At 56.3% G+C, this 68,386-nt stretch overlaps 4 protein-coding genes across 10 annotated transcripts in view; all 4 read right to left on the minus strand.

Moving 5' to 3' along the window:
- Positions 1-1,045: 1,045 nt before the first annotated feature.
- CFAP65 (cilia and flagella associated protein 65) lies at positions 1,046-17,241 on the minus strand. 5 transcript variants are annotated; one of them, XM_015869223.2, is made up of 33 exons: positions 17,111-17,241; positions 16,952-17,026; positions 16,550-16,701; positions 15,786-15,888; positions 15,275-15,441; positions 14,834-15,033; positions 14,579-14,724; positions 14,203-14,425; positions 13,653-13,918; positions 13,269-13,469; positions 12,833-13,195; positions 12,616-12,753; positions 11,871-12,116; positions 11,339-11,563; positions 11,090-11,242; positions 10,715-10,880; positions 10,394-10,522; positions 9,992-10,211; positions 9,611-9,739; positions 9,204-9,380; positions 8,629-8,695; positions 6,392-6,502; positions 5,508-5,699; positions 4,853-5,011; positions 4,566-4,709; positions 4,273-4,389; positions 4,018-4,155; positions 3,612-3,677; positions 2,945-3,159; positions 2,618-2,758; positions 2,180-2,476; positions 1,897-2,034; positions 1,046-1,373 (listed from the first exon to the last, which is right to left on the minus strand). In XM_015869223.2, the coding sequence occupies exons 1-33, from the start codon at positions 17,159-17,161 to the stop codon at positions 1,352-1,354; spliced, it is 5,337 nt and encodes a 1,778-aa protein (XP_015724709.1). In that variant the 5' UTR covers positions 17,162-17,241; the 3' UTR covers positions 1,046-1,351. The 5 variants fall into 5 exon arrangements, with proteins under 5 accessions (XP_015724709.1, XP_015724707.1, XP_032301781.1 ...); XM_015869221.2 differs by having other exon boundaries at positions 9,992-10,217; XM_032445890.1 differs by having other exon boundaries at positions 9,992-10,217; positions 17,106-17,124.
- Positions 17,242-18,981: 1,740 nt separating this feature from the next.
- On the minus strand, positions 18,982-24,214 carry LOC107317030 (motor neuron and pancreas homeobox protein 1-like). The gene is made up of 3 exons (XM_015869226.1): positions 23,604-24,214; positions 20,028-20,188; positions 18,982-19,495 (listed from the first exon to the last, which is right to left on the minus strand). The coding sequence occupies exons 1-3, from the start codon at positions 24,028-24,030 to the stop codon at positions 19,181-19,183; spliced, it is 903 nt and encodes a 300-aa protein (XP_015724712.1). The 5' UTR covers positions 24,031-24,214; the 3' UTR covers positions 18,982-19,180.
- A 5,075-nt stretch (positions 24,215-29,289) lies between these two features.
- On the minus strand, positions 29,290-37,985 carry IHH (Indian hedgehog signaling molecule). The gene is made up of 3 exons (XM_015869227.2): positions 37,206-37,985; positions 33,358-33,619; positions 29,290-31,039 (listed from the first exon to the last, which is right to left on the minus strand). Exons 1-3 carry the CDS (start codon positions 37,506-37,508, stop codon positions 30,378-30,380), a joined length of 1,227 nt encoding a protein of 408 aa, XP_015724713.1. The 5' UTR covers positions 37,509-37,985; the 3' UTR covers positions 29,290-30,377.
- Positions 37,986-41,352: 3,367 nt separating this feature from the next.
- LOC107316949 (solute carrier family 23 member 3-like) overlaps positions 41,353-68,386 on the minus strand; it is a 36,426-nt gene continuing 9,392 nt past the window's right edge. For all 3 annotated transcript variants that reach the window (XM_032445662.1, XM_032445661.1, XM_032445663.1), the window contains 3 exons: positions 42,325-42,442; positions 42,016-42,119; positions 41,353-41,805 (listed from right to left, as the gene is read on the minus strand). In XM_032445662.1, the coding sequence (XP_032301553.1) occupies positions 41,725-41,805; positions 42,016-42,119; positions 42,325-42,442 (303 nt within the window). In that variant the 3' untranslated portion in view covers positions 41,353-41,724. The remainder of the gene's footprint in view (positions 41,806-42,015; positions 42,120-42,324; positions 42,443-68,386) is intronic.

Here is a 68,386-nt window from a genome sequence, read left to right on the forward strand (position 1 = left end):
GCACTGTCCCTGCATGAACGTGGGGTCACACAAGGTGGGATTCAGGCAAATGGGATAAACGTGCCTGGCAGGCACCATAGCAAGGAAGACCAAAAGCCGCTTTGTTCCCCTCCCTTTATCTCCCAGACAAAGGCACGATTCAGCAGGTGTTAAATGTTTTAATGGGATTCAGGATAGCTTCTGTCGCCCACTTGCCCCAAGGCCATCCCACTCTTCCCAGGCTAAGCGGCCAAGAAGAAAAGGACCGTTGTGTGCTGCACAAACTGCCTCCCAACAGAGCACTCCTGATAACCAGGGAGCCCACGGTTCGCCAGACTTTCTCTCTGACTACATCCTTGCATCCCAGCCACGGTGAACAAACAGCCCTGCAGGCAGCTGGATCCCATCTGCTTCAGGAGGACTGTGAGACTGCTGCCCATGCTGCCCCTTTGAGAAGCCAGCGTGGGACCTGTATTAAGAAGATCCCAATGAGGTGCCTGTACCTGATTCACCACAAACGGACCAAACAGCTGCTGCTGTCTGGCTGGGGAGCAGGGACGTGGCACTCAGGAAAACAGAGAAGCTGCCGTGGGAGATCTGGCACCCAACGTGCTGCGGAGGGAGGAGGAGGTGCGCTCCCTGAGCTGGAGGTGCGGTATCTCCGACAGCAGGAACAGCTTGGCCCTGGGGCTCAGTACGCGTTACGCACGCAGGGCTCCTGCAGCGAGCAGAGCTCTGGGAGAGCCGCAGCAGCCCCGGGCACAGCCGGCATCTGCCTTCTGCCAAGCAGGGCTGAAGCATCCCGCAGTGCGTGGCTTTCCTGGGGGCTGCGACGGGAGAAGGAGCGGCTCCAGTTCGGCACCGGGGCTTTCTGAGAACTAACAGTGCCACCTCCCGGCTGCGACAAAGTGACACGTGGGAAAGGACGGGCACAACCATTACGGGAAGCCGAAGCTCAGCGGCACCCTGTTCCCCCATTGAGAACCCCGTAGATTTACAAGGAGAGTGCTCGTCCAGGGCACTACTAAACCCGGATGCGCTGATTACGACCAATTGCACACCAGTGTCAGTGCCTGCAGAGGCTGAGCTCCTTTAATTGGGCTGCTGGGTGGGCTGGAAGCGCTGCAGCCTTTCACCGTCTGCAGGAGCTGCAGTGCAGCCATCAGGGCAAGGAACTGCTGGAAGATTCAAACCAGAGCTGGGGCCGTGGTCAGGATGCACAGCCTTGGAGGCAGGCAGCATGCTGGCATCGAGTCCTGGGGTGGAAGGGTTGGAGCAGCTCTGGACGTCACAGGGATGGGATGAAAAGTGGTGATGCACCGTGCTTGCAGTGCTCAAGGAGCACGCTGTACCACAGCTATGCTCTTGAGGGTTAGGGTGCTGGACTGGTGATTCTGAAAGAGAAAAGATTGCCTTTGGGGTGTGGAAAGTGCAGTCTGCTGCCACCTCCCCACCCCCCGGCAACCATCCATCCCTGGGAGATCACAGGGAGTATCCCACCTCCATGTGGACAAGACTTCTGCAGCTCTGGAGATGACATCTCCATTCAATAACCTTCTCTTGGTCCCATCTCCCTGTACTCATCCCTAGGACTGGACATATCTTTATTCATTGCCCTCAGCCCCACATTTGCCTATTCAGCTGAGGCCATTTGCTCCACCTAACTGGATCCCACACCATCTCAGACCAGGAGAGACTGGCCTGCTTTCTGCTACTTGAGCTGTTTGAGCACGCTACCAAAGAAGGAGATCTGGGTTCCCCAAAGCCTCACTCATGGGGCCCTTGGGACAGGACAAGAGGAAGAAGCTTTGGGGTTAGATCCCACCTTCTGCACAGGCAGCCTTGGCACAGAGACCTCAGCCTAAACTAGAGCATGGGTTGTGCCTCAGCTTGATGCATTAAGAACAGGTTCTTTACCTTCGGAAGGGGCTGAGGGGCAGAGCAACGACCCTGGGCCGGGCTGTCAGCACCACCTCCCCACGGCTGGCTTCCACCAGGATGTTCTGCAGTGTGTTTTCCAGCACCATCTGCACCAGACTCCCAAAGGCCGGCTGCCTGGGGGGGGTTTATCAGACAGTCAATAAGGAAGGATGCTTGTTGCAGCTCCCCCCAGCGCACAATGGGCACAGCAGCAGAGCACACTGTTTTCTATGTGCTGAGGCCAGTGAATGGCTGCTCTGTGTGTACAGCTCTTCCTCACCCCTTCATCATCATCTTCTGCTCCCTCAGATACTCATGGCGAAAAACCTCACTCAGCCCCTGCCAGGAGCCCAGAAAATCATTGCTGGGAGAGGATTCCTGTCTCATTTCTTTCCTCTCTCCATTCTCCTTGGTGAAAAGATCTGGGGAAGCAAAGAGCCTGGAGGGAACAGTGGAGCACTGTCCTCTATGTTGGGTCTTTGCTGTTTCTTCATGCTGAAACTGGAAGAAATATGGGATGGGCTCCTTCAGGCTTCTCCTCGCTGCATCATGAAACTGGGTGTTCTCCAAGAGGCCCCTGGGAGGAGGAAAGGAAGAACGAGTCCCAGAAAATCAGGTATCCAAGTGACCCCAGAGGATCACTGTAAGCCAGAGAAAGCCAGGGGGAGAACCTGGAAGACAAGGGCTGCAAAGTGTGTGAGGATGAATGGCCACACACCTGATGACACCCGTCAGCACGTCTGTCACTATCTGCAGCTCCTCTTTGGAAGCAGTAGCCAGGGACAGCCATTTGGGGTCCATCTCCATTCTGTCTCTGTCCACACTCCCATCCACAAACAGCAGCTGGTGGACACCAGGGCTGAGAACCAGGGAGATGCTCCATCAGTGCCGTGCTACCTAAGTGAGCTCCTGCAGATCTGCACTCTCCTGGCTGAACAGCAGCACTGCAGGAAGCTGCAGAGGGACCAGGAGAGGCACTCTCCCAGAGGAGCACTATGCTCTGACAGTATCTCCCAATGGGTCACTTCTCTTCCCAGTCCCTTACCGGGGCAAGAAGTACTTGGGGAACTCCAAGGTGAAGTTGCTGAAGAAGTCCTCAGTAGAGTGGGATCTTGCTGTTACAGCAAGGTGTAAAAGGATGGGCCTGGGAGGTTCTGGCTTGACCCACACACGGCTGCCTTCTTTGTCAGACAGCAGCCTCCTCTGACGTTTCCCCGCAGGCAGGTGGGCTGCTGGGTTGTTCTTAATGGGGGGCAGTGTCTGTTGGAGAGCAAGAAATGCAGATCCTTACTGCTCCACCAGCCATGGGACAGGGTTAAGTGGAACTGCTTTCACGTCACCAGAAGATGCCCAGACCTTATAGCCTTGCTGCCCCTGTGTGACAGCAGTTCAGGTGCTGCCTGCCCTGCCCACATGCAGCTTTTCAGCCTATTCAAAACCTCCCAATTCTATTCAAAAAGGGTAGCTGCAGTCGTGGGTGCATACAGGGTTCCAAGTTTACTTCTCATTCCCCTCAGCTGGAAAGTTACAGCTCACGGGGCACAGCCAGACAGTCTGATTCTCCTGACTCCTCCAAACAGTCTGTGTCCCAAAGCCTTGAAGCTACAAATCCTGGTGTGCTCTCTGCCTGGGCTCCCACGCTGTGAGATCCAACATCTGCCTCTGTTCTAACACAGTCAGTTTAATTCTAAGCTGAGGTGGGCTTGACTTACCTTGAATTTCCTGACCACTGCTGAGGGCTCACAGAGACTTTCTGTCTCAGCAGAATTTGATGATCTCTGAAAAGATAAAAAAAGAAGTAAAAAGGAAGAAGAGAGAGAGAGAAATCACAGTGTTGGGAAACATAAGGAGCAGAATGAGACTTGTGGACTCTCCTTTACCCTGCCTCAGCTGAAAGCCAATGACCCAGTCATCCCATTCTGCACTGGCCACATTCTTCATGGTAATTACACACTTGATGCCACATGTTTACAAATTCAACGAGCTCCTGAGCTGCAGGTTTGGGTTTTTTCCCTAAAGCTGTTCATGCACTTCCAAATTTCAGATGATTGTGAGCAAATGCACAATTTGCAGCATATTTAGAAAAGTAATTTTCAAGCTTCTCCCTTTGCAACTTACCCCAGTGGGTGGCCTGGGCTTCTTCTCAGCCCTGAGGTCCTTCTCTGTGATGGTGAACTCCACTGCCTGCCGTTCCTTCTCCCTTTCCCACTCCTGCAGGTCCCTCTCGTACTGAAGCAGGGATTCCTGGATGTACACCTACAGAGCGCACCGTGACTGAGGGAGCAGGGAAAGGAGCTGCAAATGACAGAGCCTGAAGGTGGGGACTGCTGTTTCAGCTCAGGTGATGGGAGCACGTGGGCTCCTGGTTCTCACCTCACACACCAGCTCTATGCTGTAGAAGGACACGTTCTTTGAAGGCTGCAGCGTGATGAAGCAGGGGGTGCTCTCTCCGGACTGCACAACTCCCTGCTCTGGGGCAATCTGCAATACCTGTAGGGAAAATAAGAAAAGCCACAGAGGATTTGTTTCTTTGTTCAGTGCCCTTCTATGTGCCCTCTCCCTCCAAGGAATACAGATTTGTGGGGTTCCTCCTGCTGTTCTAGGGTAGGGTAGGACACAGAAGGGCAGAGAAGGGTAGAGTTGAATAAAAGAAAGAGAGGACTCACCTCGCTGTCTTTCACATTGCTTGTCCTCCAGGTGAATGTAACTGCCTTATCCTCTGAGATGTTATTGAGAAAGACCAGTCGACTGGCTCTGGCGTAGTCTGGGATATTCCCAATGCAAATCCTGTGGTGCGATAAGGAGGCAGCCTGCAGGAAGCAGGGTGAAACAGCCCTGTTACAGTGGGATTGAGGAAGCAAGGAGCAGGATAGCCTGCTGCTGTTGGGGAAAAAGGGGATCTTTCACACATTTCTGGTCTGATCATATTGCCTGTATCAGCACCTGGACTTACCTGCCCAGGCACAGTTAGTTTGGTGGAACCCAGAAGGACTGAAGGGGGCAAAAGTTCTCTGGAAGTGGCACTCACTCCTGTGGCTTTTGGATCGTAGCCTTCTCCCTGGAAGGTGATCAGAGCTGAATCACCCCCCAGGATGTGGATGGGAACATCAACCTGCCTTGGACAAAATAAGAGCATGAAGTCCAAAGCTGTAATCAGGAGAGATACGGAAAAAGGCAGTGTTCTGGCTAACAGACTACAACTGGTTTGTGTAAATCACATTCATAGGTGAAGAGAAATCCAGGTTCTTTTGCCTTCTTTTCAGTAGTGCACACTGCAGGCATGAAATATCACAGCTTCAGATTCTTTTGTGGGAGTTACTGGAAGCCAGCAGTGAACCACAAATCTGAACAGATATTGTTATACCCCCTGGATACTGTTACATCCTTGGAAAAATATATATTGTGATGCCTCTGGCTGTGGTAGAAATGTGCTTTTTGGAATGGAGAGGCTTATGGTACTACCTATATGCTCTCAGATTCTGCTTCTTGGAGGGATGGATTTCAATTCAGCTGTAGCATCATACAGACCAAAAATCAGTACAAGATCTAAAGAATGTGAGGCATAGGACAGCAGAAAGGGTTCTTGGCAGTTATGAGAAAGGCCTTACCAAGTATGTTTTGGCTTCCAGTGGTGAGAAGATCCACTCAATATGACCTGTAGTGCCAGGGGCGATTTCCCCTCTGGGAGTCAGGCAGGTAAATACAGGATGCTGATTATTGTCCTCCTGCACCATGACGATGTTGTCCAGCTGAACCTCAAACATCACCGTCGTGGAGCCCCCGTTGTAGAGTTCATAACTCTAATGTGAATCAGAGAGTGGAATGCTCATGATAACCCTGCACAAGTTAAACTTGTTAACCCTTCCCCAGAGAACTCCGATAAGCATTAATGATTAATTAGTCAGCCCATCTCTAAGAATGAGGGACTTCGTAGCATCAGGAGTTATCACAGGGGCTCTAATAGGCTCCGTGCTGAAGGTTTATCACTACACACGCCTGCTGGTGACTCCAATGCCTCCCTAAGTGGTGCCACGTGAATTTCATCTTGGAGAAAATGAATACAAATTAGCTCAAGGAATCGCTGCAAAGCGGATTACTTGAAATGCCAAAAATACTCTTACTAAAGTGATTTTAATTCAATTCAGTCTTGCTCATTTCCCAAGTAAATTAGGCAGAACAGAATCAAAGCTCTGTTATTCCCCGCCCCCCCCCAAATAAGTATTTAAGGAAGTTTAATTAATTTACTAAGAAACTAATTAGGATTTATTTCCAGAGTGCCTGGAGCAGCCAGGCAAGTCATCACTTGGATCCAGTGTAAGAGAAGAAGGGAAAAGTCCAACACTCTATAAGCATTTTGGTTGGAGCCAATTCCAAATCTCATAGATCTGAATGTAAGGAGAGCTGCTTTCCTTACAACCACCTCAGCACTCAGTTCCAGGCTCTGCCTGGTACTAGGCTCAACTGCTGCTGGGTTTGACCCTAGAACACTCACCTGTTTGGGGGGGTGGGATGTCCCAATGGCAATGGGTGTGAAGAGATGCTTGGAGGATACAAAGTGAACGTACCGCTGCTCCCTCTCCACCGTCACACCTCTGAAGTTCAGCTGTGGCAGAAAGAAACGCAGTCACTGTCTCACAAAGCTTTGGCCCCATCAACAATGACAACATGAATACTTTGTGAGCTGAGGGCAATACATTCACAGCCTCACACTGGTAAAACCAAGGCATTAAGCCTAAAAGCAAAGGAAAGGAGCTGATAGTCTGCCCAATTGCTGGCTTATCTCTGACAGGTTTGCAGGTTGTATCACACATGGTATGTTTCTCCTTCCTATGTCAGACACCAGCCTCAATGCTCTTTGCAAGTATACAGCAGAAATTCTCTGTGCATGGAAGTATGTGCACATGGCAGGCTGTGCTGCTGTGACATCCATCCCTTTGGGAAGCCAGGAGTTGAGATAAAGCCAGGAGTTGAGATAAAGGTCTTCTGGAAGGGACCGCTTGGAAACTCTCACTCTGCAGAACTGCTGCTCCAAGAATGTGTCCAATCGAGAGTTCAAAGGCTGCCAAAGTTCACAGCTGAATTTCAGGTGACTGAATAATGACTAACAGTACCCTGTTAGTAAAGCGGCCACCGCATCATGCAAAGCAGATGGAGTTACAGAGTTGGTTTATGGATAGGAAGAGAAACAGGGCTCTGCACGCTGAGAAAGCTGTAGCCAGGCTCAGATGAGACACGGTGCAAGGTTTCCAGCAGGATCACCTCAAAGCACCCACAAGTTGTTTGCTGCCTGGAGACAGGCTGAGATGGAATCACAGAGCTCATAATGTCTCTGCATGGATAAAGGGAGCTAAGCCCCTGCAATTTGCCATTAGCCTAAATGGCTACTTTCCAAGTGCACACAAGAAGATAAGCAAGACATTAGAGATGGTAGGTGGTAGTCTTGGATGGACACCCGAGGGAGATGCTGTGTGTTTCAGCAGCTTAAACAAGAGTAGAGAATGCTGATTCTTCCCGAAGAGCCCCTTCCAGTTCAGTTCCATAAGCAAAGTAAGGAAGGAGAGAGGAGTAAAAATACAAAGCTAACAAAGACCTGAACGGGATTTCATTGTTTCCATCTTTTTAAAGCACTATGCGAGTGTTCAGCCTCCCAGGGCCCTCAACAAGCCAACTACCATGCAAGTAAGAAGAGCAAACAAGAGCTGATGTTTCCTAACTGCAAGAGGGAAATGGATCAGAAACCTTCCTTTGCTTTGGGAGCAAAGCACACATTTATATTAACTGAGGGGTGGATAACATCACTACTCTGTTTGAGGGAACCTCAAAGGCCATCTGGTCCAACCCCCTGCAATGAACAGGGAACCCCACAGCTCCATCAGTGCTCAGAGCCCCTCCAGCCTGACCTTGAGTGTCTCCAGGGACTGGGCTCTCACAGCCGCTCTGGGCAGCCTGTGTCAGTGCCTCACCAGCCTTACTGTAAACAACTTCCTTCTGTCCAACCTAAAGGCACCTGGTCCCCCAAAGCCTAATGGCTCAATGGCCAGCTGGTGAAATGCTCATTGCCACTCTCTGTGCCAGGCAGGCAGAGCACAGGGAGCCTGTCCAAGGGCTTTGAGGGAAGGCACAGTTAAGCCACTGTTTGAACAGCTTGGTCAAAGGGCTGGATTTTCAGCTGACAATAGTCCTGAAAGAAAAGAAAAATAAAAGAGTTGCGTGAACACAATGGTCTCACAGGAAACTTCAGAGGCAGACATGAAGGGCATGAGCTGAGCCCAACAGAGCACAAGGTGACTGACTCTAACTGACAGTCTGAGAGAGGAGGAGACAGAAAAATTCATTCCAAGCCTGAGGAAATGCCATGAGATAACACACAGCAGATCAGCCCTGGGATGCTTTAGCGAGTGGCAAAGCAGGAGGAATGAGTAGGAAGCTCCTCAGCTGTTGGCAAGGAGGAAGAAGTGGGTGGATCAAGGCTGGGACTGCAGCAGGATCAGCTAACCAGGAGTGCAGGGAATGCTTGCCAGGATGGGGAAGCAGCACCGGCCACATCACAGTGTGTTGGAATCACAGGTTTGACACGATGCCGGCTTTATATCTCTTCACTGGCCAGTGCAGACTGTAGGGGAAGGCCCCAGGCTCCTGGTTCATGCAGCACTTGGGCAAATGCCCTGTAATCCAGCTCCTACTTGATGCTGTTCTGCAAACACACACAACAGACACCTGCTGCCTTACCAGAATCTCATGGCCATAGGAAACCTTCAGCAGCACAGGCAGGCGATCAGTGCCAATGAAATCATGTCTAACAGCACAAGAGAAGGAGGCAAAAAAAAATAATTAGAAACCAACCTTGAGCCCAGGGTGGTAGAATCAGGGTCACATGGTACATTAGAGACAACTCATTTCCCTGCTAAAGAATCACTGTTGCGTAAGGGCCTCTGGGAGAGGGAGGGGGACAGTTGTGCTAGGGTGGGAACAAGTGGTACAGTGTTGGTTTTAGTTATACACCAGTGCAGGGTCCTGAGATTCTAGGCCATATGAAGCACCAGCCCTTCTCAGCTCAGGGCTGTTATAGAAGGAGAGCTGGCCAGCTGCCTGCACACCTCCCACAGGCACACAAGCCTCTAGCTGTTGGCAAGGACAAGACTATCACTGTACATTCATCACTGCAGAAAGCACAGGCTCAGGAACCATTGCACATGCCCAATGTCTGCTGGGCAAGAAGCATGTGGAGGGAAAGGATCTGGCATGGAAGAAGGAAGGCATCCTGCCAGCAGGTGCTGTCCTGGCATGCAGGATGATGCCATCACCTGTGTGAGAGCTGGACGGCTTCCTCTTGTCCTGGAAGAAGCTTCCCTGACTTAGGGGAAATGCTGAAGAGCTGGTTATCCTTAATTCTCATCTGGTGCAGCTCCTGTGGGCTGAGATCTACATCCTCTGCCCAGCGCTCCATGTCCATCTTCTGGTCAGAAGGAAAGAGGAAGGCCCTAAGGACCCAGCGAGCTGGTCAGCAGGAGGAATGGACAGCTTGCCCAGGTCAATGTGCTCAGTTCAGCTAGGCTTCCCCACCCAGACCCACCAACAGGCCTCGTTCACAGCCACACAACACAAACTACACCACCCTATTCATTCTCTAACACCTCATGGCCTCTGTGAGTATTCCCATCACCCCATGCAGATCCCTAGAGAAGGATGAGCTCCATCCAGCACTGCTTACCATTCCACAGGCACCACACCGTTGTTCACCAGGAGGAGCATCACAAGGGCAGGCTCTGAGCCTATGGGGGCAGCCCCAAAGTTGAAGTCCAGCAGGAGAGGTGTGTATATGGGGGGTGTCAAGCACGTGCTGATCAGCAGGGAGAAAGAAAAGGTTAAAGTGAGGCAGAGGGGTTGGAACTAGATGGTTTAAGGTTCCTTCCAATACAAGCCATTCTATGATGCTATGCTATCCATCTTCCTTATCATTTTTTCTTTGATCCTTCAGCTTCTTTTAGAGAAAGAATACTGAGTATAGGAAATGCCTTTGGATTTTCCCTGATCTTTTATGTATGGGATACACGGATCTCTGAGTCCTGGTAGGCTGAGCCCCTCACCTCACCTGTGCCTGGTAGGAACGCTGTAGGTGAGCTCGCTGGGAGTTGGATCTCGCTGCAGGTATTCATTCAGTGTGTCCAGGGAGAGCAGCCTCCAGAGGAGTAGCCTGCTGATGCCACTGGCACTCCCTGCTGAGCAAGCATCAGCAACACAGAGCGTTGGGTAGGCGCCAGTCACTTCTATGCAGCAGAGGGGTTGCTGCTTTGCTTTTGTACTTGCAAGATCTGGAACTTGGGAGAGAAAAGTAAAGACTAAGGAAGAGAGCATGCAGGAGAGGATGAACTGCTCAGCACAGGGATTTCTGCTGTCAGGATGGTTACAGTCCTGCATAGTTTGGTTTATTATTGTACAGTCTGCTCAGCTGGGAGGGAACATCTCCCCCTTCCCACAGACACCCATTTCTCACCTGCAGGGGTGCAGATTGTATAGCTGATGAACCAGGTGTAGTGCAGCTGCTGGGCTGGCCTGACTGTTACCTTCACAGAAGCTTTTGACCTTGCGGGGATTGTCCCGCTGGAGTGTTCCAGTTCCAGAGCTGTAGGAGAAAGGAGGTGGCATGAACTCTGGGCGTTGGTGATGTATCCTAAAGCACACAAGTGTCTAGTACGCAGCTTATGAGAATGGCTGCAAGTTAGCCAGCAAGCAACAATCTCTGAGCTAGCTATCAGCATTTGGTAGAACAGTGGGGAAGAACGAGGCCCCATCCCAGGCTAATTTCTCCCAGTACCCATTGGACCACTGAAGACTTCCTCAGAGTCACAAAGCCCAGTGATGAGCTGTTCCACGCTGAGGATGTACTGAAGAGAACAGATCCCATCGTTCAGCAGTACCACGCTGCAGTCTTTCTGGTTGCCAACCAGAACACTTCCAAGGTCCAAGTGTTCCTGTTGTGCCTGAAACACAAACCCATCGTGCAAAGGTCACCGTTCCATGTAGAGCTTAGCAGTCAATGTAGCCACCATTTTGGATCTTGGCCACCACGTTGGACCATGTTCAGAACAAATGGAGGAGAGCAGGTAATGAGAGGAGAGAGCTGGGAGTGCCAGAGGAGCCAAAGACTCACATCTCACCACAGCCCCCAATACATGCCCCATTTCCTTACCCTGATGGTGCTCAGTGCCCCCTCTCCAACAATCCTTAAATTATAATGGATGCTTTGGGGTGACACGGGTGCTGGGCTTTCCCAACCCACAAACACTGCAGCTCGCAGGAGATACTTGGTCACATTGTCAGGGGTAAAAGTCCACGCTTGAGCCTGAAACCACAAAGGGAAGTATAACACTCATGGGAGCTCCAGACCAGAACTGTACTGTAGAGAGTACAAAACTACTTTGGTAGAACCTGAGGTTACCATGGCTTCATAGGGCTGGAGGAGCCCTGCTGCTGGTCTGACGGACAGGATCTTGCTGTCAGAGTGGTGGATCTTCCATGTGAAGGCCATGGGTAGCCTTGTGCAGTTCTTTATGGTGTACCTTTGCGTTGAGGAGGTCCCTATGCAAACAGGCTTGAAGTATAGATTCCCATTGTCTTCTAAGAGCAAGAGAAGGGACTCTGCACAACTCCGGAGCACAATCTCCTGCAGCATTCAAGGAAAAATAATAGATGTGAGCTAGAAGTCTCCGCTGACCTTTGCATGAACCTTGAAAAGGTGTTGCTCCTTCCAAGATGGAATCAAGAACAAACAGAGGCTGAAGGAGGATGGGAAGGAGCCTGGACTGAGCATTGTATAATGCATTCCAGGAGACAGAGACACAAAGAAACAAGGGATACAGAGTACCTGGCATCACAGAAACTTTCCATCTGCAGTGTGGATGGAGAACTGAGAAGAAGATGAGTAGAATGGAAGTAATATTGCTCACAAGCATCTCCATCCCTCTGCTTACCTTGGTGTACCCTGGATAGGAGTTCAGCTGCAAGGGCAGGATGTGTTGCTGTGATACAGTGTTAACGGGACGAGTGGAGAGAAAGAAAATCTGGTGACCTCCTGGCATGATGTGTCCTGAGTGGGGCTTCACCAGAACAGAGGGGCAAGCAGCTTGGTTCACACTGAAGGTTATCATTGAGGTGCCTGTGTTTGAGAGCAGAGCGCTGCAGTAGGTGTCCGTGTCAGAAGGCACAGGAGGAAAAGTCTGGAGGAAACAAACAAGAAGGGTTGTTTGACCTTACAGGACCACTGCTTTATTGTGCTACAAATACAGCAGGGAGAGGCAGGAAAATTTCCACTTCACCTTGCAAGCCTCTTACAAAGGTGTGGATTCTGTGCTCCGCTCTCCATTTGTCTATGTGGAGAGGCATGTATTATGTATTAGGCATGTGGAGTGCCTAATGCACCTGAGAAGGGCCCTTAGCACCCTTGTTAGTGCCTACACCCACTTAAAAAGGCAAGAAGGAGATTCCAAGAGCTTTCCACTCAGGACTGACGAAATGCTGCACACAGCCTGTCACATTGGAGGCTGAGAAAGCAATGCAAGACAAAAGGCTTCCTACATTTGTCACAAATCAGTAATCTCCCTTTCATTGTAAATCACCTAAGAGGTCTCTCAGGATGTTGCGATGGGGGCAAAGCAAAAGCTCATGAGTAAACACTGAGCATCTCTGCAAAATCCCACTTTCTTTAAGTCCACACACCTTGGGGACATCCAGGCGGTACCGTGGGATGAAGTGCTCCCGTTTCGCTTCGAACGTGTGCGCCCTCAGCCTGATGGTCAGGCACCAGGGGGGACAGATGGTGGCATCCTCCTCAATGTTGCTGTATTGTCTCAGAACCTACAGACATGCAGAAGACAGAGCTGAGTGCATGAGGGAGGGGTGCGTGGCAAATTGCCTCCTAGCCATTGCTACTAACCTTGTAGAAGGCAAAACCTTCCAGCTCTGCAGCATAAAGGCTGTTGAGCTGGGTGGGTTGGAAAAGGACACGGAAGGCTGAAGACTTCAAAGGTGGGATGTCACAGCTTTTGGGGGTCACTTGGAAGGCACTGCCACAGCTTGGAGTCCAGGCAACGGTGATCTTTCCTTTGGTGTGGTTGGTGATGCACAGAGGAAGCGGTTCTGCCTTGCAGAGTGGCACACAGCACCCAAAATCATGCTCCCTGGGGCTGACACTAACGTGAGGTGGAAACAAGGCCAGGTCGCTGCTTATACCATCATAGAAATATTCGCTCATGGGGCTGGCTTCAGTGTATTCCTTGGGAGGCTCATCCAGAGGGATCTACAAGATGGGAGCATCTCAGTGTGTGCAGGGTAAACGTAGCACCTTGGACTTCAGGGAGGGCAGCTCATACCTCAGGAAGCAGCATGAGGGCCCTCTTCTCATCCATCTGCAGCTTCCCATCCTTCAGCATCGCACACAGGATATCGGGTGGATAGAAGGTCAGCCCCCTCACCGTGTTGGTTCGGTACCAGGAGAGGTGTCTCGCCCGCAGGATGGCTGGCTTAGCAGTGTCTGAATGGCAGGTACCAAAAAAGTCCACATACAGGGGTTCCTGGGAAAACAACAGAAATTCTTGTAGAAATTAAGCTGCCCTTCTATGATTACCTTGAAAGTTACCTTATAGGTCATAGATACAGAGAAATACAGACTTCCAGGGACTACTAGCTTTGAGAGGCCAGCACTGCAAAAACTCTCTGAGCTCTCACAGTGGAGATGCCACCCCCTGCTCCCTTACCTGGTGGTGGACGAGGCACACCACTCTGCGGTGATAGCTGATGGGGTGAGCAGGGCGAAAGGTCACCTTCAGCACTAGGGTTGTTGCGCCCTCCAAGACCCCACAGGGGCGATCCAAAGAGAAGACGCTCCCCCTGTTATCAATATCAAACTGGTAATACGCAGGGACATCTGAGACGTTGCTGATCTTCAGAATCTGCATTGATCTTTCCCCAAGGTTGATCCAGTCGAAGTCTACAGAGGATTGGTTCAGGGACACCAAAGGGCCTAGAACAACAGCATGACACAAACAATCTTCCCCAGCCAGCGTGGCTTTACCAGCCAACCCAGCAGCCCCAGCAAACAGCTTCAGAGTCACCTCCCAGACATCACAGTCATCTCGCATCTGTCTCAAGACAGTGTGAATTTAAATCAGTGCCCCAGGAATGGCATGGATGGCAATAGAAGGGACATCTATGAGGGCTGGGACAGTCCCTAGTACTTCCCCAGGCACCAGCACTTCTCCTGCAGAAGAAGACTGAGAAGAAGGCAGAAACACGGAAGGCTTTCACCTTTACATGAGCCAACCATCTTCAGAACGGTCCGCTGGAGGCACCCGGTGGGTGTGACAGTGAAATAATCTGTGCTGTGCTCTCCTACTGCCTGTGGCTGGAACCGTACGCACAAGGCCAGCTTCCCTTTGGCAGGGACAATAGCGTGGGACAAGTCGCAGGAGAAGACATGGTCTTGGAACAGAGGGTCTTTTGCTCTTTCTATCATACATGGTGCATCAACCTGTAAGCAGAGAAGAAACAGACTCATCATGGTTTATTCACACTCCCACCTGGGCTGTTTTCACAGCATTACAGGAGTTTCCTAACCACATCCCCCAGGGACACGTGGCAGCTTGTCACCCTCTTACAAGAAGCAATCTCCCTCTCCACATACCACAGACATGTTGAGGATTTCTACACGCTTCTCCACGGTTGTGCCCACTGGCACTGACCCAAAGCACAGCACATCCCGAAGCTTGCCAGGCTGTCCACCTATGTGCTGCTCCCCTGGCACGTTCACTTGCAGATGCGGGTATTTAGCTATTAAAGAAGATAACACACAGCATCACCTCCATGTATCTCTGTGGGATGCTGCTCTAAGGTTAGGGACAACCCATGTTAATGAGCATTAGATACAAGAATGACTAACCCTGGGCTCTTAGCCGCATGGTTCTCTTTTGCTTCTCTTCAACACCAAACCAACACGTTGCTGTCACGTTGTACACTGCAGCTGCCTTGGGTTGGAAGAGCACCCTAATGGTACACTCAGCACCTGCTTTCAGCACCCCATGCTCAGGAATCATGCAGAAGGGGCTGGCTGTCTCCCAGGCAAACACCGTGATGAGGTCACTGGGAAGCAAGGAATGTTTGGAGAAGATGAATGAAGCCGTTCTGACTGCACAGTCGTGCATAGGATGGGCCTTTCCCAATAGGTTGCTCAGTTAGGATGCAAAACAAGCAGTGCTGAATGCCAGAACGCCTAATGCATCTGGCCAAACAACATCGACGAGTTGTACTCAATGGGAAGCCCAAGAAGGTGGTCATATATCTGACCAAACCAAGAGGGGCAGCTGAGCCCCGTGGCACTCACCCCACATTGCGCACAGTGAATGTTGTCTCCGCGGCGCTGTGCACAGCACAGAGAGGCAGCTGGACAGCAGCTGGGAAGGACAGGCAGGGCCGTGGGAGCACAGCACGCAGGGCGACAGAGAACTCACCCTCAGCCTTCTGGAAGCAGATGCTGTCCTCATAGTCCCTCTGTGCAGGGAAGTGAGAGGAGACAGCAGTCAGATGGGCTCCCTTGAGCTGAGTTCTGCACTGGGTTCATCCCATTGATTTCTGGGATCAAGCCAGGGACAAGTAGTTCAAACGCCTTATTTTACTGGCGTTGGTGAGAGGTAGTATGGGAAAACTGGGAATACTTTGCAAGGAGCCCTTTTCTAACTGCCAGCCATAACCACAGGCAAACTGCTCCCCCAGCTGTTGGAGATACGGAGGTTGCAGGAGGGTTGTGCTGTCCCACGCCAGAACCTCCCATAAGGATGGGTTCCTTCCCTGAAAGCCAAGCAGGACAGAGAGCAGATTTGCTGCTGCCACTTTACCTTTTCGGTGGGCCGGAAAATGATGGGCAGGGTTAAGGACATGCCGGGGCTCAGGGCAATTGGCTGGGGAAAAACTGTGATGAAGAACTGCGTGGAAGGACACCTGGAGAACGAAATTAAAACGGGACGTGTTGTCTGATGTCGTACAGCTGCAGTTCTATCAGGCAGCAGGAAAGAGAACGAGGTATTAAAAGGCTCCAAAGCCCCATGGTTAGAAATGACTTACAAACGTGACCCCAAAGACACTCAGCAAACAGGAACAGAACCCAGGTGTTCTGAATATCCGTCCCCAGCTCTGAATCCATGCCCCTTTCTTAAACAACTCCAAGGCCACACAGTGTGAGCCAAACTCTTATTAAGGGCAGAAACATTTGAGTCTCAGAGCAGGCAGAGTCACAGAGAGTGCTGGCATGGCCCGATGTCCAGCAGGACTCCCTGGAGCGATGGCTTGGGGACACAGCAGCAGCTGGCTGGCATACATCCACAATTCCAATCTCACTAGACTGGAAATGCCTCACAGACAGAAGTATCAGCAAAACCCACTTTTAAAAAGGCATTTCATTTGAAATACTCCTGCTGGGAACAAGGGCTGTGCATGTGAATTAGTGGGTTTCTGCCCTGCTGTGCCAGCATGCAGACAGCCTACAGCTCATAGCCCAAGGGAAGAGGGGCAGATGGATCAGAGAGTGGGTGCTGAAGGGATGGGTGGAGCAGAGAGACGAAGGTGCAGCAAGAGGAAAAGGAGAAGGGAACTTCCCACACACCTGTAGCTCAGCCTCTGGGTTTTCCCATGAACGTTTTTCAGGACCAGATGTTTGATCACCTCCTTTCCGAGCTCCCAGCCACGCCAATGGAGTGTTTCTGCTACTTCGATGCCCCAAAACGTGCTTTTCTTCTTTGTCTTTCTTGAGGGTGGCTTAGAAATTTGCAACGGGAACATCAGCAGCTTGTGAAATGGGGAGAAATCACCCCCACAGCTGTTGCCTTGCACTAAAAGCTTGTGATCCTGGTAAAGGGTGTGTGGCAGGGCTCCAGGAGCCCCCAAAGCTCTGTGGGATCCTCCTGGATGTCCCAAACTACAGAAGCAGGGCTAAAGAGTCGATGTCTCTCCCTTCCCCTGCCCTTCCAATAAACCCACCCGTGGCACCTTTGGCTCCTGCACTCACCTTCCTGATGCAGCTACTGCACCTCCTCTGAAGAGGGGCTGGGTTGGGGGGCTCCCCCTGCAGCTGAGCCAGCATCTGAGGAATGAGAGGAGAGAGTCCTCACTCACACTGCTTCTATTCCAGGGCTCCCTCTACCTGAGCCCACCCAGCCCACCTCACCTCGCCTCCCGGTCCCGGCTCAGCGCCACGTAGCATCACTCCCGTTGTCATGGCAAACGGACGCGGATGCGGTGTCTCCCGTAGTAACGACGGCGGCCGCCCCGGGTCAAACTGAACGCGGTTGAGGCCGCCAGGGGGCAACAGTGGGACGTGGATTGGGTACGGAGTGGGGGGGGTCCGGGTAGGGGTGTATGGGGGCTGATATAAGGGCTCAGGGTGCAGATAAGGGTTATATGGGGACACATAGGGGTGCAGGAGGCGGATAGGAGATGCATGGGACAAGTAAAGGGGTGCAGATAGGAGGATGCAGGGAGTATATTGGGGTGACCAGGTGGTTTAGGGAGCATAGAGGGAAATGCAAAGCGTGCAGGGGCAGGTAAGGAAGTGCAGATGTGGGGGTTGAGGTGGTGCAGAGGGCAGATGGAGGCCAGGAGGAGATAGGACAGGAAGGTAGAGATAGAGAGGGGCACAATGCATATAGTGGCAGTCAGGTGCAGGTGGTACAGAGGGCAGATATAGATGGAGGGGTGCAGGGGTGATGTGAGGGCAGAGAGGGGTCCGAGAAAGAACCTAAGGGAAAGAGAAGATGAGGGTAGGCACTGGAGAGGGGGCAGAGATGGAATGAAGCTGAAGGCAGAGGTGCAGTGAAAAAGCATGGGTGCATGGGAGGGGTGGAAGAGAGGGCTGCGGGTTCAGGGGTGGGAGTATCCCGTGTGTGTGGGATGCAATAGGCTGGAGAGCACCGGCATGGGGTTGGGATTACATCTCAATGGGGCGGAGCCACCCCTTGGAACATCAGTGGCGCAAGTGACAAGTTGTGATTGCTGCCAAAAGTAGATCTGGGATTGGATGGAAGCAGGCAAAGGGGACCCTCGTGTGCCCATCAGGAACACCCGGACAACCCCTCAGGTCATAGCATGGCAGAGAGCGGGACTGCCAGAGCTGGGGCAGAGGCAGGGAGGAGATGCAGCTTTAACGGCATTTGTCGGTGTTTACACCATGAGTCATCCAAATGAGCAGCTGTAAATCAGTACCCCAACCCCTCCTGCAGCCACATCCCCTCCTCTGTCCCCCAGCACTGGATGAGTGCCTGGCTCCTGCAAAAACAATCTCATAAATAACAGCAGCAAAACAACCCCTCCTGCAGCCACCGAGTCCCTGCGTGCAGCAGGAGTGGGGCGGACGCCTCCCATCCATCACTTTAATGGTTGTACTCTGGAAATTAAAGCTGTCACAGCCCATCAAGGTGAATGCTTTAAGCTTGTGACATCCCTCCAGCTCCCCTCCTCCTTCCTGCTGCTCCCTCTGTTCTCCCTTCTCTCCTTTCCCTCTCCACTCTCACCTTTGCATAGGGCACCCAGGATGCCCGGCACCCAGGGAGAGCTGTCAGCAGCCACTGAGGGTCACTGTCCCCCCACAAAGCACAGCTGTCCACTCCTGCACTTCTCTCATCCATTCTTCTGTCCCCAGCCCTGGTTCTCTACCTGCATTACCATCACAGCATCTCTAAGGGAAGCACAGACAGGTATATTGAGGAAGGATTATATATACACACTTCTACATATATATATGACCTATATATATACATAGGGTCTGCCAGGACCCTCCAGCATCCCAAGGATAAGGGTGGCCTGCTTGCTTATGTGTCATGGCTTATCCCATGGCTACTAGGGAGGCAGCAGAGGGTGGCTGCTATCATCCCAAGCAAACACAGAACAAGTACAGTCCTCAGGAGATCATACAATGGACCTAGAGGTGCTGAGAGTGGATCAGACATCACCACAGGACAAGCACAGTGCCACATGGGGAAGCTGGTTGCCCTGAGGGGCAGAAGATGAAGAGCCCCATCCCCCTAAGGAAAAGCAGAGGCATCCAGATAACAGCTTTATAGGGGAGGAACATGGGGACAGCCCCAGATACACACAGGAATAATTACACATTAAATAGACTCCAAACACACATAAGTTAAGGAGGGGGGGGGGGCAAGCTCCCCTCAACCCCCATGCTGCACATGGGTACAGTCTGTGTCTGCCAGCCAAGAGGCTTCTGACCCCTCAGTCTGGACCCTCTTCACAACACAGAGCCCATCTTCCTCTCCGCAGTGCCCATTTCATCATCCACCTCTTCCTCATCCTCCTCTCCCCCTGAACAGGAGGAGTCAGGGCCGTATCCCAGCTCAGCGCTGTGGCGCAGGAAGCCCGATTCAGGGCTGCACCCCACAAAGTCGGGGCTGTCACCAGCCTGTCCCTGGGGCTGGCTGGGCAGCAGGCTCTCGTCAGCTTTGCCAAGCCCCCGTGGCTTCTCAGGCTCCACTGCCATCCCCTGCTCCTTGGCTTTGCGGCTCCGCTTCCACTTCATGCGGCGGTTCTGGAACCAGATCTTCACCTGCTCAAGAGGGAGCAGCCATCACAACACAGCCACGGGTACCCATCAGCACCTTTCCCACCCCAACCCATCCCCACTCACCCCATGGCCTTCCCTGCATTGAAGCACCTCCAGACTGCCCTTGCCTCAACAGCCTGCAGTGCTTTGGCTCTGCAGGAGGCCATGGGGTCCCATGGGCTGTCCCTGTCCCATACTGGCATGGGCGGGTTGGGGAGAGAGAGGACCAAGTGCTCAGAATGTAACCACACATGCACGGGGACATTAAAAGAGGACTTTTAACCCCATGAGAAGCCCTCACCCACAGCACAGGGAGAGATGGGGAGACTCTGCAATGCAGACTGGGGGTGATGGATAGAATGAGGGGCAGGTTTCTGGGGTGCCCTTAGAAAGGGAAAGGCCTGGATCCCATCGGACGGCTCCCTACCCAGGAAAGGGGTGCCAGTGGCTGGCTGCCAAGGGAGGAGCATCATTACTGCCCTGACTTCCCACCCCACGTGCCCCGCAGCAGCCTGCTGCCCCCATCCCAAAGTACCTGCGTCTCGGTGAGCATCAGCGAAGTGGCCACCTCGAATCGCTTGGGCCGGGAGAGGTACTTGTTGAGCTTGAACTGGTTCTCCAGCTCCAGCAGCTGCTGGCTGGTGAAGGCGGTGCGGGGCCGGCGGCACTTCCCCATCAAGGCAGACTGTGGGGTGGCTGTGGGGCACACACACAGGGTCAGAGGACAGCGGGGAACAGCCCTCTGCCAGCCCTTCTCCATCGCCTCCCACCCCAACCATGGCTTTATTGCCACTAAGATATGTTATCAGCCCTCGGTGTGCAAGCAGGATCAGTCCCGCGGCTGAAATTAACGCTGCTTTTTATTGCCGGGACACACAGGTGTCTGCCCAACCGCTGAGGGTTCCCTCACTGGGCTGCTATCATCGGCGGCCTGGAGCAGGAGGAACAAAGGGGCCTTTGAGCAGCCCGCGTGGGGTGGCTCTGCGCCGTGTTTGATCCCTGCTTATCTCCTGTCCGCTCGCTTTGTTGTCCTCAGCGCGTTCAGCTTTACTGCTTCTCCCAGCACTGCAGCAGCAACCAAACACACAGGTTTGCAGCTGGGAGTAAAGGGCTGGAGAAGCACAGAGAGACATTAATGGGAAAGATCTTTGGCACGTCCCTGCTGCAAAGCCCCACCGCATCCCACAGCCCAGCTGCAGAGCCCACCGCTCCCCAGCCAGAACACATGGAAGGCAGAGCTGTGTGGGGTGAGAGATGGAACCTCACAGCCATGTCCCACATGGGAATGGTGCAGGGCAGGGCTGTCAGAGGGGCTCGCCCCCATTGCAGGGCACAGTGCACCCACCAACGTTATCTCCCGCAGATTCCAGCTTTGATCCAGACCTGCCCATCTCTCCAAGTGCCCCCCGAGCCCTGCACAAATACAGCAGTGACGCACGGCACAGGAATTTATGAAGGGGCATTAACCGAGCACCATCTGGGTTTGATCCTGGGTACCTGGGTGGGACGGGTCAAACAGGCAGAGCCAGGGCTCATAAACACCAATGGAATGTAGCCCGAATGACCACCAGTGCAGAGGACTAGCTGCTGGAATATGGTCCCTCTGTCAGGTGGGTTCTCCACCTTAGTGCCTCCAATCCACACTCAGCACAATGGTGACCATCACAGACCATAACATCCCTAGAAACCCATGCTGCCTCCTGCCCCACTTGCTGCTGGCAAAACCCAACCCAACCCTAAAATCCCTGTGTTACTGACATACACTCCAAAGTCACCAACCAGCCCACAGCCCAGCCCACTCTGGGATGTCCTCCATGGGGAACAGCCAGCATCCTCCAGGGCTCTATCAGCCGAGCTATGGACATCTCCATCCCCACCACCATTCCATAGGGAAAGGAAACCTTCAGGAAGGCTCTCCCCATTAGCCAGCTCCCACCAGAAGACCAACAACTGCCTCAGCATCACGCACTTGCTTGCAAAGGGATCCTCTCTGCCCAGACATCTCCTCAAGGATCAGAGATTACTTCAACCCTCCTTCAGCCTGACTGGACCAGAACCCTTTGATGGATGTCCAGCAACTGGCTGCAACATCAGTGAAGAAACTGATTACCCTGGAGCAATGTCCCCAAGCCCAGAAGGTCTGGGATACAGCTACCTCCTGGCTAGTTAGATAAAGCTTATAAAGGATTATTGGTTTATTTGTTACAGTTCTATCTACCTGATAACAAGGCTAATCCAAGGTTGCTATTAACCCACTTGGTTTTAATTTGTTTTGTTTAGTTATACCTCACTTAGCTTTGTGGGCTGGCAGATAAAGGAGAGGAAATGAGCACCAGCCAGCATTGGAGGTGTTCCCCCAGATGTCAGGGCTGGAAGGACAGGTGGTCTCACCAGTATCACAACCTCTGCCAGCAGCTCTGCCTGCTTTCTGTGGGACAGCATAAGGGCACATCCCAAACCTGCTGCTCCCCGTTCCCCTACTGCTGACACAGAAGCCTCAGGTGGAGCCATCCCACAGCCTCAGTGTGCAGCCTGGCCCCATGCAGACACCCAAGCACCAGTCCCAGCAGGCAGCCCTATGCTCTTCCTGCATCTCCCACCCTGCAGCTGTGCATCGCTGCACTCTGCTCCTACAAATCTCTGCTGAGAACCTGGGCAAGAAAATCACAGCTCCCATTGATCCTGATGCATACAGCACATCAGCAACTATTTCCCTCCCTGTGTGGTTTGGAGGGGGTTGGGCAGGCAGCCACAGTGGGTCTGAACCCTGGGGACAGGAACCCAGGCTGGGAGCAGAGGACTCAAGACCTTCCTGCTCCTGCATGCAGAGCTTCCCCACCAGCATCTCACACCGCATTGCAGTAGTAGAGGCCCCCACAGTGGCAGCTGGTAGGGAAGGCACCACGGATACAACAGCAGAAGCGAGGTCTATAGGGAGGCACAGGCATGTGGCTGCAGTCTCAGTGCCTCATCCCTCTCCCACAGCGAGTCTTCAGCTCCTAATCTGCATCCAGCCTTGGTGTCCATGCTCTGACAGAGGAGCCGCTTGGAAGGAATTCAGGAGAAGCTCTGAAAGCTCTCAGGATGGAAGTGCTTCACACCTACTGTGGTGAAAAACAGCTGTGCATGAAACCATGAGGATGCTGAGATGCACCCAACGTGGACTCCGCAGAGGAGCAGGAAGGTGCAGGTGCTTCATTCAACAATGACAGATAATTTTTCCTTCTCCCACTGACACTCACAGGGGGCACACAGCCCTCAGAAACAGAGGCACAGCATCACCAGTTCAGAGCCAGCCCCATCCCACAGCCTGGGGCAGAGCCTGGGGTAAGGGAGAACCACTGCAAGAGGGGAACAGCCCGTTTCCCTTCAACCCGATGGAACTTGAGGAAGCAGCAAAGAATGGGTCGATTCATGATATTTCTCCACTTCTGTGCTATTATTCACCCAGCCAGTTTATTAATTAACAGACTTATCTGCCCATACTCTTTTTTTTTTCCCCCCTCCTTTTTTTTTTCATTCCTTTTCTCCTACCTGTAAACGGCTCCCAGGTTTTTAAGCACCCGACTAAGCCGTGGCCTTCCTGCCGGCATTACACTGCCAAGTGCCCCCTTGTCCCACCTGCGTGCCCGGACCCCACACACCAGAGCAGGGCAGCACCGGGTGATCCCGTCTTGGTGCTAATGACAGAACCCCGCTCTGAAAGCACGCAGCAGCTCCCAGTGCTGCTCGTATCCACCTCGGCTTCTTCCAGCCGCTCACCTTTCCCTATCTCTATCGCACCAGGAAGCGGGGGTTCGTTCCCAACCGCACCGGGTGGCATTTATTCGTTTCGAGGTACCGGCTGCTCTCCTCGCTTCCATCTTTTCGTTTCCATCTCTCAGTGACGGAGCCCAACCAGCCCGTAGCTGCCGTGCGGCAGCCCGAAAGCCCCCGCTCCCCTCCCCGGAACCACCCAAGAGCAGCCCGTGCTCTGCGGGCACCGGGACGGGCACTGCCCCGGGGTAAGGCTGGTGCTCCCGATCCACGCTGGTGTGTCCCTGGAGAGCCTCAGCCCCCAGCCCCCGTTCTACCCGACGGGAGGGTAGCGCCCAACTCCCGGCTCACCTACCGTGGAAGTCGGAGAGCCTCGGCACCAGCATCCCGGCTCGGATCCACTGCTCCAGCGGGAAGGAACCGGCCACTGCCGCCTTCAGATGCTCGGAGCCGGGCGGAGGCAGCTGGGGGAAAGCGGTGTAGGCGAAAGCGGGGTGCTGGCCCCCCAGCGCAGGCAGCGGATACACGGCAGGCGGGTAGAGGGCCGGCAGGGTGCCCAGCCCGGGGCCGGGGAGATGTAGCAAGCCGGGTTTGGGGACGAAGCCGGCCGGGCCGAGGGGGGTGGCAGCCTGGGGAGCGAGAGGTGAGGGGGTGTCGGTGCGGCCGGCAGGGCCGGGGCTTCCTGCGGGGCTGAGCGCTGGAGAAGAGACGTTCCGCGGCGGCTCCTCAGCCAGGAGCGCCTCAATGCGGAAGTTTTGGGACTTCTCCATGGGTTTGTGCATGGCCCGGCCGGGCCCCACTGGTAAAACACAGCGTGCTTCCTCCAGCCGCTCGGCTGCCAGGGCAGCGCCCGGCCGGGCAGCCCCGGGCCACCCCGGTACCGGCGGGCATTCACTCGCGGGGCCCCGCAACGCCGCGCTCCGCGGGGCTGCCCTCAGGGGCAGCCCTCTTCTCCGCTCCTCCTCCCGGGCACTCGCTTGCTCGCCGCCACCCGGGGGGGTTTTAACCCCCCCTCCACCTGCCCCAGCTCCCTATTGGCTCCCCGCCGGCCCCCCGCCCCGTCGGTCCGGCCTCCCTCCCCCGGTTTCCGCAGCCCCTCGGCACACCCCGGGGCCCGATCCTGCTCTTCATACCCCGTACCATTCCTCTTTGCACCTCTTTGGTACAAGGACGTCAACGGATCTGAGCTGGCTGTACATAGGGGCCACCGCCCTGCGTCATCTATCTGCCTGAGAAGCCCATGGAGCAGGTGCCTACAGGCAGATTTTTATTCATTTGCCTGGTTTGGTCTTCTCCAGATGAAGGCACCAGAGACAGATGGAGAGGAAAGCCTTGGCTGCTCTAGGACAGGTGGGTAAGCAGGAGCAGAGCTGGCCCAAACCCACTGGCTCCGACCTTTGGGGAGAGGCAGAACATCTGTGAGCAGATCTGCGCTTGTCTATCCCTGGGTCCAACCCTTGCATCAAACCCAAGCTTCTGTCCAGCCAACGGTCCTTTGGAAGGTAGATGAGGTAGCTGCTATATCCCTGCTTAAATACTCTAACCACTAAACGGAGGTTCCATCTGTGTGTTTCTTTCCCCTTCACCTGTTTTTTCTACCATTGCCGAATCCCCTGAGATTTTAGAGCAAGAAGTGGGCCCGGACTTCCCCCCCTCTCCTCTGCCCAACAGCTCCAAAGCTTTCTCTTCCTGAGCCCATCCTGCCTGGACTGGAGCCCACTGAGCTCCCTGCACCCACACCACTGAGGTCCAAAGGTCTTATGATGGATGGGACAACTTCCTCCTTCCGTTACACAAGATCACTCCATACCCAAATCCCTGTATGGGAACAGCTACACAGCGGCCATTCCCAGGAGGGCACCCAGCACGTGGGGAGGAGAGCAAAGCCAGGAGAGCCCAGCAGAAGGGGCGGGATGCAGGCAGTGATAGATGCTGGGGTGCTGATGAGTTCACAGTCTTTAGGGGCATTAATCAGATCAGAGCTGGATTAAGGTGTCCGAGCTCTGATTAGCTTCATTTCCCGCCTCAGGAAGGAGGGAACTTGCTTCCCCATCCATCAGCTCCTCTGGTGACAGCTCACCTGGTTGCTAACTAGATCTGCTTATTGCAATAAGAGAACAGGGCTGTGGCCTGGCCCTTTACCTCTGCCCTCCCTAGGCAGAAGGTATCTTCATGCAGGAACCAGGGCAGCCTGAGCACCAAGCTCAGGTCACAGATGCCAAGGCTGTGTCTCAATTTGCACCTAACCTGCTGTTTTGGTTGACCATAGACCACCAAGCCCTGCTGCTGGGGTTGTGTGGTTGACTGGGTTGCCCTTGGTTTCATGAGAGCCCCGACCATCACCTGCTGCCCCTATCTCTAGGCTCTGGGAAGCTGCAGGAGGCCAGTGGGGAAGGTAAACAAACCACCATCCCCACAGAGAGCTGTGATAAAATGAACAGACCAGAAGTCACCTGTGGGTGGCCCAGGCACGTTAACCAAGGGGATAATAGCTCTTAATCAACCCTGCAGCAGTGGGAGCCCAAGCATGTCTCCAGCAGATCTGTGGCTGTGCCCCAGGCTTTGGCTTCTAGGAGAAAGGCATTGTATCTAACAGCCTGGCGTTGTTCAGGAAGGTGGGAGGTATCCTGTCAGCTCCAGGATCCTCTGCTTCACTCCTGTGGGGTTGGAGCTGCTCACTCAGAGGGAAGGGAGCCAGGGCTGAGCTGTGGGTACAGCATAGTGTGATCCCCAGCACAGACTCACCTCCTCCTCTCTAATGGTCTTTCCATGGAGTCAGCTCCTAACCTGCTCCCAGGGTGACTGGATAAATCAGCCGCTTCTCCCAGGACCTTGGGTTCTAATTAATGTCAGCTCATTAACGAGATAACGGCCATTTATTACCTTGTCTCCCTGGCTGCTGATTAACCCTTCCCCAAAGCAGGGGGTGGTGATGGCACTGGGCAGGAATGGCAGGGGACTGGCGATGTCTCTGCAATAACACCCAGGGCACCTCAGTAAGGGGCAACAGATGGAAGGACAGGCAAGAAGGACCTTTCTATGTCTGCAGAAGTGGCTGAGTGAGGAATGGGTGGGACCAAGTGGTGTGGCAGGGGGTCTGCAGATTAAAGCTGCCAAGCAGCTGGGTTGTCACCATCCCTGTGCCTCAGTGTCCCCAAATGGCCTCAGGGAAGAGCACAGCGCTCAGCCACACAGTCCCAAAGCCTGACCTGGCAGAGCAGTGAGGCAGAGGGATCTGACTCAGGGAGGTGGGAGCCATCTCTGTCCTTGACCTGTGCCTGGGCAGGAGCAAGGGGCTGAGGCACAGCACCTCCACACAGCAGTGTGCTACTGGGCTAATGCTCCTTTACATCAATCATGCGGCTCGGTGGCTCCCTATTAGTGGGAGCAGCGGCTGGTTAATCAGGCTGAGGGCTTCGGCTCGTTAAGCTGACACCTCCGTTGCGAGAGTGAGCCATGGGGGCACGCAAGGTGCCACTTATTTATTTTCTTCTTTCCCAGGGAATATATTAAGCAAATTAAATTCCTGGAGTGTTGGCTCAGCACAGATCGTTCTGCGCCTGTGCCCAGCAGTGAGGGACTGCCCTCATCACTGCTGCAGAGCTTCCTTTGCAATAAGGCACAGCTCTTCCATTCCCACCTTTCCCCCCATTCTTGGGCACGGTCTCTGTGCCCGAGCATCCCCTTCACCTTCTTCAGGATCAATCGCCTCTTCAAAACCCAATGCCCTGGAGGCTTCGGATGCCATTTCCTTACTGCTGGCTGTATTTCAGCCCTGCTCCACCTCTCTTTGGGATAATGAGCATGGATGGGGGGCTTGGACTGAGATCATCATTTGATTACTTATTGACCATTTGCAGCTCTTCCCTCTGCCACCACCTTTGCCTTCCCCATCCTCCCCGCAAAACCTGTGGCAGCCCACTCCATCCCACTTCATCTCATCCCATCCTGCTGCATCCCGTACCACTTCATTGTGATCCATCCCACAACATCCATCCCATCCTATTGCATCCCACCTCGTTGAGACCCAACTCATCCCACTGTCCCCATCCCCGTCCCTTCCCAGAACCTGATCCCTTCCCTTCAGCCGCAGTCTGTCAGCACCTCCTCAGCTCAGGAGCAGTCCCACCTTTTGCTGGGGAGAAGGAAGGGGGGGGTGGCTCCCTAGAGGTTAGCAAAGAATTAGAAATAATTTAATTTACCTCCCTGTTCGGGCACATTTGATGAGCTGAAAGGCCCCTTGTCAAGCAGCAAATCCATCTTCCTCCAGCTTTACATCAAATTTCATTCACTAATTAGAAACTCCTGCCCCAGTGCGTGCTGCCCCCGCCCCGGCCACCCCTTCTCCCCACCAGCACCATTATGAAAATAAATCGTTCCATTAGGTGCATTGTTGTGGTGGTGGGGCCCAGTTATTAGAGCAGGAGGGAGGGCGTGGGGTGATTTATTAAGGAAAGAGTCCTGATTAAAGCTTTCCTCATCCCGCATGCTCACACAGCGAATCCTGCTGTCCTGGGTACCCCACAGCCATGGGGAAAAGGACAACGTAGCATGAACAGTGCTGCAGAGATCAGGGTCCTGCCCCTGGAGCTACATTGCTCCAAAAAGTCATTAAGAGAAATTAAGCTAATGGAAGTGAGACTGGAGGCTGGAGCAGACTGAGCTGCAGCACCCGGCAGTGCTGGGGGGGTGGGCGGGGGGTGAACTTGGTGATGAACCCCTTCTGGCCCTGAGATCCCCCTGCTCAGCCCTGCTCTTGTCCCACAAGCAGAAGATGCTTTTGGGGTGCTCCCTTCTTCCCTATGGCAATGGCACTCTAATCCCACTGGGAGCCCAGCACAGGGCTGGGACGGGAGTAAGGCTGCAGCAGAAGGCTCTGGGGAGAGGGACAGACGGGAAGGCCGGGGACGGGGCTGCCCCCAACCCTTGTTAACATCGCCGGGCCTTGTATCCTTTTCAAGGCTGTGAATAGGGGGTGGGACCTCTCCTCCCCTCATGTGGGGCCGGGAGGGGGTTAAGGCTCTCAGACGGAGCTGGATGGGTGTGGAAATGCCGTGATGCCCCAGATGGCAACATGTGGGGGGGTTCTTCCGCCGCCACATGCTCTTCCTCTCTCCCCCGCCCACAATTCACATGGTAATGAGGACAAATTGATGGGGAGACAGCCATTGTGGTACCCTCCCCGACCCAGCCCTTCTGCCGGCCACCCACCGGCATCCCCATCCATCACCAACCCATCCATCACAACGCAGGGGCACGGGATGGGATGGGGCACTGGAGGGACCCCCTCACCGGGACTGGCATCGTTTTGTCCTCACTGTCCTTACCATGGGGCTGTATGGGGCTACGGGGGAGATTATGGGGCTTCAGCAAGGGAAACAATCCAAAATCTTATTTCTGGATCCCCTCTCTCCCCCTTGCTGCCATGATCTGAGACTCACCCACTTCCCTGCTCCCACCCCAAAGGAGCCCCCTGTACTCACAGCATCCTCTAATGGGGGCAAAGACCATTTCCTCTGTGCCCACTGATACCCATCTGGCAATGGCACAGATGCCCATCTGGTCTGGCAATGCCCACAGCACTACAGGGCACAACTGGCACATGAGGGGTCAGGCTCAGCACTGGGCTGGTGCTGAGTTGGAATGAGAGCATGGCCATGAGTGTCCCCTCTGCCCCACAGCTCCCGCCTCGGGCTCCCGTCATGCAGCCCCCGATTGAAATCTCACTCCATAAAGCACCTCTCCAAGGCCTGACCCCAGGCCCCCCGGGGACCAATTTGTCCTTCCCTGTAATAAGAACCTAATTAAATTAGCCATGCTACCTCGTAGAGCCCTTAAATTAGACGCTGTCATCGAATTGCTGTACACTCACTGCGCTATGGGGTCTCAGGAAAAGCTCTGCTTTAGATATACCCCACATAGAACATCTCTCTCCCACTGGCCCAGCTCTCAGTGTGCTCTGCTCACCCTGGGGGCTGTAGGCTGACCACACTGCATCCCCCCATGGGGCTGGCTCCCCCCACACCACAGCTCACAGCACCCGCCTGGGAGATGACAGATTTATTGGGCCATGTCCCCAACCAGGAAAGGTACATCCAGTGAAGAGACAAAAGTACACCTGCTTTGCCCTGGACAACAATCACCAGCAAAACTGTGCTTTAAAATAATCTTTAAATAATTTCTGCTTTTCATTAAAAAAAAAAAAAAATTAAAAAAAAAAAAAGAAAAAAAACAACAAACAAAAACCTAAACAAAACAAATCCCCTCCTACCAAATAAACCAGCTTGCCCACCCATCCCATTCCCCTCTTACCCTGCACGCGCCCATGGTGCCTCCCGGCTATGGTACATACAAAGAGCAGATAAATAAATAAAGACGTGTGACTGTGGCTGTGGCTCTGACGGGACCCCCCCAGGCCCCCAGAGTGGGCAAGCAGCAATGAGATACCCTGAGGGTGTGGGGTGCTGGAGCAGGAGGGCAGCACCTGGGGGCTTTATAGCTTTGGATGCAAATGCAGGGATTTGGGGCTGAGCCTGGAGAAGGCAAAGAGGGAGCTGCTTCCTCCGTGCTCCTCCTGCAGGGCTGCATACCTAGGGTGCGATCCCAGAGCAGCTCCCCCGTGCTGTTACGCTGTCCCTGCAGGCAGGGTGGGTACGGTGCTGCCTTTGGGTCCTGTTTCCAAGCCTGTTGTCCTGGCAGCACCACGCAACCAAGTCATGGGTCTCACACCGCATCTACGCCATCCCCTCCACACAAGGCTCTGGTTTGGGTGTGCCCTTCTTTCAATCCCAGTACCTGCATCCCCCTCTTTCCAGCTGCCACAATCCAGGGCTGGGAATGGCATCACCTCACAAAGCACCTGCCCCCCCCTTCCCCAAAGCCTCCCCAGCTGCAGCTACTGGGAGCCCTGGGTGCAGCCTCTGGTCCTCACTCCCCAGCCCTGCACACACACACGCACATCGCACGCACACACACAAATAGCAGCATGTGGATCCCACCAGCAAAGGGGTGAGGAAGGGGCGTGTGGGGCAAAGCCCCCACAGCTCTGGGGTGGATGCAGCCCCCCAGCCCAATGTGGGCTCAGCTGGGGGTGGGTCCCCACACTGCCACCTCCTCTGCTGGTACACCCTCAGCTCTCAGCCTGGGGCACCCCCAGTGGGTGGAAGCTGTCGGGGGGCAGCAGCATCCTGCCCAGGCGGTAGAGCAGCCCCGAGTACCAGTGCACACCATCGCCCTGCACCCCTGTTGCCCCCAGCAGGCTGTGGTAGAGCCGCAGAGGCCAGAAAGCCATCTGAGCCAGCTGCTGCTCCTGCACCAGGGCGAAGCACGAGGCCACCATGTCGTCCACAACCAGCGTCCCATGTCGTGTCAGCGGGGCATAAGCCCCCACGTCCATCCGGCCCCTCACCCCCACCACTTTGGCGGGCTGCAGCTCCCCTGAGCCCACCGCCACCAGCACAAAGTGTCCGGGCTGCACGTGGCTGGCAAAGGTGGGGCGGAATTGGGCAGCGGGCGCCGAGGCGTTGTCGGCCACGAAGAGCAGGTGGGTGGGTGTCAGGGCCAGGCGCCGGGGCGGCTGCTGCGTCTCGATGACATGGAAGGCGGTGAGGGCACGCGGCTCCTTGTCCAGGAAGGCCAGGAAGTCGCTGTAGGTGGGCCGGCCCGCCCCATCCATCGCCAGCACCCGCTGGCCTGGCCGCAGTGCCCACAGTGGGGTCCGGGCACCATTCTCCAGCGTTGCCAGCGCCCGCCCAGGGAAGCAGCCACCCGTCTTCGCGGCAGCTGAGTGCTCTGCACAGGGAGAGAGCAAAGGAGAGGGTTACCCGTCTGCAAGACCCCGAGCATCTCCCCACAGTGCATGGAGGCCCCATGCTGCCCCACAAGGATAACATCGCCCCGGCATTGCCGATGTGCACAGCTCCCTGCACACAGCCCTACGTCTGCCACTGTGCTGCCAGGGGTGCCGAGCTGTGCCTGCCAGCAGCTGTGACCCACTGCAGTGCTGCTCTGCAAAGCAGGGCCCCCAAACCTGCTGGTATAGGGAGTGCCCTGGGCAAAGGGCAGCCCCAGGGCAAAGGGCAGCGCGAACACACAAGGCAGTGGGGGAAACACCCAAACCTGCAAGCCCTGCACTGTGTGCCCAGGGTGTGTGGGAACTGCCTGCCTGTCCCCTACCTGCCTGGGTACCACTCAGGGATGCAGCGAGGCGCAGTGGCGGGATGCTGCATGTAGCCCTACAGATTGTCTTCATCCCATGCTGCAGCCCCCTCCTCCCACCTGCTGCTCACTCCACCCTCCCTACAACCCCTCTCTGAGCTGGAGGGAGGTGTCACAGCCCACAGCCAGGACAAGCCACCAGGTTCTCAGTTAGAGAACACTGACCCAGTTAGGGAATGCTGGCTTTCCAAGGAGTGGTGTTCAGCCCCCCTAGCAGCCCTGTCTCTTCCAGTCCTCTCTTAGGTTCTATGTGATGCCCTCCCACCACTGGGGCACCTTGCCCAGGATCCAGCCCCAACCTACCCCACTCCCGACCTAACCCAGCAGCCTTCCCCCAAGATCACTCAGCCCCCAGCTCCCAGCCCCATGAAGAGAGTCACCCATCTGTGGGACAGAATCCTTTTATTGCTCAGACGAGGTGCAATGTCTGCCCCGTGCCTGCTCCCAGCAAGGGACAGGTCCCCAGCCCTGCACCCCACGTCCCCAGACAGGGGCTGGCAGAAGGAGAAGGGAGGCATCTGGCAGGAGCGGGGGCACAGGCACCGGACACGGAGGGGTGCGTGGGTGCAGGGGGACCCAAAGGGACACAATACATACACCAGGCCACGTGGCCATCCATACAAAAATAAAAGCCATTTACTACCAGGCAGCCCGGCTGCCCTCTGTACACAGCGCTGGGGGGCTGCGCCCCACAACCTCCACCACACTGCCCCGGGGTTCCCCTGGCTTTAGGGATAAATATGGGGGATCCACATTCATGGGGGATTGCTGATGTGAGCGATGAGGCTCCGACCCGTCCCCCAAAGCCCTCCAGGATCTCGGGGCCCCACTTGCAGCATCTGTCTTCCATCAGTCCGGGGGGCTCTCAGAGTCTCGGTCCTTTTCCAGGGGCACAGCCCCACTCCTCAGGCCAGCCCCCACGCACCGGGGTCACGGTCCTCGCTCCAGAGCCCGGCCCCGCTCCTGCGGCCGGCCCCGCCGGGCTCCCCGGGATGGGGGAACCCCGGCGCTTCGCCCACGCTTCGTCCCTCTGCTGCGGGGCCGCGTCGCTTCCTCTCTGCGCCGCGGTCGCCCCACGTCCATCGCGGGCCGTCCTGGCATCGGGGATGGGGTCAGCGCGGGGGGACCGGCTGCCGTCGGGGGGCGTCGGGCCGCTGGGCGCGGGCTAGAGCGGTACGACAGGCACAGTGCGCTGGGAGCCCGGCGCTGCGGCTGTCCCCACGCACGCGCAAGCCCACGAGCAGTGGGGAGCTCTCCCGACGCGTCCCGGCAGCCCGTATATATATGGGTGCCCCGCGCCGTGCGTGGGCCGCTGCTGCCCTCTGCCGCACGCAGCCAGCGCGGCCGGGAGGGGACGGGAGTTGTGCAGGACCCCGAGCACAGCTCTTGTCCCCCGGCGGTGCACCCTACACCGTCACATCCTGCAGCATTGCCCCGCACGGCACCACCCGAGAACAGAGCAACGCCAGCGCGCACAGCACCCAGACCTGTCCCCAGTTTCCCGCAGCCCCCAACACCCCTCCACAGCAGGGGCCTGACTGCAGGACACCTTTCTAGGGTGCCCTTGTCTCACAATGGCCATGGGACACCCCAGGTCTGGCTGAGTGTTGCTGTGGAGAGCAGGGCTGGATGGGGGCTAAGGGACTGCAAGGGTAGGGGAGGCAGCAGCGATGGGCACATGGGGGCAAAAAGGGTGTGTAGGGTGGGGAAAGGGTGGAGAGAATGAGCATAGGGAATCTGCCCCGTGGCACTTCTGGACACGGAGCTGTGCCTCATGCCCGGCCCCACTGCCTGGCACAGCACTCCCCCAGCAGCACCCCATCAGCCAGCCAGGCCCACAGCACCCTGAAGCACGAGGCTGCCCCCCAGCCCCGTGTCCCCTCCATCCTTACCTGACTTGACTGAGCAGTGGATGTGCGCCTTGGACTCATAGTAGACCCAGTCGAAGCCGGCCTCCACGGCCAGGCGGGCCAGCATCCCGTACTTGTGTCGGTCCCGATCCGACGTGGTGATGTCCACAGCCCGGCCCTCGTAGTGCAGCGATTCCTCGGAGTGGTGGCCGTCCTCATCCCAGCCCTCGGTCACCCGCAGCTTCACCCCCGGCCACTGGTTCATCACGGAGATGGCCAGGGAGTTCAGGCGGTCCTTGCAGCGCTGCGGGATGGGGGGCACAGTCAGTAAAGGGCTTTGGGGTGGGGGTTCTGCCCAAGTTGCACTGCACTTCCATCACTGCCCCAGGGGCACAGCGGCCTCACAACCTCATCCATCCTGTCCACATGGCGTGAGCCCACTTCCACATGTCCCTGACACAAGGGCTGAGGAACAACAGCAGGTCCTCAAAGCCCCACAGCTTGTGGCCATAAGGGCCAGACAAGTGAGCTGGCTGGCTTAGTCCTGTCCTTTTCTTGCCCCAAAGCACCCCTCAGAGATGCAGCCCTGTCCACTTCCCCCAGCACAGCTGCTCCACCCGCAGCTGCGTCATGGATGGGACTAAACCTGGTCCAGCTCTGCCAGTACAGCCTGCACTTTGGGTCCCTCCTCTGCCTGTAAGAGGGATGGAGGTCAGATGGAAAAGGTGCAGAGAAAGAGATATGGATGGTACTGAGGTGCTTCTGGATAAAGTGGGGCGGGTGGGCTGACTGCCCAGTAGGGGATATAGGAAAAAAAAAGGACCAGTGGTGGTCCCATATGGGGGTAAGTCCTGGGAAGCATGAAATGACACAACAGGGCAGCAGGCTAAAAGCACACACTGTGGGGGATGCTTCATACGGTCACAGCCTGGTGCTGGATCTCCTGTTGCAGACTGTCATGCTGGCAGCAGCACACACAGGTCATGAGACAGTGCCACAGAGAGCATGAAGCGGGGCTGTAGACCTGCTGCTGGGTGCCGAGTGGATCAGAAAGGCCCTCACACAGAACCTGCAGGGAGCTGCCCCAGTAGGTTTGCCCTCTCCCTGTCCCCCATCACCTGTCCCTACTCTGGGGTGCTGCTCCAGGGGAACTCCACTCGCTCTTGGCACGGCGCGGGCCCTGGGGAGGGCAGTGCCCGGCAGGCCTTTGCTCCACATGGGGCAGGGGAGCGCCTCTACCCTCGTCTCGTGGCTCCCTGGGCGTGGGGAGATAAGGCAGGAAGGTGTTGGACAAACAGTGCCCAGGGGAGCGGAGGAGAAGGGAGGGGAGCGACTTTTGTCCTCAGCGAGCACCAGCGCGGTGCCACTCTGTGCAGGCACGAGGACTCCAAGGACCCCAGTGAGAGGGTTCGGGTCCGTGCCCTGCAGAAGTGAGGAGCCCCCGGTGCCACACTGTGTTGCTCCAGGTGTCCCCTCACCGCCCCGCTCTGGGACCCGTTTGTCCCCTCCACCCTCCCGGTGCTCCCTGCAGGGGACGCACACCAAGACCCTCCAAGTGCTGTCCCCCGCCGGCTGACACCAGCCCAGGGACACGCCACCTCGTCCCCAGAGGGGTCCCCGCAGCGCAGCACCAGGCTGCCGGTGTCCCGGAGTCCCGAGCCGGGCGGCCCTGCCTGTGCCCTCGGTGGCCAGCAGGTGTCAGAGCGGGTAGGGAGCAGGAGGGGACCAGCGGGCAGCAGGTACCGGCAGCGAGGAGCGACGAGAGGTGACAAATAAGGAGAAAGAGGGAGAGCAGGTGGGATGCAGAGAGCGGGTGGGGACGGGCAAGGTAAGAGAAGACCCTGGGGATGTCAGGCTGGGCTGAGCGGAGAGATGCTCTCTGCCACCAGGCGCTGGCACGACTTCTTTCTCATGCCCAGACTGTGGGCAGGACTGAGTCCCGCAGCAGAAGGACTGGAGGAAGGACACAGCTCCGGGGCAGGGCAGAGTCATCGGGAAACCCGGGACTCATCGCCTCAGCACTGGAGTGCAATGGGCCACAGCTGCCCCCAAGCCCAGAGCATGGCTAGGAGAAGAACGGTCACCCTATACCTGCCCTCAGGTGAGGTTTATCCCAGAGAAAGCCAGAAGTCCCACTGCAAGCTCCCCATGAGAAATTAATCACCTCTGCAAAGACGGTCTCTACACCACGAGGGTCTGTGAGGGGTGATGGGGAGTGGTGTGGGGTGTGGGGTGGGGACACCGTGGGGGCAGGGGGCTGGGGACATTCCTGGGCCAGGCTGTGGGGAGAGGTGAGGCGAGCTCTGCCTCCAGCCTTATCTCAGCACCTCCGAGTGGGACCAGCAAGAGCAAACACACTGGAATTCTTGAGGAAGATGAAACGATAAAGTAAAGGCGGGCAGAGAGCAGCACTACCCACCCCCCTAAGCAGGCGGCATCTTCCGGCTGCCTGGGACACCCAGACCCTTGGACTTGGGGAAAGAAAACAGGTTTGAAGTGAGTCAACAGCAGTAAAAGCCAGGGCACTGGGGGAAGGGATGAGGAGTTGGGTCAATGGCTTTTTCCAGCCCGTGGCAGGGCACGGTGCCCGAGCTCCTATGTCTGGGAGCATCTCCCACAGCCAGGGGCACAGGATGAGCCCGGAGGGCTGCGGGATGGAAGTGAGATACCAGAAGTCACAGCATCTCCTCGGCAATGTGGACAAACCCCAGGACACTGCGGTACCCACCGTACCATCAGGTTACAAAGAATGGCAGAGTTCACTAATTCCTCAGCGTCCCTGGGTACGAAGCTGTTCTGCATCAGGGCTGCAGGCTCCGGGGATCAGCAACTTACAGGGGGAACTCAACCCCTCTGCTGCGTCCCCTGGTCTGAAAACCTCCCCGTGCCATAGCCCCTGCCCTTGGGGCACACAGGGTTACAGAACTGTCAAGCCAGCACCCGCGCCATTCTCCTTTTCTTGTCACCAGCACCTCGGGCAGAGTCCATGGCCAGAGCCCGGCTCAGCTGCTGCCACCGGGGCCATCCTGCTCACACGCCCATCCCCAGCCCTGGGGTGCAGCAGGCACCCATCTGCTCCCCGCCTCCTCCAGCAGCTTACTCGGGCTGGAACCCCGCACTGAGGCCGATGGCCAGGTTTCTTAGAACAAGGCCGTGTGGCTCCTTATCTGCATTCCTGAAACCCTCAGGCATTCTCCTGGCAATATTAAAACACAGAATAACCTTCGTCCGGCATCACCCCCTCCGCCCGCTGCCGTCCTCTGTCCCGTCCCCCCCCTCCTTCCCTCTGGCTCAGGGCACTTTGAAGCCGAATGCAACAGCAAAGCATTCGCAACAACCGGTTGTTCCCTTCTTCATACCCAGGAGGGGCAGCCCCATGCCAGGCATCCTACTCTGAACACGATGGAAGTGGGGGCACTGAGGCATAGCACTGGGGACAAGGACAGCGAGTGGGATAAACCTGCCGCTCTGCCCACTCCTCACCAGCACGCCGGGCTCCGTGCGCTCCCGCTGCGCCCCCCGATAGGCGGAGCAGAGGTGCACAGGCAGGATGGGCACAGCGGGGCAGGGGGCTGCCAGCCCGGGGACAGTGGGACTCGGTTCGGGGGCACCAGACACACCTTGCGGTGTAGCAGCCGTGAGTCCTGCCACCTCGGGGGGCCGGGGTGATGCCGGCTCCGGCTCCTACTCGCCCAGCCCCGCCGAAGGGGCAGAGCAGCGCGGCGGAGCAGGGAGATGGATGCCCGTGCGGCACCGGGATGCCCGGGACAGGATGGGGCGGCCGCGGCGCCGGTCTCCGCCTCCCGCCCGAACGAACGGGCCGTGCCGTCAGCCCGGTGCCCGCAGGTGCCCGGCGCGGGGGGAGAAGCGGGCGGCGGCGGGGGCCGTACCTGGGTCATGAGCCGGTCGGCGCCGGTGTTCTCCTCGTCCTTGAAGATGATGTCGGGGTTGTAGTTGGGCGTGAGCTCCTTGAAGCGCTCCGAGTTCCGCGCGATCTTGCCCTCGTAGCGCCCGCTGGCCCCCAGCGTCTTCTCGGGCACGTTGGGGCTGAACTGCTTGTAGGCGAGCGGGATGAGCTTGCGGGGCGGCCGGCGGCGGCTGCCCACGACCCTGCCCGGCCCGCAGCCGCGCACGGCGGGCGCCAGCAGCAGCGCGCACCCGCTCAGCAGCAGCAGCAGCCGCGCCGGCTTCATGGCGCGCCCGGCGGCCCCGGGGCGGCCCGAGGGGGGACCGGCGGCTCCGGGTGCCCCGCTATGCTCGGCCGCCGCTCCCGCCGCCCACCCCGGGGCTCCCCATGCGGCGCGCAGGTGCCGCTGCGGGTGCGGGCGCGGCGGCTGCCCGGCGCGCTCCGGCTGCCCGGTGCGGCGGCCGCCCGCTGTCGTGCCGCTCTGAGCTGCCGTGCCCCGGCGGCGGCAATAAATAGCGAAGGGCCGTTTGTTTTGGCAGGAGAGCGGCCGCTTGCGGGGCGCGGGGATCGGCGCTGCCGGAGCCCCCCGCGGTTTGCGCCCTGGCGGTCAGCGCTGCGGGGCCGGAGCCGGAGCCGGAGCGGGAGCCGCCGCTGCCTCCGCTCCCCGGGCAGGAGTGAGAGGGGAAATTGAAGAGATCCGGGACCGGGAACCGCCAGGACCGCACCCTGCCCGTGTCCCAGCCTCCCAGTGCCCTCCCTCCCTCGCCTCCTCCCCGCGGAACCTGCCCCGGGCCGCCCGCAGCCTCCTCCCACCGGTCGAGCCCCGCAGCCCACCCCGACACCTGCCCCTCGGGGCCGCCCCCGCCGCACCGCCCGGCCCGACGCCCCCCACCCCGGGACACCCCCGGGCACAAGGTGGCACCCCCGGGGCTCCGGCCCCCGCCGCGCCGCCTGCTCGCCAGGGGCCCGGGCCTGCGGGCGGGGATCAAACAGAGCAGGGAGGCAGCTGGTTGAAATTTAACCACAATATTCTCGCTCCCCATTGTTTCCAGGGAGGCCCGATATTTCCACAACAGGATTATGGCATCTGATTAACTCGCTGAGACAACAATGAGGGGCTGGGATGGGCTTCCCCTTCTAGCTGCCAAAAGGGGAAAGTAAATACAACACCCTGATTTCAGGAGCGAGGGTTCACGGGGCCCCCCTGGTTCTCCCCCAGCTGCATGCCTGGGAGGGGTCCGGCTGCACTCTGCTTGCACCCCTGCAAGTTCCCTATGTCCTTCCCAGGTGAGGCAGTGCCTCGGGATGGCCCTACGAACACCACCTTGGCAGGGACAGCCCCTCACATCCCTTGAGTGGGCACACGGCAAGGCCAGGCTGGAATAGCTGCAGGTCTGTACTGGGTGATGGAGACAGAGCCATCCAGGCAGTGGGATGCTACCAGCAGCACCCATGCACTTGGGATGCTGCTATCCAGTGGCCACGGAGGACTGTTTCCTTTGCAGGAGATGCAGAGCAAAGCTGCCGTGAGGTGTCTGCATCGGGGTCAGAGCTTGCACGAAGGTCTGCCACAGCCCAGGATGCTTGGTGTCTTGATGATCCCACACGTGATGGAGCAAGAAGCTCTGCCTGCAGTCCCCATCCCTAACACTTGCACATCTAAGCTGACTCTTCCAGCAGAGCATCCTATGGGAGACAGCAGGAAGGGCAGAGAGCTGTCACAGAACCTCTCCTTGTCCCTCTCTCTGGGGCTGCAGGAAGGGCACAGCTCACAGTGCATCACAGGCACGGGAGGTGCAGAGCCTGAGCTAAGGTTGCAGGCTGCTCTGCACTCCTGCTGGTGGGGCAATCCCAGCTCCCTGCCTCTCTAATTCAAAACCAGACTCAAACAGTCTCTGCAGTACACATGTCACAGATGCCTGTCCCCTGTCCAGCTCCAGACTGGCAGCAGCCCGGCTCTGCCCTTACTGGAACAAAATCCATGTCCCCACGAGACCCAGAGAGATGCAAACAGGGAACTGACTTGGTTGTGACTGTGGCTCCAAGGGCCCCAGTACTCTGCATTGGCTCTGGGCATGGCAAGAAGTGACAGGCTTCTGCCCCTCAATGCAGAGCCTGCTGTGTCTCCATGCAGCAGGGACCTGTGGGGATGGCCCAACTCCTGCATGGGAAATGGGACATGGGATGGTTACCTGCTCATAAACACTGCCCAGATATGAAGAGCATCCCACCAGGAAGCACTTCAGGAGCGGCTGGGGACACCACTAAGTTCTCTGCAACCCCTTCCAGGGGGAATGACATAGACGGGGCTCAGCACTGATCACAGCATCCATATCCCATTGCCAGCCTGTATCCCTGCCAGCACACGGGACCGGACCCCAGGTGTGGCTGGGCAGCCAGTGGAGGGGGCTGTCTGCCCAGGGACTGGTGGAAAGGGATGTTTGCAGCCACAGCACTGGGGTACGTGGAGGAATTAACTTCCAGAATCTCCCGCAGCACCCAGCCACTCTTAGGCACTGTAAGGACCAACCCCACTCACTGCTCCCAGCTGTGTCCTCACCTCACCCAAGTCCCTCTTTCCTCCACTCTTCAGCTTCACCCCCTCAACCAACGGCACCGCAGCCTCCAACCAGCAGCATCCTGCGGGCACCAGGCTGGTACCAGGCTGGCATTGGGCTGGCACCAGGCCCCGCAGGGCTGCCCGGAGCAGAGCACAGTGCTGGGTAAGCAGACGGCGGAGCCTGGAGATGCAGTCTAGGTGGTGCTATTTCTCTATTTTTGCACTGGTTGGGTTTGGGATTTTCCTCTCCCTATTCGCTGCTTTGGTCGTCTTCTTCTCCTCTCTCATTTTTTTTTTTTTTTTCTTTTCCTTTTCTAAAAATACTTGACAGCGATTGAAAGGTCCCTTTAATCGAGGCCACAGAGCCCTTATTAAGGGCACGGGTCGGGGTGCTGGGCCGTGCCCGGCATAACGGCTTCATTAAACCTTGCGAAAACTAATATTTATGGAATCAAATTTATGGAGGCTGAGGCCGAACTTGTGGCCTTTAATGTGTGTCGGGAGCTCAAATCCAGCCGGCTCCAGGGAGGAGGGGGTGAGGACAGGGAAGGAGACCCCAGCAGGCAGGGCTGGGACAATGCAAGGTGACACTCCCTGCAGTAGGCGTCAACCTGGGCCAGGAAGGCACCTCATCCCCATGCTGGAGCCATAGGGCTGGGGGTATTGGCAAAGCTCTTTTTCCTCACTGACAGCTCCGATCTGCTTTCATCTCTGCTCCCGCAGCCCATCCTTCCCATGCCCTGGGACAGGATGTGTCTCAGCAACAGGTCCTTGCCCTCAGCCCGTGCCCTCCAGGCAGCGCCGACCCATGTTGGAGATGGGGTACAGCCCCAACTCTTTCACCCAGAAGGAAGCAATGTGGTTGGGAAAGCCCAGAGAGCCCCAGAGCTCTGCCCCAGAGCTCCCATTGCCCTACAGCCCACAGGCGCCTGTTCCAAAGGTTCCTGGGTTGTACTGAGACAGGAGAAGGCAGGACACAAGGGTATGTTCCCCACCCCATGGCTTCCCCTTCCCATCACCCACTCTGCCCCGCATGCTGCTCCCTTGGAGAGGAAATATAAAAACCTCTCGCCCTGGGACTGGCCGGCCATGGCCCTGCAAAGGCCCTTTCATTCCCCTTCTACAGACACAGGGGCTGCTCCGGATGTTTTTGTTTCCCCCTTGCAGCCCTTGAGAGAAAGCAGTGAGCCTGTGGCCAGCCCAACCCTGGGGAGCCAGGGGCAGGCAGGGGCAGCAGGACCCTGCTGCTATTTTAGGAGCTGGATTGGGTATGGGAGTGGCTTCCCAGTTTCAAAGGGAAGCACATGGAGACAAGAGCTGGGAGAGGAGAGGAAGGGTTAATGCATACATGGAAGGGTGAAGGGACGGAGGGATGGAGGGATGGAGGGATAGATGGATGGATGGATGGATGGATTGGATGGATGGTGTGTGAAGGGGCAGAAATGCTACTTTGAGTACAGAGAGCATCTGTAATATGCTGCAGGGCTGCTGAGAGACTCAACTGCACCAGGGCTTGCACCCTTGTCTCAGTACCATGGGCTGAGGAGGGGCAGAGCAGTGGGAGAAGGAATGTCACCCAGACACAGCTCTTTATTGCAAGCTGACATAAGGGCAGGATGCACTGTCTTCCACCCAAAGCCAAACCCCACCAGAGTCCTGCAGCATCTGCCTTTGGCACCCACGTGGCAGCATCCCTCCTACTACCCCCAAGTCTAGTAGGAGCTCCACACAGTCAGCCTGGGATCTGCATCTGGGCAGAAGCACCAAAGGGTTCCCTGAGATATCAGCAGGCAGACAAGAAACCCCATCTCCCCAGCAGTGGGGAATGACCCCAGAAGGATCCACGGGGAGATGTAGATGAGACAGAGGACATGTGGTGATCCACACAGCCTCTCACAGGTGCTGCAGGAGCAGAGACCCTCAGGACGGCAGCAGCAGACTTTCAGCTGAAGAGCCCTTTTGCCTTCTTCGGCTTGGCCTTGGCCATGGGTAGCCGGGGCTTCTGCACCGGGGAGGAGGTCGGCTGTGAGCAAAGGGGAGGCAATGTCAGCCAACCAAGCCAAGCCCCCCAGCCCACACTGGTGGGGCACAGGGCTGGGCTGCACAGTGCAGAGAACAAAGGCTGGGCACTGTGGGCAGCAGACCATGCAGCAGCTGGCTTGAACCCCCCTCCAGTCCATGAAGCCCTATCCCACTGCTGGCAAGAACAGGCTGTTCCCAGCACCATGCTCACCGTGGCTTCCTCACTCAAAGATGCTGTTTTGTCCGCTGGGGACTGGGGTGCCGGGTCGGGGTGCCCTGAGGTTTCTGCAGTAGGCGCCAGGTCCTCGATGTCCTCTGGTGCCAGAAAGGAAAGATACAATTTGGGGTTGAGCTAAGGGAGCACAGAGCATCACCCAAACCCACACTGGGAACAAGGGGAGCTCAGCTCAAAGCAAAGGGGAGTGGGCTGCATCCAGGTCCTCATTCCCATTCCCCTGGGAAGGAGGTTTGACCCAGGAATATTCCTCATTCCCCCACCTCCCAGCCAGGAGCTCCTTACCTGGGTGATGCCTTTTCCGAGCCTTCTTGGCCTCCTGCAGCGTCACCTCCATGTAGAGCTGCCGCAGAGCAGAGGTGAATGCGTGTCCATCTCCTGCGCTGCAGATTTGGGGCAGGCTCTGTGGAGAGGCCAGAGACACTGTCACCCCACTGCCAGCACCAGGCTTGGGAATGGCTCCAGGATGGGCCAGCTCCTGCCAGGACACCCTGCCTTGTGCTGGGCAGCAGTGAAGGGACTGTGTGTGCCCCCTTCACCACGGGGACCACAGCATGGCTCTGCCCTAGTGCTGCACCACCACTTGTGGGGATGCAGATGCTTCCCAGTTGTGCGTGCACATGCTCACACGGGCACACACACACACACGGCTGCACAACCTGCTCCACTTTCTCCTTAGGAGAAAGATGGAAGAGGTCAGGGCAGCCACTCGCATGTCATTCATGAACAGCTGAAGATAAGATCACATGGGAAGGGCTGTGGCTTCCCCAGCAGAAGCAGCACAGAGGTATGCTGATAAGGTACATAAGCTTTGGGCATGGCAGGACCCCGGGCACACTGTGGGGGCAAGGAGCCCCTGCCTTGCCACAGCCTCCTGCAGCAATGCCCGCACATGCAGCATAAAACATATCTAGTGCCAATGCAAAGTCCCCCTGGTGCCTGTGCTCTGTGAGGGATGCTGCTCACAGCCTGAGGGCTGTGCCAACATGTGCAGGGACCTTGCAGGGTGCCTAGGGTACAATGGCTATGAAGGGGTGCAGAAAAGAAGGCATGGCTGCAAGGCTGGGGTAATGCATCTGTGTGCTGGGGTGAGGGGGGTAGGAGGGCGCTGAGTGATGTGCAGATGTACACATGTGCAGGTGTATGCATGTGGGATGAGTGTAGCTATGGGTGCATGTGGGGCTGTTTGTTTCTCCATGGATGTGTGTGTGTCAAAGGTCCAGCAGTAACCTCTGCTCGGCTCCACACCCAGACAGCCGGAGAACAAAGTGTAACAGATAAGGCTGATTCCTCCCCAGGATGGGGAAGCGGGGTGGGGATGGGGACACTCAGACCCACTCAAGGCCAGAGCCCTGAGCCTGGGACAGCGTCCCAAGGGCAGAGAGGGCAGGCAGAAACCCCCAGTACTCTGTGCTGGGAAGGGAGGGCAGGGCTAGTGTCCTGAAGGGCAGCTTCCCCGCAGCTCTCAGCCCTCCTGCTGGAGAAGAAATCATGGAAGACTTCGTAGCTGCAGGACAGACATGCCATAGGGGTCTGCTTTTTAGCCGGCATCTGTGTCCCTGCCCGCTGCCAAAGCAGACAGCATTGCTCTGGTCCAAGCCCTGCAGCATCCTTGGGGCTGCTCACCACCCTGCAGTGCCACCTCTGGGCTGTGAGCAACGGTGGCCCAGCATAAGATCCAGGGGAGGATGAGGGATGCTGAGTGCTTTGGACATCCCTGGGTGGGTGCTTTCACACTGGATGTGTCAGCTCCCCAGGGCCAGAATTGCTCCCGAGGCTGCAAAAGTGGTGTCCAGTGCTGGGAAGGGGACTGCCTGCACTTCAAAGGCAGCAGAGGGGCTGGCATCGGGTGGCCGACACAGCCTAGATCAAAGGCACGAGCTGGAGTCATAATTCAGAGAAAAGCAAACAGCAGCTCCCAGGAAAGCCAGGAACGGCGGCAGAGTGAGCAAAGTGTACCAGATAGCACTGTGCGGGTCAGTGCCCCTGTGGGGCAGGGGAGTCCCTGCACAGCCACTTGGTGCCAGTGCCAGCACCCTGCTGCTATCCCCTGCCACCGAGCGATCCATAGGAGCAGACGGGGTACAGGTACAGGGCACCCACTGCCCGTGGCTCTGGGAAGGGGCTGCTGCAAGCATGGGCTGGAATCTGGGAGTCAGCAGGCAGCTCTGAGCCATCGGGTGGCCGCAGCTCGCCCACATGGGAATGGGATGGGAGGCTGCTGGGCACCGACCCGAAGGGAAATCAATGGGTTTATGAGTGGAGCTGGAAGAGTTTCCCCACAGAGATGTGACTCAGCAGGGAGCAGAGCATGCCCTGCCAGCCAGTGGCCACCTGATGGCCCCGGAGGATGTGAGGGACAGGGAGGTGTCCCCAGAGGGTCTGGTTGAGGGACAAGATGTGGCTGTGGGTGACATCTCCTATTTGCCCCATGCCTTCAGTACATCACAGAGCCAAACCCCACTGCAGCTGGCTTGTTGTCCCCAGTTTGACTTCAGCCCCAGCTGCTGGAGCCTTGTTTTTCTCTATGAGAGCCAGGTTCCCCCACTGAGGTGCCTGGAGAGCTGTTAGGGGGGGTTGCCCCGTGTTATGACTACCTGCCTGCAAGGCCAAGAACCATGCTCCAGTATCAGGAGCTGCTCAAGGCTGCGGCACCGGCACGAGATGCTCAGTAGCACAGCCTGAACACCGAGATTAGCCAGGCTGGGGGGGCTGCCAAGGAAGGGGGAGCTGGGACACAGCACCTGTGCTCAGCGAGGACAGCTCACAGGGAGACACAGCATTCATCCCCACCGCCCTGCCTTCCCCCATCCCTGCCCACGCTCCTTTTGCAAGGGGCTGTAAGAGATATAGGACTTCAGATGTCCCCTTGGCTGCGTCACCCATCACCATCCCCTGGTGCAGGGCTGCAGGCTGGAGGGATGGTGCTGGGCCCCCGTGCTCATGCCAAGCACCAGAGTCTAAATCGGTCGCGCTCAAAGCTGGGGACTGACCCTTTCATTATCACACCAGACGTTCAAAGTGGTTACCAACATTCCTTGCTACAAACCCCACATTCCTATTTTTTAATATATTTTTAACTGGAAAACAGAGCGAACGGGGCCTGTTTGGAAATTACAGCCTGGCTGCTGTGGCTTGTATGTCAGATCTGCCCACATTCCCGCGGCCAGCCTCAGCACATGCTCCACAGAGGCACACTTAATAATTCCTACAGGGGCCAGGAGCCAAGGGGTGTGGGCCAGGGGGTGGGGAGCACGGCTTCCCCAGGTTGGCCCCAACAGAAGATCTGCAGAAGCAGCGTGATGGAGCAGTGGCCTGGGAGCAGGATGAGCATGGCAGCTGGCACTGTGCTGACATAGAAAAGCATAGTGATGCTCTATCAAGCAGCCTGTGGTGGGCAGGAGAATGGCTTCATGGCTCGGGCATTGCTGTGCCTCGTGGCTGGGCTGCTGCCACTTTCACAGCAGGGTTTGTGCTGCCAACAGCTCAGGGATTCACCCTGGGTTGTGCAGAGAGGAGCACAGGTCTATGCCACCAGCAAGGGATCCTACCTGTGGGAGGACACATCTAAGCTGCTGCCTTCTGGTTGGGATCAAGGATAGGGACAGCAGAGGGATGTGCCCAAGCTCTGACCCTGCAACATCCCCAACACCTCATCCCATGCAGGCACGCAGCAGCAACAGCCAGGAGCGGTGCTGGCACGGTGCAGGAAGGGTAGGATGGCCAGGGCTTCCCCGGCACAGAGCCAGCACCGCACACACCTGGCAGGAAGCAGCTGTGCCGGCTGGAGAAGGCAGCTTGGAGCTGAGAAAGGTGATAGAGGTGATGGGGTCACCCCAGGGAACAGCAGGCGGCGAAGCCAGGGCAGCCAAGCAGCGCAGCCTGGCACAGCTTGGCACGGTACGGCACGGCACGGCCTGGCACAGCCCCGCACTCCTCCTGGCAATGCTCATGGCCATGCTGTGGGTGATGTTTTCCTTTCCCCCTACTTTCAAGGCCTTTCCAGCAAGCAAATGTCAGGCGTATAAAGAGCGGCACTGTGAGCGGAAGATGGAGCGAGAATGCCTGCCCGCGTCCCTCCGTAAGTGCCGTCTCACACTTCATCAAGGCAGCCTTTGCGAGCGAGGCACCCGCTTAACAACCAGCAGTCTATGCAGCCCGGTGACCGCAGCGGCCCTCTGCTCAATACTCTTTTCTTTTCCCCTTGTGCTGTTCCCGCGGGTTGGATTACAGCATGCAGCGCATTGTGCTGCCGCACGGCAGCGGGGATGCCGGGGTCCTGCCCTGCCCTGCCCTCCTGCTGCTCTTCCAGCTCCCAGGGACCAATTCAGGGGAGAGTCGGTGAGGCAATGGGTACAGCTGCACCAGGGACAAGGGGCTGCTGTGGCACATCCAGCTCAATGCTGGCTGCGGGCATGTGCCAGTCTTGAACTCGGCATCCAGCTTTTCCTGGGGACCCCTCTTGGCAAGGGAGCTGGGTGGCTCATGCCAGCTTGCCGCTGTCGGGTGTATGCATCACTCAGCTCTATTATTGCAGGGTTGCGCTGCAAGGCATGCCAGCTCATGCTGGTTTATTATTGTCCATCCAGGAAAGCTGGACGCATAGCGCTGGTTTGTTATTGTAGGGTTTCTCAGGAAGGTCGGCCAGCTCATCCTGGCTTGTTATTGCACCTAGGGGGCCAGCCAGGAAACTTCCTGCAAAGTGGGGTGACGGAAACAAAGCCACACCTGATGAATCACATGGGTGCCACATGGCGATAAGGGACAGTGGCGAGTGGGATGCTGTGCCCCAGCTCCACCCGGCACTGACAAGCTCATGGGAACAAACACTCATGGCTTCCCTAGGGCAGTGATGCTGGCTGAGAAGTGAGAGCATGGGGCAGGGAGGGGACAATCAGAGCTTGTGCCATGCCAGCAGCAGCCCCTTGAAAAGCAAAGCCCAAGAGTAGTGGGGGCGTGTTGCACCCAGCGTGACCCTGAACCCACTGGGGATTAGCTGTGCCACCAAGGCTCCAAGCAGAAGAAGCCTGGGGCTGAGCCAAGTGAGATTAAGAGATCTGGGGGAAATCTGGGTGCGCTCAGGACCAGACTGAGCTGTTCCTCCCTGTTGGCTTTGCAGTTCCTTCTCGGCATGGGCGCACCCGGCCGGAGGGGCAGCCCCTGGGACACTGTCCCATCCTCATCCGAAACTGCAGCAGGAAATGCAGAAGGGACAGCAGGGCTAATCCCTGGGCTGACGCTGGCATCTTGCTGGGCACAGTGGGTTGGCAGGACAGGGTCTGACATGCCCCAGAAGCACTGGCACCACTGCTGGCACACTACTGAGTCACTGTCACCTCCCCTTGATGCCGACAGCCCATGTTTCCCATTTCCTGCAGCCAGCACCATCCCTGGCATGGTACCACCCTGCCCAGAGAAAGCAGGGGTATACATCCCCTTCAACAGTGCCCTAGTGATGCAGATGTCCCTTCTGGGTGATGACAAGTTGAGTCTGGTGGCCAGTGTCCCTGCAGGCATTGCCCAACTGTGCCCATGCCCAGATATCCCCATGGTGCCTAGTTTTTTCCATAGTGCCCAGCTGTCCAACTGAGCAGAGCCCACCTGTGGCAGGACCCAGGTATCCTCGTGATGCCCAGCTGTCCCTATGGTGCCCAGGTGTCCCGTGGTGCCCAGGTGTCCCACGGGCACTGCCCAGCTGCTCAGCACAGATGTTGGGTCTTGGCCAGGCAGCAGATTGAGTGTCAGGCTTGCTCTCAGCACAGCAGCAGTGGAAGGAGGCTAGGCTGCCTGGCGAGCACACAGCCCCTTCATTCATGGCAAAAATAGCCCCCCGGGGTGTGGTCCAGCCTGGAAAAGCCCCCTCCAGCCCGGCCAGCCCATGTTTATTCAGCAGGGGACGCGCTGCGCTCCCCCTGCCCGTGGCCCCGTGCCGTCTCCGTGCCAGAGCAGCCGTTCTTGGATGCGGTTCCCAGGGTCCCCCCCTGGCCAAAACACACAGGCTTGGGCATGGGGTGGCAAAGCCCTAAAAAGCACCGAGTTTGTCTCCAGGAGGAGCAGCCCCCGGTGATGTCATGAGAGTTTGCGAGTGGCCACATGAAAGGGGCTCACTGCCCAGGAAATCCATGGGCCTGCACTCTGCCAGACAAGCCAGTGATTCTTCAGCAGGCAAGGAAGGAAATCTAGGAGAGCCCAAGCCAAACCCTGGGGAAAACCCCCCTTCTTCATAGTCCCCCAGGCTCTCACCCCTGTTCTGCCTTCCTCCCTTATCCAAATCTTTGCCCCAAAGACCCCAGCATCCCAATGGTGGGAGCATGCATCAGGCTGGGAGCAGGGGATGATTTAGGGCCAGGCTGCACTGCTGGCAGATAACAGGGATGAAGCAGAATAGAGGATTCTCTTTCAGGAGGGATTACAACAGGGACAGCTGGGAACACACAGACTCAGTCTCCTACCCCCTCCCAAAGAGCTGGCTGGGATCTCAACGTGCTCCAGCACACACAGAAAACATGAGCTCTGAAACCAAACTGGTAACCATGGGACCCCCTCCCCATTTACAGTTGGAGTGCAGGCTGTAACACCTGGACAGCAGAGGATGCTCTGCCTTCTTCATCCTCCCCATACAGAACCTTCCTGGATCCGCACCCCAGCACTGCAGACCACTTGCTGCATGGGATGGAGATCCCAACCCCATCCCTGTCATAGGGAAGGAGAGGGGCTCAGGCTTTGGGGCTGCCAATCACCAGCATTACAAACTCACCCTCAGAAGGAAAACAAAATAAAAACATCAAACAAAACAGAGGTGAAAAATTCCTTGACATTTCTCTCCTGTGAGTCCCCAGGGCCAGCAGAGAGGCGAGAGCCTCCGGCGTTTGTCAAGCAAACACTTTCACACCCTGAGCTGCGCTCGGCACGCTGCCGCTGGAATGCCAAATATATATTTAAGCCCTGCTCATCAAAGGAGCCTGTTCGGAGTCGGTCTCGGGCAATGTGCATGTGGGTTTGGCCCAGAGCAAAAACCAGAGGCGCTGAGAATATTGCTCGAGGACGAGAGACAGCGTGCGCGCATGGAGGAGATAAGTGACAGCCTCCAAGGCCGTGTGCCTGTAGGTCGCGGGCTGGGCACGAGATACCTGCCACATTATCAGCTCGTGTCGCACCATGGGGTGGGGATGTTTAGGCTGGAGGACAGCCAGCGGCAGCTCTGCATTCCATGCTGTAAGCCTGGTCAGAGCTAAATGAGCTCAGCCAGCAGCGCAGGGTGCAGGGGGATGAGCAGGAAGTGGCACTGGGAGAGAACAGTTGCAGAGAGGGCTGGCTGAGGCCATCATGGTACCCATCTCAGTAGGTGACAAGTGTCCTTGGGCTGCGGGTCGGGGTTGACCAGAAAAGATCATTGCCACAAGCAAGCTCGGCACACTGGAGCTGTGAAATCAGGCATTACGCGCTTGTTGCCCACAGCAAGAGCAGCTCATTGGTGTCACATGGGGACAACCCCGGCCAGGGGGAACCCATATGAGTCTGACCCTGCAGAGCCGTGCCCCCACCCGGGTTCATCCCCCGGTGAGGGGAGGGAGAGCAGGGCAGTGGGTTTGATTTCAGGCACCTGCTGCAAATAAAACACCCTGTCAGGAGTTGTCCCTTCTTGAGAGAGAGATGGGGTCCTAGCAGGGCTGCAGGGACACAGAGGGACCACATCCCCATCTATCTCTGCCCCGTGAGGTTTAGCTTCGGAAGCTGAACAGCTCCTACAGGGCTGGGGCAGGGTGCAGGATGCTCCCAGCCATTTCCCACAGCTCTCAGGGCTGCCATGCTGTCAAAGACTAGGTGACCCAAATTCTCAGCTCCGTGACAGCAGAATTGCTCTGCCCTATGCTCACCCAGAGTACGGATGCTGGCCAGCTCTTCATGCATGGCGAAGAGGAAATCACACCCAGCCCGGCAGCATGCCTGGAGTGCTGCCAGCCTCTCTTCCTCCTGCTGCACGGACGTTTCCTCCTGCTTCTCCATTCGTCCACCCTGGTGCCTGCTGTTCTAAGGCTCTGTGCACTCTGCTTACAACCCCATCTCCAGCCCTTGACTGCTCCATGCAGAAATGCCTTGCACTGATGGGTTTGCCCACCCCTTTTTAAAAGCCTTGCCATTTCCATTCTGTTTTTCTACTTCCTTTTGGTTCAGTGTAGGATTATTTGTCAGCAGCCCCAAACAGTGTGGCCAAGGTCCCCTCAAGCCCCCTGCCTCCAGAAGCTGAGGATGAGAGCCTCTCCGACCACCTCAAAATTCAAAAAACATGTCTCTTCAGAGAATGCCAGCACATCTATGGCCCAAGCAAGAGAACAGGAATCAATTACAGGCCTGGCAAAGGCAGGGCTGCTCTGGGGCTCCGTCACCAGCTCCGTGCCCACGTGGCACCGCAGCGGGTGAGCTGGGGCTGAGTGCTGCCCACCTTCTGCCGGCACACCCCACGGCCCCCGGGGTGCAGATGTGCCAGCAGCTGGCAGGGACACACAGGGGAACCACTTGAAAGCCATGGTAGGAACATGCTGGTAAACCAAGGCCACTCCTCTGCTCCTCCAGAGCACTGCTCCGCATGTTATTTATAGACAGTGCTCCGGGTGCCCACCCAAAGGGAGTTCAACCCGCAAGGTGCACACTCTTTGCCTGCTCTGCCTTGTAGCTCCCAGCGGCCCCGGCCAGAACTGCTCCAGACCCAGCTGGGAGCTGGGATGCTCATGGCATGGCTTTACAGCCTGCACAGTGGGGCTGCTGCCTTGCTCTGGCCACCTGCATGCAGCAAAAGAACACAGAGATGGGCTTGGAGGGGGGCACGGGGACTTCTAGCATCTCCCAAGGGCTGTGGGGTAAGGATGCTCCTGCGGCATTGTGTGCCCCCAGCACCAACCAGGAGCAGGTTGCTGAATGTATTCCATGAGTGCGTGGGCACTGGGGGCACGGAGCTCCTGCAGCTCACCTCTCATGCTGCACATGTCCCACTGACACCAGTGATGGGAAAAGAGTCCTCTGGACCATCTCCTCAGCACCCGCACATCCCAATTACCGGCCCCTATTGGACCTGAGTCCTTCCACCCCAACCACAGAGGGGAAAGTTTCCAAATTAAAAACCTAAAACTGGCAACAAGGTGCCCATGGCACGAACCTCATAAACTGGCCATTAAACTTTATAAGTTAGACGGGCACTGGGATCAAGCGACAGAGCTGGAGGAAAACAGCCGCCCCTCCTCAGGCAGCCTAACCACGGCTGTCCCCAAAGCCACAGGGCTGACGTCACAGCATGACCTCACCCCGTCACCCACTGCCTGGCCAGCCTCAGCCCCGTGTTTACCCCTGCCCAGCCCCAATGCTGTCCCTTGCAGCCCGCTTTCCCTTTGAGGTCAGCAGCCCCGGGGTCTGGAGAGAAAGAGGAAAAGAGCAGAAAGGAGGAAACCAAACCTCATTGCCCACAAAGGCAGGCTGCAAAACACGGAGACCCAGCAGCTCCTTCCCAGCCATGCTTCTCCCGGCCACGTGCTCCCCTCCTGCCCTAAATGAGGTAGCCTTGAGGGACCATGGCTGCACAGCTCTCGTCCCAGCTGTGGCTCTCATCCCTGCCCTGGCCATGTCTACTGCTGCTCTCCTGTTTTCCAGCAGATAATGCTCTCCACGCCCTAGGTGAGATGGGCTGAGAGTGAGTATCAAAGTCAGGTAGGGATGCTCTGCAGGTACTCATGATGACCTGTATCCCAAGGGGGTCACATGCCAGCCCCCAACCCTGCTTTATCCTGTTGGGATACAGCTGGGGACGTGTGGCCAGCCCCGTGGCACTGGATTCTGGCTGGAGGTCCAGAAAGACAGAGCACCAAGGTACCACGACATCTGCCTCTGGATCTCTCCAAAATCACCACCACCTTCAGCCAGGCACAGGTGTGCCCGCGGTGCCAGCTTACCCTGCTTGGCAAGGTGGAAGCGTAGCCAGAGAGGGATGAAACTGGTCTGGTGGTGATGCTGGACCGTGACATTATTCAGAGTGTGGGAGCAGCCAGGGGACAGCACAGGGAGCCCAAGCAAAGCCTGACCGATGTGCTCAGCTCGGAGCTGCATGTTGCCAGAAAATGAGTGAGAGCCACAAAACCCACAGGGGCTCACGAGGGGATAGTGAGGGAAAGAGCAGGGGCAGCTGCAGCAAGCACATGGCACTGGTCAGAACAGGCTGGGAAGCCGCTGTCCCTATGTGCTGCTGTGCAGAGCCACACGGGGCACATTTTGCCCGCTGTCACCTCCACCAGAGGTCTGTGGGTTGCATTTATAGCCTCAGCCGCAGACCCTGTCCCCATAGCATCCATGTCCTCTGGACCGCATGGTGCTGGCCTGTGTCCCTCAGCCCGCAGCATTCAGGGGAGCGGGTACCCACTGCCAGCCCTCAGTGCCTGGCACATGGGTGCATGCACGCACACACACTGCTTGCACCCTGTGAGCATCGATCGGTGGAGAAGCACATACACGCACTCACAAACAGGGCAGCCTCTGCAAACAACTGCTTGTTAAGTTAAAATTAAACTCTGCACAAATATTGACCTTTGGAGGGGACACAAACCCTGCCGATATATTTACCAGCTTTATAAATGGGCCTGACCACAGTGCCCTATATGCTGGACTGCAGGAGACGAAGGTTGTGGAGGTGCCCAGATGACGTCCCCCCCATCACGGGGCTCTGCCTGGACAACACCGATGTGCCCCACAGTTGCCTCCCTGCTCCAAAGCGGGGCTCACCCTGGGAAAGGTCTGACCCCAAGGATGCATAGAATAACTTGGTTGTCACAGGACAAGAGATGAGATCTTCTCATAGGGGGAGGGTTCCCCTAGTTCTCCGGTTGGGCATCCAGTTGGTCATCTAGCAAACACAAGGGCTTTGCACATCCGAGGAGCCCGGCATGATGGTGCCCGGTCCCAGGAGGCAGAAGGAGGGGAGAGCACGGCACATACAGCAGGGGATGCCCGAGTTCCAGCTCTCGGAAACACTGAATAGAGTCTTATTCAGGCTGATGTAAAACACTGTTAAAACACACAAAAATCCTTTGAGTAATGGGCGAGCGGGAAAGAGGCATCTATAATTAACAGTAACTGTTCGAGACGGTCGCTGCCCAGAGATGTGTACTGTGCAAAACCACTTGAAAAGGCCCCGTCTGAAAGGCGAAGCCTGGGGTTTTTCAAGAAGCCCGTCATGTAACCATCCTGGCCCTTCCAAAATAATTCTGCCATATTAAAAAAACCCAAAACCTCAGCTTAATCGCCCTGCAGCACTGGGACCGGAGAGCTCTGAGGAGAGGGGAAGGGAAGTACAACCGGCTTCCAATTAGAGCCTCGTTAGAAAGGAAAGCTGGAGAGCTATTAGAGAGCAGGCCAGGAGTGAGTCCAGCACTGGGAGCTGGAAGGGGCATCCCCACTGCCCAGCCCCATCGTTGGGCACAGTGGGAACCAGGGATGGCAGGGTCCCAGCTGTGGGCACTGAGCAGAAGGATGGGAGATATCCTTTGGGGACTGCTGCAGGCACAGGGGTTAAAGCACCCTGGGTTGCACTGACACTGTATGGGGCAGGGTTTGGGGATGCTCAAGGGAGAGCCGGGGACAGAGAATAGGAAGAAGATGAGGAACTGGGGGCTGTAGGCTTTGCTGCATCCTCCCACCTGCAGATACACAAGGACCAGAGATTGCACATCCACACAGCGCATGGCCTGCAAAGCCACAGCTTTGCCCAGCCCTGGCTGGCAGCTGCACGGGAAGAGAAACCTCATAGTAAGCACATCCCTCCCCACCTTGCCCCTCAAGCCCCCATCTTCCCGCACAGTGCCTCCCCATTCCCTGAGCTTGGTACAGCAGCCACAGCCAAACATCAGAGCGTCAGAGCACAGCCAGCTTGCCGCAGGTGCCAGGGCATTGCCTGCAGTGCAGATTTGGCCGCAGCATCCGCTTGCTTCATCTGCTCACAGTTTAATTGCACCCAATGGCCCTGCCGGCCGGGGCAGGCACTGGGCACCCGCTCTCCGGCTGCAGCCTGGCCCCGGGGCTGGGCGGGAGGCACACTGCCCAGAGCAGCCTTCCCATCCCATCCCACAGCCTGGGACCCATCCAACACAAAGTTAATTTCTAACCATGGGTAACCACCAATGCCCAAGCAGGGATGATTTATCCCCTATCTGCCTGGGTCGGATTTATGAGCCACACATCCCCTAGGCTGTGATAAAGGCCATGTCTGTGCTCCTCCAGCCCCCCCCTGCCCATAGCCCCTCCGTGCAGACCCGCCGCCCCCCCACTCCATTTACAAGCCTTTCCCCAGTGCGGAAACCTGACAGCCCACAGAAGAACAGTAAACAGCACAGAAAATAACACCCACTGGAGGCCAAGCAGAGACGCGCCAGCCGGGGAAGCCACAAATGGTTCCTGCTTTTGGGACCTGCTCAAGAAAACAGAGTGGGATGGACCCCAGGCTCCAAGCAGCCTTTGAAAGGGGTGAGGGGAGATGCTATGAATAGCTGAGGCCATGCTGGGGATGATGGGACAATGAGGACCGGTCCCCATGGCATCACACAGAGGCAGCCTTAAGTGGGAGCAGGCGTTTCCCCTGCAAATGGGACCACTGATACATGGTCAAAAATTCCTTGGTCCATCGTCAGCATGATGTGAAGATGGGGGAATCAGGAGCCCAAATCGGGGCCAGGTACTGTTCATGCTTACCCCTGCATGTGGGACTGAGCAGAGGGTAACAAGGGAGGGCAGCCCCCAACTGCACAGCTCAGAGCAGAGCCCTGCAAGGAGCAGGGTGGAAGGAGGGACCATGTCACAGCTCTCGGGGCAGAACTTTGGCAGCCCCTCACCGTCCCCAAGCACTCTGCAGAGCTGATAGCGGCAGTTCTGGCAAGAGAGAGAAGAGAGCCTTGTTCTGAGGCCAAGACTAAGGCGATTCAGTGCTTTGCTCCCCTGAGGTTTCTCAGGTGAAACCTGTCTCTGTAATGGCTGTGTCTGTAAAATGTATGGAAATGCCCATAAAACCTGTATCAAATGCTGCGTGGATATATATGGACATATGAAATTAGGAGCACATGGGGAATTGGGGCAGAACGGCTCCCTCTGAGCCATAAACATGCACCAGAAAGAGGCAGGAGGGCAGCAGCTCCAGGAGCTGCGCAGACAGGACTGCACTCCATATAGCTGGGGCACGGGCACCACGGCTCCAGCCATCGGCACCACGGGACACAGAGACCTCACCATGGGGCAGCACGGGGACAGAGCCCTGCAGCAGGTTTGGCATCCCTTGCTCTGACACCACAGCCCCTCACTGCATGGAGCAGGGGGTCATGGCATCTGCTGAAGGAAGATGCATAGCAATGCCTACAGCCATCCCATGGCTTATGTCCAGCATACACCTGGCAAAATCAGGCCGATAGCAGCACAAGTAACTCCAGATCCAGTCACCTCACTGTCCCTGTGCAGCTCTGCTCTGCCCTATGCTGTTCACCCCAGAGTGCGTGGCACTGCGGCTCCAAAGCACAGAAGCTGTGGCCTGTGCATGGGGAATGCAGGATTTATTTGACTCCAGAGCAATGGGATCACCTAAACATCCCAAACAGCAGCAGCCCCTCAGAGTTATCAATGTCTGAGAGCCATCATAAGCCTTAAGTGAGGGATCTGAGGACAGAGGAGAGGTGTAGGGACAGTGGGAAGATAACCACCAGTCCCCACTAGGAAAAAGAAATGCCCTAACAGCCCTGGGGTGCATAAACTCACAGACCGCAAACCCCAATGGGTTTGACAGCAGCCCTGAGGATGCAGGAGCCCCTAGGTTCCATCCCCAAGGGGAAGCGTGGGCATGAGAAGACAGCACGGTACCATTTCAGAGCAAGCAACTTCTATTTTTACTCCGAGAACGTCTGCACCAAATGCAAAGCACATGTGCAACCCCAAACATGCAGAGATGGAGAAGTGCACCCACAACACAGGGAACTCTTGGGGTATCTCTGCTTGCCTGTTGGTCTTCATGTCCACCTCAGTGAGCAGAGCCTTACTACCTTCAGCATCCCACTGTATGAACCTGCCACGAGCCAGGTGAGACCTTATGACTCTGCAACAGCTTTGCCTTTTCCTACAATCCCAGGACTTCAAGAGCTGAGGTTTATATGAAAACACCGAATATCAACATGCTTTGCAGCAAAATCATACATAAATAGGCAAATCCCTGCCAAGGATTAAGCAATACGTCACAAGAGTAGCTGAGCCATGGCAGGCTGCTGTTTGCTCCTTGCACCACACTGGACAGAACCCAGTTGGTTCCCTTGCCCTTGCAGAGACTGGCAGCTGGACCCCAAGCCCAGCCCTCCACAGCTCCCATGGAAACCCGTCCAATCCTCATTGCCTTCCTAAAGCAAAAAAATGGGCTGAGAACCCCCAAATTCAGGGCTTAATCACTCTGACTCACACAAGAGAGCTGAGCATAGAGGGACCTGTGTGCCCTCAGAACCCCTGTGCAGCAGGGAAACCCAGGACAGGAAGCAGACCCAGGCACGTCCCAGTTCCAGACCCACACCTGGTAGGGCAGAGGCTGTGTCCTGGCTGCCAACAGCATGGCTCTGTGCTCAGAGACCGGGGGGAAGCCCGCTGGTCACTCCACCCCACAGCCCTGCTGCGTGGCAGCTGCCACGTGGCTCTCACTAAGGGGACAAAGTGCCTCTGCAAGGCACAGCCCTGCTACTTGAGAGCATCCCTTTGCGAGGGCCGCACCAGGGCGATGCAGAAATGCAAAGCTAAGGATGCAGAGAGGCAGCGTGGGCAGTGCCAAGGCTGCAGGGCTGCAGTGCAGAGGTGCAAAGCCAGGACACAGAACCGCAGTGCCGACGTTTTTGGGATGCAGCTTGGTGGTGTTGGGATGCAGAGCTGCAGTGCCATGCTGCAGAGCTGCACACAGCTGGGAGCTGAGGGCCACCAGCCTTCTGCAGCTGGTGACAGGGCGCCATCTGCTTGCGTGTGCCTTGTCACACACCGCTGTCCCCAAAGCACCGGCACTGGGCCAACATTACACTTGGCCACTCAAATGCAGAGATAGCCTGGCATCAATTCCAGCAGCCCATTGCCTGGGCCAGCAGCAGGGTGGCACGGCTGTCTGCATCCCTGTCCCTTGTCCCCTACCTCTCCAGCAGCCTTGGATGTGCACATCTGCAATGCACCTGCACACTGCATCTGTAGATGTGGCGCTCCACCAACCAGCCCAGGGATGCTGTCCAGGGAGCAGAGGGTGCACAGGGTCACCTGCAGCCCCCTGGCACAGCTTGGGGACAATGCAGAGGTTCCTGGGCATGGCAGCAGGCTCCTGAACTCAGCCAGTGCAGTGTGAGGTCACACCCAGGCCTGTGAACCCAGGCAGGCACAGGAGGAACCTTCAAGTCACACAATTCCTATATTATGTAGCACTAATAAAAAAAAAGGGGGGATGGGGGTTGAGGGGGGGTAGGGCTTGAAGTTTTCTTAGTGCCACATAGTAAAGTATTTATAGCAATCCAGGCGTGAATGGGCTGCTCACAGGCCACACTCCTCCTCGGCGTCAGGATCTCCAGGAATTATTCTGTGCAGTCACATTGTTGTATTCACCCCGAGATTGAGTTTAATTACAGACAGGCAGGCAAACAGACTGTCAGTGTTCCAGCCTCGCCGGCAGAAGGGCGACTGAGCTGCCTTTAATGAACGGATTTTAAAAAGACCCAGGGCTGAAAGGGGGGAAGCAAAAGAGCGGGGGGAAGGGGCTCTGGAAAAGGCAAGGGGTGAGCAGGGAGACAGGGCTGAGATGCAGACAACGGGATGGTGGTGGGCACATGGAGGGAGAGGTGCATGGCTGAGCTCTGCCCAGATGTGTCACAGCTGCTCCAGCTTCAGGAGCCAGGCCGAAGCGTGCACTGAGTGCGGGATGGCAGATCCCTTCGGAGACCCAACGAAAAAGGGGTTGGGGAGGACTCCCGACTTATTACAGAGCAGGGTATAAACAGAACAAATAAATATAGAGCTGCTTTATTACAAGGCCGGCCAGCTCTGGTGGCTGGCTGATTACAGGGCAGGCTGCTCCAGTGCTACCCAAGCCCAGACCTCAATAAAGGCCAGATTGGAGCTGCCTTCTGCTCATTTACAACTCCGCCATGCCACTCAGCCCCGCGCGTGCCCACTGCTCCCGTGCCCCATCACCGAGACGCAGCAGTGGGGGAGCATGGAAGTTTAAACAAATAGTGAGTAAGCGATGAGCAGGGCAGGCGGGATCAGCAGCCTGGCAGACACGCTCTAAAAATACTGTTTATTTTCCTAAGGATTTTCCAAAACCGGTGATTTACAAAATAAAAATAAAGGAATAAAAACTATAAGAATTATAGATGCATCGCGGGGGTGGGAGGGGGGAAGACCCAAGAACAAGGAAAGAAAAACACCCTGATGAGTAAGGCGCACGTATGACGTACATAAATCCACCGGGATGGAAAGGCGTGAGCCTCCTGCACACGCGGCAGCGGCACACGTGCTGCTCCATGGGCTGCACACAGCCAGCTCTCTGCTCTCTACTTCCCAGGGCTGAGGGCATTCACCTCCATGCACACACACACACACATGCGCATCTTTCCAGGGCTGAAAGGGCACTTTGTCTCCCGGTCCCCAGGCGGGCTCCCAAGCCATCCCGCAGCCCCAAGGGCTCCCACGACCACCTTGGTGCTGAATCCCTGCGCCAAGCCCCCGGTGTGCCCACAGCTGATGGGGGAAAGGGAGAGCAGCACGTCTGTGGGGCTGTGGGCCGGGAGGCTTCAAAGGAGTTGATTTAGTATTGTTCCACCTGCCCTGAAACGGGCACTTGAGTGAGGGATGGAGGTTGCCTAGGGTCATCCTGGCTCTGAACAGAGCCCTTATAGCGTGGGGAATGAGAAAGTGGCTGCTCTGGGAGGAGGTGGTCTCCTGAGCACAGCTCGTGGAACAGGTCCCGCATGCACTGTTGTGCCAGGGACACTCTTCCCCAGACATCTATCCATTGTGATGGACATGTCACCCCAACCACCAGCTCCACTGGGGTCCCCACGATGCCTCAGCACTGCTGCATTTCTAGGGTGAAGAGGCAGAGATGAAAAGGAGAGTGGGCAGTGTCAGTGCTGCTGCCAGCTCCAAACACATCACCACGTTCCCAGGGACCCCACATGCTGCCCACCATACCCAGCAGCCCCATCTGGTCACAGAGTTCTGACTGCCTTTTCCTTACAGCACCAACCTGCCCTGATAACAGTGAAGATGCAAAAGACAAAGCAAGACGCAGAAGAATCCCAAATCTCCTGTGGGACAGCAACACCCGTGCACACCAGGGCACCTGTATCCTTTCTGCCCTTTCACAAGTGCTGCCCTCCATCCTTACCTGCACTGCTCGGCACTGGAGCTGTCACACAGTCAGCCCTGCTCACCCCCCCGCCCAGAGAGCGGAAAGCAGATCCCTGCAAAGGGCAGCTAATGCGGAAGCTGTTCGCATCCCGTAGTGCGATCCCGGCGGGTGAGGAGCAGGGCAGCTCCTGGGTCGTCGGGTTATCGGATGATAACAAGGCAGCACAGCCTGAGCACGCGACTTCCAGCAATGCAAGGCTGCTTCCTTTGTTTTGGGAAAACAAGAGAGGAACCAGACCTTTTCTGGCACGTTCTTGCCTGGTCTGAAACTGTCCCCTATGTGCACCAGCTCTGTCCCCCTGCCCCATCCCAGCGCTGTGGCCGTAGGATGATGGGGACAGAGCCAGCCTTGGCCCTTTCCACCTCTCCCAGTCCTAGTGCTGAGGCTCAGAGAGGCCAGGACACCATGCTCTGTGCCATGGAGACCCTGCTTAGCTCACCACTGTCCCCAGCCCAAAGGTGGGGTGAGCCCCCTGCCCATGCAGGGAGCAGCGCGGGGCTCAGCAGCCATCCCTTCATCCCTTGCAACCGTACCCCCACTCCCCAGAGAGCTGTGGGTTGGATGGGGGTGCGGGAGCCCCCCTTCCCCTTCCCCAGCGGAGGAGGAGGAGGAAACATAATAAGAAAAATAAAATTTATAAGCCAGGCAGTAATTACAGCGTGGCTACAAAAGGCTGCCTCGTCAGGGCCATCATTATGTGGCTAAATTTAACGCCCCGTGGCTGCTCGCGGGGGGAGCCGCGTCCCAGGGCTCTGAGCATCCACACAGACGCCGGCCCCGCTACCTTCTCTCCGTGCCGGCAGGGCAGCGCAGCTGAACGGCAGCCAAGAAAGCCATAAAGCAGGTCAGAATTTTTTTAATAGTCTATTTACCAAGATGCTGTTTTTACTGCCGAGGTTTCTCTCGTTTTATCTCTGGCTTCTTTTTTTTTTCCCTCTCTTCTCTCTTTTTTTCCCCTGACTCCTGAACAGACTGGGCTGTATTTTCTGGTTGAGGTTCCTCTCTCTCTTACTTGCTCTAAATACTATTTTCAGAACTCTAATTTTATACGGTATGTCCCTTTTTTTTCCCCTTTCTTTCCTCTTTTTTTTTTTTTTTTTTGGTAAATATTTGCCATGACTAAGTCAGGACACATCCCGTTTAAAAGGCTCCCATCCCACAAAACATCAGCCCTTTAATGACATGAATCTCATTAGCTCTCCCCATGAAAAGAGGTATAGAAAGGGAGCATCACTCGGTCCCTCTGAGTTCCTGTATCTGCACAGACATATATTTAGCCGTGTGTACCATACAGTCACAGAAGAGGACAGTCTGGGCACACGCACACCACCCCATTCACATAGAGGGACCAAGAGCAGGGGCCCCTGGGACTGGCTCTGTGGCCAGTGGGTTTTGGGATATCCGTCTGTCTGGGATGGGCTTGGGAAGGGCTCTGAGCCCCACAAAAGCCAGGCCAGGCCCTGGGAGCCTGTGGCCAAGCACAGAGGAGCCTCAGAGCCCCTGCAGGCTGGGCTTTGGGATCCTCTGGGGCCACTCTCCAAGCATGGGGCAGGCAGAGCCCATCCATATTTGTGCTTGGGCTCCTCCAGCCTTCCTCCCAGCAAGGCCCACAAATTCAGTCTCAACTTCGAGTCTTCATCCATAGCAGCGTCCTCAGTTGGCAGTCCTTACAGATCCCTACCATTCCTTACTGGGCATGGTCATCCCTACTTTAGCACAGTCATTACTTCCTCAGCATGGCCATCTTCCTTGGTGTGGTCTTTCCTTCCTCACCATGGCCAGCCCTTCCTTGATATCGTAATTACTCCCATTCACTCTTCCTCTTGACTCACACTCTCAATTGCTAACTGGTATCAGAGGTGGAATCCTCAGGAGATGCCAGGGGCTTCTCCGTGGCTGAGATGTCACCCGCAGAGCCTGAAGTCAGAAGCAGCAGGAAACATCCATAGAGAAGAAAGAAAATGTCCACAGTGAAGAGTGGAGATGTCCATGGAAAAAAGCAAAGATCTCCATGGAAAAGAATTTGCTCCTTCTTTCACAGGTCCTGTCTGTTTTTTCCCCTTTTCTAGTCCAACCAGGTTACGAGGCTACTTCTTAAGCTCCACTGCAGCCCCTGCATTTTGGTCATGGCTCCTCCAGAGCCATCTCCACCAAGTTGGGAGAACATGCTGCGAACATCATGAGCCCACCACATTCAGCTGAAGCTGTGCTGCTACATCTACGTGAGCACCGCTCCACACTTCAGGGGAGACAGTAAGAGAATTAATCCCACATCTGGCTGCAGACAGGCAGCGCTGCTGCAGGCAGTTCCACAATCCAGAGCACCAAAGGAGCTAAGGTGCACGAGGAGAGCCCCACCTGGCCGAGCAAGCGGCTTCAGAGCTGGGGCTCTCTGGAAAAGCGCAGCCATCCTATGCATGAGCCATAGCCGGCCTGCAGCACGTGTACCAGGAAGGGCTGTGCGCTCCCCCCTAGCACACGGCAGCCAACATTAATTCATTAACAGTCCCATTAACACCCAGCTGTGGTTTCCCCCCAAACTCAGGCAGGGACCCGCTCCCCTGTGACAGCTGCTGACAGGCCAAGTTTCCACATTCAGTCCTTCTGGAGTTCTGTATAAAAATAAGTGGTGCTTTTTTAAAAAGGAAAACTGTATTTCCCCTCTACACACACCCGCACGCGCGCACACACGTGCTGTGCTCACGGCAGGAATTTGCTCCAATTTCCCCCACCCACAAACACATCTTCTTTGGCCAGAGACCAAACGTGGGCATTTTGAGCCCAAAATATCAGCCTTTTCAGCACCCGGGTCACAAAAAAGCTGGCGTTGCCCTGAGCTGGGCTGAAATGTGTGTCCGCTCCCACATCACCAGGCTTTGCCGTGCCCCTTCTCTCACTGTGCCATGAGTGCCAGCTCAGCCTCAGCATCCTTTCCATTGCCCCCCCAGGGTGGGAAGCCCTCTTCACCCAGCATCCCCAGCAAGGCAGTCACCAACACATCCCCAGGAGATGCCCTCAGCATCCCACTTAAGGAATGGTACCCAATTTCTGACACCTAGTTTTTATTTTGTCCTTCTTCGCCTTTTAATTGCCTTTTCCAGGCAGCTGCCAGCACCAGACTTTGCAGAGCTTCCCAAGAAGATGCCCAGACAAGCACCCACCAGGACCTGGTACCCAATGCCTGTTTTGCGCCCTGCACATCCTCATCTTTCCCAGGCAGCTATGAGCATCACAGTGGGGAGACAACGCCTGCCCCTCCAAAAACCCTTGACACCCAAGTTTCCCCAAACCCTTACCCTAATACACTGAAGGCACCACAGCCTGCACTAAGGGAACTGGAGCTGGCCACTGCTTCAGCTCCCCAGAGAGGGCAGGGCAAGGGCCATATATCTCCCAAATACCAGGCCGCTAGCAAAACGCCCCGCATCCCTTTGATACGGAGGTGTTGGGCTCACTGAGAGCCCTATAACTACTCGTGTCTTTAAATAGCAAAACTCACAAATGCCCCCATAGGGCTCAGTGTCTATAAGTTGTCTATATATTTGTGTACACACATGCACACAACACACAGAGATTTATTCGTGTTTTCAGAGTGGTTCAGGAGACATTCCAGGACGAAATTCCAGCCAGAGCTGGAGCCAAGAACATCAGTCGCCCCGGCGCACGCTGCCCCCTCTGCCTGCGCACACACTAAATACGGAAAGGGAGAGGTATAAATAGGCAGAGAAATACATGAATGGCTCTGTTTCCTCACACAGATAAATAGTACACAAAGGTCTGAGCCGAGAGGGAGCAGGCGGCCTCAGGAATGCTATGGCTTTGCTGGGGCGTGTGCATGGGGGGCAGGATGTGCCCCTGGGTGCACAGCAGCCCGTCCAGATGTGCACAGCTGGATGGAGCCTATCCTCTGCATGGCAGAGCACAGGGGCACTGGGCCAATTGACAAGAAAGGAATACTCCCATCCAGACCCCAGCACGGAGGATGGAGAAGCCACCACATCCCATACTGACACAGAGCAGTTCCTAAGGGCCCAGTCACAGTTCATCTTGTTCTCCTCCCTAGAACCCCCTTTGCAAACAGGAGTTACTGCCACATCCTGAGCTGCAGGGCTGGAAAAAAGCACTGCCCTGCACAGAGGAGAGGGGCAGATGACACCAATGCACTGTCCTCTCACCCACTCTTTTCCCTCCTCTGCCTCAAATACAGTTCAGGCCAGGCTGGGTTGCAAGGCTGGAAGAAGCCTGTAAACTATGGGGCTCAGATCCCCAGCACATGGGAATAGGACTGAGGGTTGTCAGGGTAGCAGGATCACCCCTCACAGCGCCCTGCAGTTGCTCTGCTTTCCAGAGGGAGAAGGGGCTCTCCCCCTTCATGTCACAACATGGCAGAGCACAGCAGAGTGTGTCATGGCACAGCATGGCACACCATGATGGTACAGCACCATATGGCATGGCATGACACAGCATCATATGGCAAAGCACAGCATAGCATGGCATGGCACAGAGCGGACAAGAAAGCCCTCAAATGCAAACAAGGGCACCCTGTTTGTGCCTGTACATCAACCTACAGGGAGCATCCTCAGCCCTAACGGGGCAGGATGGGCTGCCGTGATGGAGCAATCACAGTCAGCAGGCAGGCAGCCAGCATGGCCCCAGCTGTGCCAGAGGGGTTTTGTTCCTTGCCCATGGTAAGGGCGCTATTTCAGGCAGCCCGCTGCCCCACAGCGCCCCATGCCAAGTCTGGTTTTAGCAGTGTGCAGCTCCACTGACTCACTGCTTGTGTAAGTGGCCTGTGGTTGCCGGCGGCGACCCAGAAAGTGCTGCCCAGTCGTGGCCCCCCTCACCTGATGCTGCCTGAGCAAATAAATAAATAAAGCCACACCGCCACGCGCCCTGGTGGCAAACACACGGGGCGGGCCCGGCGCCCACGCAGCGGTCAGCCCCCACGCGGCAGTGGGTACCCACACTCACCCCAAACTGCCTCTCTCCCCACCACCTGTGGACGCATGCACAGAAATGAGCGTAGCATACAGAAACGGGATGCTACGTTCTGCCCAATGGACACGTCAGTGCTGGCGCGCATGTGTGTGCTTTGGATCAATGATGAGTACAGTGCTGAGGCTTGGATGCGTATGTGGGCTTGCTCCTTTCAGCCAAGCATCCCCTAGAGATAGCCCCATGCTCTCCATCTGCCCTGACCCCAGCCTGACATGAGGACACATGGCTTTTGCAGTGCTTGTTCCTGCTAGCGCAGAGCTGTGGCCACCAGCCCCTACCTGGTGCCATGCAGAGGGACCCCAGTGCAGATGAGCACCCACAGCATCATCCTGTGCCACTGATCATGTGTGCCCCACATCATGCCTGTGCCACTGGCCCAGAGGCAGCTGCAAAGCCACAGCTACCTTGCACTAATTAAAACCATTTGTCAACAGAAAGAGCCAAAAGGCTGCTTCCTCCTCTGCCACCCTGCCACAGCAGGCTGGGTTTGCAGGATGGACATGGTCCCTGCCTTGCCCAACACACAGCCACAGTCACCCATGTGCAGCCAGCAGCAGCTCCCATCCCCAGCTCTGTTTTTAGCACCCATTAAAAGGGAAAGGCAGAGTGGTGTGGGTAAACAGAGCTTGGGCAGGTGGCTGGCTGCACGTGCTGGCACAGGGCAGGTGAGAGCACTGGGCAACCCCAGTGGGAGACCTCCACCTGCCTGCATCCCTGCGCCTTGTGGGATGGGGACAGATGCTTAGCCCTGTCCCAGCCCTGCTGCAGAACAATGGGATGGGGCTCTGACCCCCGCATTCCCTGACGTCAGCCCTACCGCCCCACCAGCCCCAGGCCAGAGCTCCCACTTGCCCTCAGCCAGGGCCGTGCTGGAAGCCAGTGTTTGTTTATCTTCCTCTCCAGCGTTGCTTGTTTTGATGGCACATCCTCCTCCTCGCTGGGCCAGGTCAAACCATGAACCCTCCACGTCCTGTTTGCCGGGGCCCTGCACCACAAGCCAAGTGCACAGGGCGGCCGGAGGTGCGGAGCATCCACCCCAGCGCGCACCGGCCACAGGAGATAAAAATATGCAGGGTGAAGCATCCTGGGGCATAGGGGCTATATTTGAACTGATCATATCTGTGAGTTTATCCCAGTGGTTTTGAGTGCTGTACGGCTGGACCAAAGCAGGAGAAATGACCCTCATCGCCACAGGGTTCTCCAGCAGCGCCCGCTGTAGATGTGCCCTTGGACCTACAGCCCCAAGGTGCCCAGCCCTGGAGCTGCTCACTTTTCCCCCTCCCCATGTGAGCCCCCAGGCTTGCCAATAAAAGCTGCCACCTTCACCTCACCATGCGCGTGGCTGCTGCTCTCCCTTAGCAATGCTTGAGAGCAGGCAGCTGCTAAGCAGTGAACACTTGCCAAAAACTGTGTGTGTGTGAAAGCGTCGTTTCCTAAACGTATAAATATTCCCAGGGCTTTGCTGGAAAACTCCCCACAATTAGTTACAACACCCTGGCCAGCAGAGCCCTGTGAAAAGGCATGTTAGCGGTGTGCTCCCGTGCAGCTCTTGGGGCTGGCAGGTCCTTTCCTCTCCACGGGACATACACCATCAGTTTGGGAAGCAGAGGCTTCAAAGCTGCCACAAGCAAAGCTATGGAGTTCATCTGTGCATCCTGCAACCCTGCACCCCATCACGCTGCCCTCATCATTAAACATCTGCAGTCCCATTGCACAAGGGACCATCAGAGCTCTCCATCTGACCTCTCAGCCACTGATGTTTAACCACGCACGGCCCAATACTGAGCCCAGCATCTTGGTTTGCTTCCCAGCAGGCTCCCAGCCTGCTTTTGAAGACATCAAGAGATGGAGTCTCAACCACTGCCCTTGGGAACGTGTCCCAGTTGCTAATCACCCTCAGGAGCAAAACCATGTGCCTTTGTCCTAGCTGGGAATTGCCTGGCTCTGGCTCCCCGTGCCTGGCTCACATCCTGCTGCTCTTCACTAGATTAAAGGGAGCCCTTCGCTAACCAGCATTTTCTCCTTGTAAAGACCCTCACGCACTGCAAGGCACCTCTCAATTTTCTTTCTGATAAGCTAGTCAGAGCTCTTGCCTTCCAAGTCGCTCAATGCTGGGCTCTCTCTATCCCTCAGTTAATTCCTGTGACTCCTCACTGATTGCCCGGCGTTTTTTTCACAGCCCAGGCATGGGAGCTGGTGGCAGCACTCCCAGCATCCTGAAGTGTGCCCAGAGGGACCCTCCACCCCTCCTGCTCCTCTCATTTCTCCTATCACAGTGTTACACCGTGCTGAAATACCTGCCCATTTTGCAGAGATAACCAGATCGTCTAAACTACTACTACTAAGCTACTCTTCCAATTAGCCTCACGTTCTCTGAGCAGAGCACTGCAGCAGCTCGTGCCAAAGAAGGAATGACAAGGAGATGCCCTGCTGATGCCACGAGGTGTCTGGAAACTCCAGCCTCGCAGCCAGAAAAGCAAAAGGAAATCAGGGGGCAAGAGAAAAGACAGCAGCAAATATCATGGTACTCCTTGAGGTGAATCCATCCCAGGCACACACAGCCCTGGTACTGCCTCTCCAAAAGGATGCAGTAGGAATGAAAAGACACAGAGGTAAGCGGAAGCCTGTAACAGCTTCTCTGCAGCAAGAGGCTAAAAGCACAAGGACTGCTCAGCCTGGGCAAAGGACAGCTGAGAAATCCTGGTAGAGATCCTACAAAATTCACAGTGGGAGCTCTGGATGGAACTGCACACAGAAACTGAGCAGCTCCATCATCTCCCAGTACCGGCACATCCACCTGCATAATTCCAGCAGCAGCACCAAAACATCTGCCCAGCACTTCTGCCATGTCTGCTTCATTATCAATCTTCTCACCACCTCCACCTATTAACAGGCTTAGCCCATCGCCGGCACTTTGGGGTTCTCTCCTAATGCACTAAATAAAACCTTTTCCTTCTGTCCTTCGCCATGATTTTTCCCTGATGTCTTTAGCTTCTGTTACCCATTTTCTACACTTCATAATTTCTAATTTATATGGATTGCTATCTGCTCCTGCTCTCCCATTTGTTATAAACTGCTCTTTTATATCTAATTGCTGCCTTCACTTTGCCGCTGAACCAGAACGGGCTTTCAGCCAGCGCTGCCCTCTTTCTTGATTGTGGAATTGTGGCTTTTTGTGGCTTCTGAGATTCTTCTGAAAGAGCTCACAATTTTCATTCACATTTTTCTATCTAAACGTTTCCTCCAAGCTGATTTCACTCATAATTTCCCCCTGCTTCGGGAAATTAGCCCTTTCAGAGCATGAAGGATATAAATTACTGTTTAGGAATGTCCTTTCTATGCCCAGGGTGAATGTAATCTGGTCATGATCATCGGTCCCTAGGCAACCTCAAAGTTTCAGTCCAGCAATGAATTCATCTCTGTCCATCATAACCAGGGGGAAACGAAAGCTGCCTGCGCTGGATGCAATGCCTCCCATGTAAAGGAGGATTGCCTCTCGTTTTTAGAAGCTCTGCCAGCTGTATGAGAACACAGCACATGTCCCACAGAGCAACACCCTCTCTATGCAGCATGTGTGACACCACACTGTGTTCCCGGCTGATCCAGGGTCCTCTGCTACTGCTCCCCTCTCCTGCACAGCCGGCACACAGAAACTCCAGAGTATTTCTGTGCTCATCAGTATCAATTTCTGATATTTCCCCATTGCTTTGAATCATTTTAGAGCTTCTGTGATGCAAAGGGGGAAAAAGAAAGCTCCTGCTTCCAACCTCACCTTCACCAACACATGTATCTGATTTCAGAGCCAAGTGTGCCATGGGTGAGAGATGGGCATGACACCAAGACCAGGTTGAAAGCCATTTGTCCCCACAATCAGCCACTGCAAAGTCACTCCGAAAAGCCAAAGATGAACCA

Source organism: Coturnix japonica, chromosome 7 (assembly GCF_001577835.2).
Source record: "Coturnix japonica isolate 7356 chromosome 7, Coturnix japonica 2.1, whole genome shotgun sequence".
Lineage (NCBI taxonomy): Eukaryota > Metazoa > Chordata > Aves > Galliformes > Phasianidae > Coturnix > Coturnix japonica.

Coding starts and splice junctions, on each gene's coding strand:
- IHH (XM_015869227.2), bottom strand. CDS start 37,508: ATGAAGCCGGCGCGGCTGCTGCTGCTGCTGAGCGGGTGCGCGCTGCTG. Junction 33,620..37,205: donor CCGACCGGCTCATGACCCAG/GTACGGCCCCCG, acceptor CCCATCCCGCAG/CGCTGCAAGGACCGCCTGAA. Junction 31,040..33,357: donor CCACTGCTCAGTCAAGTCAG/GTAAGGATGGAG, acceptor CTCCCTGTGCAG/AGCACTCAGCTGCCGCGAAG.
- CFAP65 (XM_015869221.2), bottom strand. CDS start 17,161: ATGACAACGGGAGTGATGCTACGTGGCGCTGAGCCGGGACCGGGAGGC. Junction 15,889..16,549: donor ACCCAGAGGCTGAGCTACAG/GTGTGTGGGAAG, acceptor TTCGTTCTCCAG/GTGTCCTTCCACGCAGTTCT. Junction 1,374..1,896: donor CCCCTCAGCCCCTTCCGAAG/GTAAAGAACCTG, acceptor TTTCTCTTTCAG/AATCACCAGTCCAGCACCCT.
- LOC107317030 (XM_015869226.1), bottom strand. CDS start 24,030: ATGCACAAACCCATGGAGAAGTCCCAAAACTTCCGCATTGAGGCGCTC. Junction 20,189..23,603: donor GAGGCTCTCCGACTTCCACG/GTAGGTGAGCCG, acceptor TGTGCCCCACAG/CCACCCCACAGTCTGCCTTG. Junction 19,496..20,027: donor TGATGCTCACCGAGACGCAG/GTACTTTGGGAT, acceptor CCTCTTGAGCAG/GTGAAGATCTGGTTCCAGAA.